Here is a 72,089-nt window from a genome sequence, read left to right on the forward strand (position 1 = left end):
GAAATCCGAGGTACGTGGCATAGAATTTCCACTCCGGTTCAAAGGTAAGGTTTTCCAACATCCTTGAGCGCCTACCGATATACTTCGGACTGTGGCCCGCGGTACGTGGTAGGGGGGTGTTAACCCAAATAGTTGGCCCAGTTGTGAGGCTCTGTCCCGAACTAAGGTTCTGGAAGAGAGCCCAGCAACGTGAAGACCGGGTAATGATAGGTAATTGAGGTTTTGAAAAATGATCACATGCAAGAAATAGAGGGCTCTAAATCCTAGAGAGATAGACTTTTGAAAATCTTTGAAGAAGCACACATTGTTTGCATTCAGATCCTAAATTGAGGAGAGTTGTATTTAGACCTAAGTCTATGTGAGCATGAAAATTTCTCCTCAATATGGTCCTACCAAACCATGCCTAAGCTATATGCATTCAATGTCAGCTGGGTCAGAATCTAGGCTCCTAGGCTCACATGATATTGAAAGTAAAGAGCTGACATTTTGTGAACACAGTTTCAATAATTGAACTAATTCAAACACACTTTTGATCAGGCAAGGACAGGTCACATCACGGTCGCCAAACCTGTTGTCGTCGCGAAATTTTTCCCCCGTCTTCCCTTCCTTGCGGAAGAGAAAAAGGAAGGAAACGCTTTCGCGATTCAAACTTGACCGGATTTTGAAAATGTTTTGAAATACTCGCCTCCGTTTTGAAAATTGCGGGAAAATCCATGGGATGGAGCTCGACCTGTCGGTACGAGGTTCGACCGTTCCTGCCGCCTTTAACAGGGGTAATCGAACCAAGGACCAAAACTATGCTTGACTTAGTTAAATTATCAAAGTTATGTTCTATCCTAAATGCACAGAGAATTCAGGCATGTGCTATGAGATTTTGGAAAATGCAGCTTGGGAAAACATGATGCATGCTTGGAAAATATTTGGAGTTGAAAAGATTCTCTCAGGAAAAAGCTGAAAGTCAATTTCTCAGGAAACTCTGATGAAAAGACTTGAAATCTCGAGAAAGTTTATAAAGGGAAAATCGTGAATGATTGGAAGTCCTGGGAAAATAGAAGTGATTCTTGAGAAAAGGGTGAACATTTGAAAAGGGAAACACTTCTTAGGAAAACTTGGACTTTGTGAATTTTCTTAGGAAAATGATAGAAATTCATTGGAAAACCCTTGTGGAAAAGGAAAATTGAAGCTTGGGAAATTGAAATCCTGAGAATCTTAATCTTGGAATATTTGGAAAATCGATTTTGACTTTGAAAAAGGTAAGACACTTCTCTTGAAAATCTTGGAAAAATGACTTTTTCCAGGGAAAACTATGGAGAAACTTGTCTTTGGAAAACCGATTTTGAAAAATCCTTAGAATTTCTTGAGAAATCGATTTCTTGAGAATGAAATTTTCTTAAGAAAATCATAAGAAAATCAATGATTTTATGATGCAAATGACATAAGTGAATGAATGCACTTTGAAAAGATTTTCTAAGAGATTTGTTGGAAAAATATGCATTAAGTCAAGATAAATCCTTCACATATTCTGACTGTGGCCATGAATATGTTCAGAACTTAGTTGATTTGATGCACATGATTTTGAATACTTTGGAAATATGATGTGCATTTTAAGATAGCCTAAGAGTGTAGGCTCAATGTGACTAGTAGAAAGATGATGGATCTGAGTCTCGTCCATATTCCGACTAGGGCCGTAAATATGGATCCCACCGAGTCCATCAACTCCCTAAGAGTTGGTGCACGTGCCATTCGTGAACATCCATAGTGCTTTTGAAATAAAATGCATGAATCATAGAAACAGGATATTGCATAAATTCAAGCTATATGATATGCATCCTAGTCTAAGCAGGAAATTAAATCTCTTATTCCAAAATTTACATTATTACATCACTAAATAAAGGAAATAAAAGAAATTTGCAGACTTCAGCTCCTTCTTTGGAATGTCCCTGCCAAGCTTAAAATAAAGTTAGCTCAAATATATGGGTTTTTCCAAGATTTTCCAATAATATTATGAAGTTATTGGATTTAATTGGATATAAACCCTATTCTCATGCTTCCTTGATGTTTTGAAATGATGTAAATGCAGGGAATTCAGTGGAAAACAGTTTGAAATTCGGAATTGGTAGTCAAAATGACCAAAATATCCCTAATTATAAAGTTATACCTTTAAAATCAGGGTTTTTTTGAAGGAAAACTTGGTAAAAATGAGATTTTGAAGTTCAAATTGAATCAAATGATGATAAAATGCAGTAAGAGATATGATGACATGCTGCTAGACACATTAAGACTGTAAAATCAGAATTTGGTATTTTACAATTTATCAAAAATAACGATTTTCGCTTATTTTTCGCTTGGATCCGGGTCCCGCGGGACCCTGTTTTGGTATAATGGATGATCTGAACCTCAAATGGATTCCAAATTGCACCAAATTCGGTACGAAGCATCTAAACACTCTGATAAACAACCTAGAATGCTAAAAATCACGAAATGATATGATTTAAATGCTAAAATTCAAGGAAAGTCCTAAAAATGATGGATTTTGCCTATGGGTCCGAACCAAATGCAATGCCTAATATGATAATGCAAGATTTACACCATGGAAACTTCTGATATTTTGCATACTGCTAAAAAACCCAAAATGGAACATTTTTGGTTTTTATAGCCTCTGGATTTGAGCCATGGTGAGTTCAATAACAGAGATTTAACTCTGACAGAGGTAAAAATCACACTAATCTGATGTAAAATGCTAAAAAAATACACAACCGCCATGGAAATTTATGAAATTAATCAGAGTTATGCACGACACCTACATGAACAACTTTCATGTTTATGACTTCGGCATTTGATCAACGGAATCACATATAAAAATATAACTATTTCTGCCTAAACTAACAGGACAGACAAATGTAGCAAAACAGGGGTCTGACAAGAAAAATCCGAAGCAGGGGTCAACACTGTTCTAAAAATTACAGGCTTTCAGATTCAAACAGAGGACATCTCGGACACCACTTTCACTTTTTACAGTTTCGGATTTGGATCAACACACAAATAGAAACCAAAGCCCTAAGTCGATCCAAGATCTCAGAGGCCCAAATTAGGCTCTGACACGTGTCCCAAACTCTCTGATTTTTGACAGATATAAAAAAACATCCGAAAAATCTGAAAAAATCATATTAAAAACTAGACATTCTCTCAAGTTCAGAACATATTTCGGATCGAAAATAGGATCTCCCATGAGGGATATATCGATTTTACAAGTCTGCAAATGATTTTCAAAACGTATCCTGGGTAACAAAACCCGACTTGCCATTTTGAATGTTTACCGCAGTAAACAAATTCAAATGGCTCCGAATTTTTGGAAAAAATTTAGGGACACCTAAGGGCGCATTATGTGATTTTTTTGGGATTTTTAATAAAAAATAAATGCATGAAATTACGTGTGGACTGACTGACAAAAACAGAGACCTACTGAAAATAAGCAGAATTGAAATAAATGCTAAATTAATCATAATTAATTCATGAAATGTACTAAATGAATGAAATAAAATGCAAATTAAATCTAGCTAACTACATGCAAGTTAAAAATCATCAAGGAAGTATAATTATGTATTTTTATATATGTCGTTTTATGAGAATAGCTCAATCCATCCCTCGGATGAGCTCTTTCTTCAAACGACAACACGAATCAAACCAAAAGAATTATCATAGTGAAATCAATAGGAATGGAGGCTTACCTTGTGTTCTCCAGCGGTTTTGGAACTCCCAAAATGAGTGGCTACCTTGATAATGGGCTCCAGAGGGGCGTGAATCCAGAGGAAACCAAGAAAGAATGAAAATGGAATTCTGAAGTTCAATTCTCAAACAGGGCTCTCAGAGTGAAAATGTGAAATCCAAAAGAAGCCCCTCTAGGCTGGGCATGGGGCCTTGTATTTATAGAGATTTTTGGAAAATTTTGAAATTCAAAGAAGCTTAATCTGATCCCTCCATGTGGCGCCATCTCAGAGGGTGTTGTCTCGGAGTTTGAAATTCAAATTCTGCTTTATTCTGGAAGGAGGAGAGACTTCCATGTGGCGCCATCTCAGAGCATCCACATTGCCATGTGTCAGAAGGTAGGAGCAGAGGAAGCAGAAGACGCCACCTCAGAGGGGTCTGAATTCTACTTTTTCTGATGAAAGGAGAGACTGACATGTGGCGCCATCTCAGAGCATCTTCATTGACATGTGTCAGAAGGAAAGGCAGAGGATTCAGATGGTGCCACCTCAGAGAGAGTTTGAAATTTAAATTTCTGCTTTTTCTAGAGGAAAGGAGAGACTGCCATGTGGCACCACCTCAGGGTGGCTCCTACAATGACATGTGGCAAGAGGGAGGAAAAGGGACACGTGGCACCATCTCACACAAAATAGAAAAGGTGAAGTTCAGGATTTGCGCCACCTCAGACTGGAGTTTGAACATTTGAATTCTAGCTTTCTCTGAAGGAGGCAGAAAGTGACATGTGTCACTTGCTTTTTCTGAAGAAAGCAGAGAGAGACACGTGTCCCTTGCTTTTTCTGAGAAGAGCAGAGGGTGACATGTGTCACTTGCTTTTTCTGAGAAAAGCAGAGAGTGACATGTGTCTTCTACTTTTTCTAAAGGAAGCTGGAGATGACATGTGTCATCTACTTTTCTGAGAAAAATAGGAGGGAGACATGTGTCCTCTGCTTTTTCTGAAAGGAGCAGAGATTGACACATGTCGCTTGCTTTTTCTGAGGAAATGAGAGAGTGACATGTGTCACTTGTAGGAGACATAATTCAAATGGTGCCACCTCAGGGGAGACAAGTTCTACTTTTTCTGAACAGGACAACACATGACACGTGGCATCTCATGGTGACCTTGGAATGACACTTGGCACAGGGTGAAGATGGTAGACATTGACACGTGGCATAAAATAAAGAGGATGACTAATGACATGTGGCGGCATCTTAAGGTGGTCTCACACTGACACGTGTCAAAGGGTGGTAGAAGAGAGAAGGTGACATGTGGCGCCAACTCTAGGTGAACCCTATGCTGACACAGGGCAGGTAAATGAGAGGAGAGAGAAAGGACAAGTGGCACCAATCCAGGGGACAAGGCTCCTATATTTTTGGGTTTTTCAAAATTCAAATTTTTCAAAAGAAAAGCCTGTGTGACACCACCTCAATGTGGGTCCCACATTGCTTTTTTTATTGAAATAAGGACAAAACAACAACCTCTTTTTGGAATTTTCATAAAAATTTGGACTAATTGGTAAAACAGAAATTTTGAAAAGAGTTGGCCCCTGTAGGGCGATTTTGTAAAAGGAAGATGTTTGAAATTGTTTGACAAAAGGGCAAAATCTGAGATGAAATTTATTGAAAATTATCCAGATTGTTTTCCTGAGGAAATATTTTGAAATTCAGAGCCCTGGGGGTAAAATGGGAAGAATTGATAATTTTGAAGACCCAGGGTTTTGAAATCAATTTTAAAAATAGTTGAAATTCTAATCTGGATTGAAAATTTTGAAATCAAGAGTTCTGGACCTCGAAATGACATGCTGTGCAGTGCAGTGATTTGAAATGCTCATGCAATGATATGCAATGTCATGTCTTATGAAACGCAATCTTGAACCAAGACTCTGGAGATGTCTGTCTCCTGTCAGGAGTAAAATCTTGAACATCTGAGATAAAAATAGAGAAAATTTGAGAGTTTCAGATGAAATTTGGACTTTTGCAACGTCCAGGCTCAGCAAATGACCATTTTGCCCTCCAGCGATTTCAGAGGCTGGATGATGATGGGAGGTGAGTGAAAATTTGGGGTGTTTACAAAGGGTCACCTAGAAACGTCTGAGATATTCCCAGGCTACTCACAAGGTACACGCCTCAATATTACCCCAGACCATGCCTCCTAGTAGAGTTCCCATCATACACTGGGTGGTCAGCTTATAGACAACTTTTACTCAACAATCACATCTTGAAGTCAGTGTGTTATACAATCCTCAATGTATATCCACTAACTACTTTTTAACACATGTTTACATGTCTGAACTGTTAAGGATGGCAACCCACCACAGGTTAATTTACGACACTTACACCGCCCCTCCCAAGTTATAAGTGTGACATTCACAGGGTAATACCTACCCTGAGACTCTGAAACTCTACCTGCAGTTTTTATATAACACATTAATCTCATACATGCAATCATGTCATGCCACATTTATTTTATAACTCAGAAAATATGCATGATCAGGTTTAAGCATCACACTTGAACTTTATAGATTCTTAGGCATGCAAAATAGTATCTATTCACAAAACTAGCATACTTGAAGCATTAGAATCATATTGAAGAATGCCTAAACTAGCTGGCATGTGTCTGGTCAAACAAGGGACATATAAACAGATTCAGTCTAGATACAACCAGACCAAGTCTGGTCAAACAATGGGCGTGATAGAGAGCAATTGCTATTTGTCTCAGCTCGCAAACTTACTCGGTCTGGGTTCACCCAAACCGAGTCTGGCCAAGTGAGAAGTGAGATAGAGAGTAGTTGATCTTTGTCTTGGTTTACAAACAGACCAACTCGATCTAGGTTCACTCACACCAAGTCTGATGAAATCGGGGGTGAGACAAAGAGTGGCTGCTCTCTGTCTGAGTCTACTAATAGATCGACTCGATTTGGGTGAAACCAGACCAAGTCTGGTCAAGGTTTTGGGTGAAATAGAGATCTTTCACTCTCTCATTACAGAGACATACCAACTCGATCTAGGTTAACCCAAATCGAGTATAGTCAAATATGGAACTATACAAAGAGCAAATGCTCTTTGTCTCGGTCTACTAATAGACCAAGTTTGGTGCGTCTGCACCCAGATTGAGTTTGAGTCAAAGGGTTGAAAATAATATATATATATATATATATATATATATATATATATATATATATATATATATTATGTATAATATGAAGAAAAATTGAGACAATGACTGTCTTGGTTTCCTATCTTGAACCAAACCAATCAAGTCTGGATTTGGGTCCAAATTAGACTAAATACAGACTAAATCGGGTTTTGGATCCAGTGTGGACCAAACAAAAAAAATCAGGTTTGGGTCCAATTTGGACCAAACCTAGACTAAACTAATTTAGGTCCAGTTTCTTAGCCAAAGACTGGATCAGGGTTTGGGTCTATTTGGTTCCAAACTTAGACTGAATTGGGTCTGGTTCAATTAGTACCAAACTGGAATTGGTTCCAGTTTGATTTATCTGTGTATGAGACAAAGATTGGATGTCTATCTCAGGTCCAGTTTGGGATCCACATTAGACTAAATTGGATTTGGATCCAATTTGTGTAAATAGAAAGAGGATTAGGGATTGGGTTCTGGCTAGGTTAGGGTTAGGTTTAGTGAATCCAAAAATAAGAAAAAGAGTGTGAGAGGGCGGGGTTAAGGTTTGAACTCTCAAGCTCTCACTCATAGAGAACTACTCCTAACCATTAGACCAACATGGTTCAATTGGTCAAGAATAGCAAACATATTATATATATATATATATATATATATATATATATATATATATATATATATATATATATATATATATAGTTGTTTTGGGTTTGACCTATATGAATACAGATCTAGGTCAAATCTGATCCAAAACAAGAAATCAGACCCAGAGGGTCGGTTGAATCCCTCACAAATCCTGTTAACTTAATCCATAGACGCTTGAGAGATAAAATGACTGTTTTGCGGTAGTTTATCCACTTCAGTAAAACATGCATCTCTTTACCCCAAATTGGGAATCAAATGAGGTTTAGTGCGTTAGAACTAAGACACAATGATGAATTTGTTTGTCTTGTTTTTATGACCAAACATGCAATACATAAAAATGAGGTCTAATAGACCATCTTCAGGTAGTTTGTTAAGTTTGTGAATAATGAAAATGTTGGTTTGGTCAATTCAATGAGTCTTTGTGTAATGAACAGATTTGACAATTATGAAAGATTTCACTGCAGGGTGTGGTATCGATTCTTGCATTCAAGGCAAGAGAATATTTGCAAATAGCTCCCTAGATAAATAAGATGCAGGCTTATTCATAAATGCATCTTGTTATGTGATTTCATGTGCTTTAAAAATATGTTGATTATTTCATGTATATGAATAGATCAACTAAATTATATGCTTAAAAATTTATATTTTTTATGCTTTCAATAAGATGAATATAGATTATGGTACATATTACATCTTTATCATAGTACTTGACCATGTCATGAAAATGTTAACAGAAGGTATGACTCGTACCATGAATGTGCTTATTATGGAAATGAGGATAATAATTTGATACATGTAATATGTTGCAAAAAAAAAAAGAATGTTAGGCTTTGATAAAGAGATGTAGAGTTTTAGATTTCTCAGAAAATGACTTATTCTGAGAAATGCCACGCTTATACCTTGGGAGGGATAATTTAATGTTGTGGTATGATTGGGGACAGGTATAACTTATCAGGCTCTTCGGCTAGCTATCGACGGACATATTGTGCTCTTCGACTTGCAACCTATGAGCAAAACTGAAGTGATTAAAAGTCCATAGTTTAGACCAGTTTGGATTATGTTGTTTGTGCAATAATTTATATGTTTGGCCAAAACTGTAGACTTTGGAGTTGTCTACATGAGTTACTACACCTAGAAGACTATTTCTAGAATAGCCAATTAGTGGAGAGGATGACATTGGAGAATGTCTACTATAAAAACAAGGAAAGGTTTCAGGAAAATGGTAAAAGGGGGATAAAATGTGTAAACAATATGTGTGCTAGTTAGAGAACTAAACTCAGACTAGGACCTTAGAAGTCACTATAGTTGTAATAGTTGTGTCTTATATTTGTAAATGGAGTCTTGCTGAGTTTTAGACTCACCCCCGCTTGGTTAAAACTGTAGGATCGGGAAGCACTAGAAAAGGGGAACGTGACTCGTAGACCCAACTATTGCTAAACCTTAAAGTACTTTAATTATATTTTTGCATTTTCCTATTTTTGGACATGTAATCTAATCAGTATAGTTTTGATAAACATGTATGGTTGATATGTGATGTTAGATGAATAAACTTGATAATTATGTAGACCTTGTTAAAAAAAAATTGACTTGGTTTTAAGGTTGTTTTGGTAATTTTTTTATGGAAAGTGACGTCCATGAACTTGTACTCAAGAGGTCCTAGTTCAGGCCATTACACCTAGTTTGTTGCGTAAATAGAGAAACTAGTTTTTTCCAAGGGTTTTGGTAAAAATGTCTGCAAGCTGCCTGTTAGATGATACAAATTTTATAACAAGATATCCATAAGCTACCATTTCTCTGGCATAGTGAAAATCAATCTGAATGCGTTTAGAGCAATTATGAAAAAACAAGATTAATGGTCATGTGTAGGGCACTTATGTTATCACAGTGGAGAAGAGGATTTGATTCCATGCAAATCCCAATATCACGTAGCAGTGTATGGATCTAAGTAAGCTCAACAACAGTGGAAGCCATGGCTCGGTACTCTGCCTTGACACTTGATCGACTTAGGTATTTTGCTTTTTGGCGCTCCATGATTTGCAGTTGACTCCAAGAAAAGTACAAAAGTCAGTTATAGACCTTCTTGTTTCCTGACACTCAACCTAGTTAGAGTTTGAGAAGGCATAAAGATTGAGAGAACTTTGAGACAAAATTTGTAACCTGAAATCAATCATTCCCTTAACATATCTCAAAATTCTCTGATAATGGCTATCCAATGGTTCATGCATAAATTGACTAACGTAGTTGACACTGAAGGACAACTTTGGTCAAGTAATAGTGAGATATTTCAAAGCTCCAACAAGACTGCGATATAAAGTGGGATTTTCAAATTTCTTAACATGGATATTGTGTTTCTCCATCTTTGTAGCCATACGAGTATTCACTGGTTTGCAATCAAGCAGCTATGCACGATCCAAGATGTCTCAAGCATACTTAGTCTGACATAAATAGACCTACATTTGTATAAATAGCTTCTATTCCAAGAAAAAAATGTAGCTTCCCCAAATCTTTTACTGGAAATTCTTTTTTCAATTCCTTTATAAAAGAATCAATTCGAATTATGTTGTTCCTTGTCAGAACTATGTCATCTACGTAGACAAGTAAAATTACGCAGTCTCCCTTCTCATGGAAAGCAAATATAGATGGATCTGAAAAAGAACTTTTGAGGCCATATTTGAAAAGAAAAGAGCTCAACAACTCAAGCCAGGTACGTGAGGCCTGTTTGAGTCTATATAGAGCCTTCTTAAGCTTACAAACATGGCCAAGATAAGAGATCTAGGAAATCAGTCCGTTGTTGACTTGAGGCTGAAGGCTAGAAAGGCTTTATCCTCATATCTCAGAGGTTGTTCCATAAAACTGTTTCATGCAAAGACCCATGAATAAAAGCATTCTTTGCATTAAGCTGCTTAACCTCCCAATTTTTTACAACGACTATAGTTAAAATGGTACGAATACTGGCAGGATGGATCATAATAGAAAAAGTCTCTTTAAAGTCAACCCCTTCTACTTGCGTGAAACCTCGAGCAACCAACCTAACTTTTAACCTTTCTAGGTTTCTATCAGGCTTGAGTTTGGTTTTTAAAAACCCATTTTGATCCTACAATATTCATAGTGAGCTTCCAACAGACTAACTCCCATGTGTCATTGGCAATCAAAGCTACCATCTCTTTATCCATAGTGAGTCTCTACCATGGATGAGATAGAGCCTCTAATGCTCTTAGTTTCCTTGGAAATGGCTTCATAGAGCTAATGTAAATTGATATATTTAGGATTGGGCTTAAAAATTCCAGTCATTCATCGAGTTATTATAGAGTGAGTCTGACTTTCAACGGGTTCAACCTTAATTTCATTTTAAATGACATTGACATTTTTAGGCCCATCAAGATTTTTATTTGAAGAAATGTCTTGACTATCAACGTTTTGGGTCCCAATGGGTTTTGAGAGGTTTCATTATCCTTCATAGAAGATTGACCATCGTGTCTCTGATCATCTTGGATGTGAGCATGTGGGTTAAACTTGATGACAAAATCATTATTTCTTTCATCTTCATTTTCTTCATATTCCCAATCATCGAATTTTAAAAAACTGTCTCCGACATTTTCATTTTTGTAAAGAGAGGCCGAATCTTTAAAAGGAAAATTTTCTTCATCAAAGACAATATGTTTGGACATGTATATTTGTCCTGTCTCAGGATAAAAGCATTTGTAACCCTTATGTTTTGAATTGTAGCCGATAAAAATATATGGAAGCGACTTGAGATCGAACTTATCATGGGCTAAGGAAAGTAACGACACCCCAAAATATAAAAACTCGCATAATCTAGATATTTTCAAAAAGTTTGAAATATGGAGAATGAATATTTATAGATGAAGAGGGCAGCCTATTTATGAGAAAAATAGCTGCCAAAAAGATTTAGGAATTTGAGCATGATGCAACATTGTTAGACCTAGTTTTGTGATGCTTTCTTTTTGCAACTCCATTTTTCTCTGGAGTTTTGGGATAAAAAACCTGATGTTTCACTTTAAGGTTATTTAAATATCCAATGAACCTCTCGTTCATATACTCTCCTCCTCCATCTGATTGAAAAACTTTGATTTTCTTCTCAAATTGATGCTCAACATATTTTTGAAAAATCACAAAGGTTTCAAACAAATCCGATTTTCGCCTCAATGGATATAACCATATGAACCCAATGTTTTCATCTACAAAAATAACGTAAAACCAGTAATTCTCACAAGATTGCACTTGGGCTGGTCCCCAAATATCCGAGCGAATTTTACTACGGGGTTCACTACTTATTTCATCAGAATAAAGGAAAGGTAATCTGCACGCCTTTCTCATTTGACAGGCAGAACAAATAGAACTTTTACTGCTTGAAATGACATCAATAAACTGTTTATTCTTGAGATATCAAATTATAGTCATGTGTGGATGTTCGAGTCGTTGATGCCAGTTGTCCTCTAAGACTTTTCTGAACCGATTTGAAAATAGCACAGCGTGTCCCTCATCCATGACATAAAGACTTCCACGTCTACTACTCGTGGCTATTTCCTTACCCATTTTTTTGTCCTTTAATACACAATTAGAAGAAGAAAATTCAAACAAGATCGAGTCAACTGACTATTTGAAATAAGATATTTTTTAAGACTAGGCACATATAGAACATTTTTTAGAAGAATAGCCAAGCCTTTTGAATGTATCTTTCCTTCACCAATATGCATAATTAATCAGATTTTTTTTACCATTTCCAACCATAACTAAGTCATTACCAGTTTAAGAGATCAAGTTCTGAAGCTTACCTAGATTCCCAAACATACGAGCCAAGCTCCAGTGTCGACAAACCATTCAGCATCCTGGTTGTCTTTCTCCTATATTGTGTCCTCTCAAATTGAATTTACACTACAACAAAGCAGTAGCTTAGCGACGACCACATTCCGTCGCTAATCCGTCGCTAACCATGTTAGCGACGGATTAGCGACAACGCGGCGACAGTATGGTTACGTCGCGAATATTTCGACGCTAACTGGCGACGGAATAATTCCGTCGCCAAGTCCGTCGCTAATTGCGATGGAATAACGAGCGCTATATTCCGTCGCCAATCCGCCGGTACTAAACGGCGACCACGGCGTGGCGATGGATTTAATTCCGTCGCTAAGCCGTCGCTAGATTAATATGAATAGCGACGGAATCATCCGTCGCTAATCCGTCGCAAAAACGAAAAAAAATCAAAAAAAAATTATTTAAAAATTAATTACCGAGAACTGTACAATTTATATTTCCTGTACAATTTATATTTCCTGTAAATAAAAAACAAACCACACAAAAAAATTCATATAACAAGTATCTATAATAATTAATCGTTCCACCTTAAAACTAAGAAGTTTAATTATTTACAATTCAACAATTACAATTAGGAAAAATAAAAAAAATAGAACTTCTTCAACACAGTCCTCTAATCATCGCCAAGATTTTGTGCGTCTTCTTGTTCATTGTCTTTATCTGTCCCTTCAGCTCCACTACCCTGATTATCGCTAGCAGCCTACACAAGAAAAGAACAGTCAGTATTGATAAACAAAATATAATGAAATAAATTACACACTATATGTGATTCTATCATGTGCTCATGTGTGATCTAAGGCAATAAAAAAACTCTATATGTGATTCTATCATGCTCATATATGTGCTAAGGCAGTCAAAAAATTGAATATGTGATTATAGCATGTTCATATGTGTTCTAAGGCGTATAAAAAAACTCTATATGTGATTCTACCATGCTCAGATGTGCTTTAAGGCAGGCAAAAAACTATATATGTGATTCGATCATGCTCGTATGTGTGCTAAGGCAGTAAAAAAATTGAATATGTGAATATAGCATGCTCATATGTGCTTTAAGGCAGGCAAAGCCAAAAATTTTATATGTGATTCTATCATAAATGATATATAACATGTTCATATGTGTTCTAAGGCAGTTAAAAAACTCTATATGTTATTATAGCATGTTCATATGTGTGCTAAGGCAGTCAAAAAACAGAATATGTGATTATAATATGCTCATATGTGTTCTTAGGCAGTAAAAAAACTGAATATGTGATTATAGCATGCTTATGTGTTCTAATGCAATAAAAAAAACTTTATATGTGATTCTATCATGCTCATATGTGCTCTAAGACAGAAAAAAAGTTAAATATATATATATATATGTGATTCTATCATGCTCATATGTGTGCTAAGGCAGTAAAAAAATTGAATATGTGATTATAGCATGTTCATATGTGTTCTAAGGCATCTAGAAAAACTCTATATGTGATTCTACCATGCTCAGATGTGCTTTAAGACAGTCAAAAAAACTATATATGTGATTATACCTGAGAGGGACCTGGAATCGAAGATCCCCTATCCTGAACAGCGGCCTTGATCTCATTTCGGAGAAAGGGGGCGACGGTGTATTGGAAGTAGTTATTCAGTGATTCATTAATGATCTCGCGTACATCATCACCGGAAAGAATAGTCGGCTGCTTGGAGCTTATGTCGGCGCAAGAAGTTGGTGAGCCGTAACTGGAAGAACCAATAACTGGTGAAGTGTTCATATTACTCCCAAACCCGAACACGCGACCTTTTTTGGGTTCACCTGCTGCAGTCACCCATGCTGTAGGATCAAATGATGGATGTTGAGTAGCGTCTTCGCCATATCGCTCTACCATTTGTTGCTCATATGCCTCCTACAAAATAATGTTTAAAGTATTCATTAATAATTAATGATAACATTATGATGACTTGCATATATATTGCAATGATTATTAATAGAATTAATACATACCGTTGTCGTTCTCGCCTTCTCTGATACGAAGACTCCCGTGGTCTTCCGTTTATGTGTTTCTACAAACACATCCTTATATGGTACACTGCCTCCTTTTTCTGCTTCCTGCGAAGTTAAATGACAAAAGATTTAGTACACAAATTTGCAACAATACTTATAAAATTAATATTATATATTGATGAGTTACCATTTTCTTTAGGTGGCTCCCAAATGTCTTAGATCCACCTGTGTGTAGATGGGCTTCGGGCATCTTCGATCGATTTTGTGAAGCCTTCGCAGAGCGATTTTTAAATGCATCTCCCGCCCACATATCGCACATTTCATCCCAGTAATCTCTCCTGATAGTAATAGGACCATGGCCCTTCCACAGTAATGGATCATCTACTACGCCAGATGCTTTTTTTGCTGCAGTCTTCATAGTGTGCAGCATGTCTGCAAATCGATTGGCAGCCACCTTCTGCCACACCTTCCTTGCATCATTTTCTTCCACCGTAGTTGCAAAGCGATTCGAAGCCTACAAATATTTTCAGAAAGTTAGTAGACATTGCTTAAATAAATTAAATATGAAACACATTAACTATGAGGAACAACTGTATACCATGAATGAGGACCACAATCTGTCTAATACCTCCTTTGGGTACTCTTTCCATTGAGCAACTGGTCCTGGTAGATGTTGAAGAAGTGAATTCCTAATCTCCCGTACTACTTCTTGTGGCTCAAACCTCGTGCTGCACATGAATTGTTACACAGTAAATATCAATATAAAATATTTAAAAAATATGCAATAATTGAAAACAAAATACTTACGGTCGATTATCGATATACACTATTTGAATGAGTCTTCTTGTGCCAGCCTGAGAAGACCCTGTTTCCTGTGTTGGCTGTTGACTTGTGCGATCAACTGGTGTAGGTGGGTCGTGTACAGGCGCAACATCATCTGTAAAAAAATACACACCAAGTTCTCAGAATGTGCATTTGAACTAATCAAGCATCTAATTAGTTATATGATATACCTATCACAGGAGCCCGTGAAGATGAAGGTTGAGCCTGGCTACTACTGGATGAGCGACCACTATAACCTCCACGAACCATATTCTAACAAATAACATATGTCATACAATACATTCAAATAATTCACATCAAGTATTACAATGCATTCAAGTCATTCACATCAAGCATTGCAATGCATTCAAATAATTCAAATCATTGACATCAAGTATTGCACTAATTCAAATCATTCGTTAATTGCATAAATTATAATACATTCAGATAATTGAAATCATTCACATCAAGTATTACAATGCATTCGAATCATTCGTATCAAGTATTACAATACATTGAAATAAAATTTTTAATCATTCACACCAAGTATTGCAATACAACTCACATCAAGTATTACAATGCATTTAAATAGAGGTTTGTAGTATAAGATTTTGCTCACTAGCTTGAGAATTCTTCCTCGTCACTAGTTTGACTTTCTTCTTCTTCTTCTTCTTCTTCTTCTTCTTCTTCTTCTTCTTCTTCTTCATTGTTTGCCCATCCACTTGGTACATCATTTGGATCACATTCCTCTATGAATGTTTCATCAGCCAATGGAGATATGACATGCATATCATGCGCAACATCGTGACCATAAGCGAAGTCACAGACATCATCTGATTGATAGTAATCACTGTCTTCAGCTAACTCATCTTCTTGTAACTGATCATACTCGGGGTATAGTTTGGATTTCACCTTGCAAACTGCCCACCATTCATTTCTATCTGACTTTTTTATACTCGGATATGAAGTATAATAAACTTGATGAGCTTGCGAGGCTAATATGAATGGTTCATATGTTCCAAACCTGGATTTATGATTCACCTCCACAATGCCTGAAGCTTTGTCGAGTCTTGTTGCAGTTGGATCAAACCAATGACACTTGAATACCGTAACCCTGTTATTCATGCCTAAGTAAGTCAACTCCATTATTTCCTCTATAACACCGTAGTAATCATGTTCATTTTCACCGTAGCTGCTACCCTTGACACACACACCACTATTTATCGTTGATTTGTTTATACCGTAGTCTTTTGTATGGAATCGATAACCATTTACGATATACCCGTTGTAGCATTGCACAACTTTGGTCGGACCATTTTCTAAATCACATATTCCTTGATCTTTAACATCACCATGGTGAACCTACGCACAGACATAAACAATTATTGTGATCATGATCAATTAAGTAACTTAGTGTTGTTTATAAGTACAAAATTTATGTTAGTTTCTTTACCAACTGTTTCAACCACTCCACAAACTTAGTTTCACGTTCTTTTTGTACTTCTGCATTAGTGAGATGTGAAACTTTGCTTTGCAACTCCAGATCAAATCGTCTGCAAACCACAAATACTTATATTACCGAGCCATGTATCCACATATAGAACATAAAAGGATTTATAATTGAGTTGCATATACATATACTTACTCGATGTATGGGTCGATCGCTGAACAATTAAAAAGAATATAGATGTGTGCTGCATCTTGCTCTTGATCTGTCAATAGCCTTGATCGGCAACTACCAAATGCATGCCCAAGTCGTTGAAATATCGACAACTTGTCAGCTACAGTTACTTGTTCTCCATCATCGTTACGGGGCGGGCATGTGTAACGTGTTGAAATATGAGGTTCGAAGTACATAGATGAGAAATTTGAAATCTCTTCTAAAGTGTACGCCTCACAAATAGAGCCTTCTACTCTTGCTTTATTACGAACCTTTTTTTTTAGGTCGAACATGCATCTGACAAGAATATACATTTCAAATTTTAAATATCTGTCATTAAAGAGACAAATATAAAAAAACATATACCTTTCAAATGGGTACATCCATCGATATTGCACAGGGCCACCAACCCTTAGTTCATATGGCAAATGTATGATCAAATGTTCCATAACATCGAAAAATGCTGGCGTAAATATCTTTTCTAACAGACAAACAGTGGTGATGACAGAGTCCTCGAGATTCTTTACATCTGATACAATGACCTCCGATGCGCACAATGTTCTGAAAAATCCGCTCAACTCAGACAATACCCCCCATATAGGTTTGTCTAACATATCATGGAATGCTAGGGGTATCAATCGTTGCATAAAGATATGACAATCATGGCTCTTCAACCCATATAACTGTCCATCGTCAATCTTCACAGCCCGAGCAATGTTAGAGACATATCCATCTGGAAATCTCAGTTGTCTCAACCATTGACATACATGTTTTATTTGATCAGGTCCGAGCACGTACTTCGCCTTTGGTTTCAGTACTTTGCCATTATACTCTTTGAGTTCCAATTCTGGTCTTTTACATATTAATTTTAAATCCATACGGGCCTTCGGATTATCCTTCGTTTTTCCTTTAATATTCATTACTGTATTGAACACATTATCAAACACATTTTTCTCTACATGCATCACATCCAAATTATGTCGTATCAATAGGGTCGGCCAATACGGTAGTTCCCAAAAAATAGATTTTTTCGTCCGATTGTGTTCCTTCCCAAATCCACGGAAGGGTGTAGGACTGCGGGCATCTGTTAATACATCTGGAAAGTATCGCAATCTTCTTAAAATCTCTATGCCAGACAATCTTGAGGATGGACCTTCCATTTCAGTTGTGCCTGTTGTAAATGCATTCTTTTGACGTCGGAACGGATGATCGCTGGGTAGAAATCGACGATGGCAATCAAACCAGCAAGGCTTCCTTCCATGCCTCAATCTAAAAGCTTTGGAATCCTCCATGCAGTACGGACAAGCCAACCTCCCATGTGTGCTCCAACCAGATAACATACCATATGCAGGGAAGTCACTGATTGTCCATAGAACAGCGGCCTTCATGTTGAAATTTTGTTTTTTGTGGGCATCATACGTGGTAACACCGTCATCCCACAGTACTTTTAATTCATCAATCAATGGCCTTAGATATACATCAAGATTTTGGCCAGGTGAGGTCGGACCAGGGATCAACAGAGACAAGAAAAGATTTGAATGTTTCATACACAAGCTTGGTGGAAGTTGTATGGAGTTACAAATACTGGCCAGCATGAGTATGGAGTTGATCTACCCCCAAATGGATTAAATCCATCTGTACATAGACCGAGTCTAACATTTCGCACTTCCATTGCGAAGTTCTGATGAGTACGATCAAAGTGCTTCCAAGCTTCAGCGTCAACAGGATGCGTGATCTTGTTTTCATCGTGTCGAACTTTATTTGCATGCCATCTCATGTGTTTAGCTGTCTTTGAAGACATATACAATCGCTGCAATCTAGGAGTGATAGGAAAGTAGCGGAGCGACTTGTATGAAACTTCCTTTGATCTCGTGCTACCATTGCCTCTTGTCTTTGGCTTGAACCGAGGATGCCCACATGACGGGCATGATATGTCGTTTTCCTGCTCCTTGAAATACAACATGCAGTGATTTGGACAAGCATCAATCTTTTTGTAACCCATACCTAGAGCGTTGACCATAACTTTCGCACGATAGAAATTTTGTGGCAATTTCTCATCTTTAGGCAACATACTCTTCACAATCATGCACAAACGGTCAAAACATGATTGACTCAAATTATACTCGGACTTCAAATTCATTAGTTGAAGAACTGCAGACAAGATAGTGTGACTCTCACAACCGTTCCAAAGTGGCTCATCAGCATCTCTAAGTAAATCATAAAATCTACTAGCTGCATCGTTTGGTGATTCTTCATCTACGACAGTTCTTACATCACTAGAACTCATAGCAGAACCCAGTTCTGTTCTTGCAGCATCAAATATCAAATTCGTATATGGATTATCGTGCACCACATTCACCCGTGCATCAAAATCGTTTCTAAATTCTTCTCCATGAAACGTCCAGTTCTGATAATCACTCACAAAACCCTTCCTGTATAGGTGATGTCTAACGCCATGAGGTTCTACAAATCGATTATTCTTACAAATCTTGCAGGGACACCTAATCCGACCTGTGGGATCTACCGTACTGACACTTGCCGTTGCAAATTCAATAAAACTGTCGACACCATCCATATATTCATGCGATAACTCATTGTCCACTATCCTACGGTACATTCATTCACGGTTTGCAGTCATTCTGTCGTATGATGTTATGAATAGTATCCTAACCAGTTAAAAGAGAACCATCAGAATACTATGATGAAGAAAATATCAAATTTATCATGCAATATATGATGTCATACAATCACAAGAATTATGATGCATGCATTGATAACTTAATATTTTCATGTGCAAACTATTCATGACACGATACATTCATTTGAAGCATGCTTTCAGTATACAATTTCACATGGAAGACATAATCAAATTGAAAGTAACTACATGTAAGCATGGATACAATCACATCAAACATTGCAATACATCGAAATAATTCATATCAAACAAATATCAAACATGTACCTGCAGCAAACACACTTCAATATCCCACTAACTACTACCATGCATAGCATGGACTCCGTACTCCAAAAATAAGAACACTTCCATATTCATACATTAAAATCATGCTCAGCATGATCTCCGAACTCCAACAAAGTAGTCCTAGATATCAACAACTAAGTGAGTGTGTGAATAATAAAGTGTTATATTCAATAAATTAAATAACATGTGATGTGCTTGCATCACTTACTCACCACGGGTATTTACCCGATTTGCATTGTTTTTGTCACTTACTTACCACGGGTGGCGGGGCACAAGCGAGTTCTGTTGAGAAATCTGCAAAAAAAAATGATGTTTTAAAATGAAGTCACCATGAAATTATTCGACCATATTAAATCATAAAACCTTAAAATACAAGAAAATAAATTATAAATAAACCAAAACATCATAAACTATAAGAAAAATAAACCATAAAATTAAATAAAAAAGCCACAATTTAAACCTTAATCAAACAAGGAAAAAACCTGCCCAAATCAAATACAAAAAAATCCTTAATCAAATTAACTAAAAAGTATTAATTAAAAAAATGTGATTTAAATCCCTAATTATAGAAAATAAAAATAAAAACTCTAAATAAATAAAAAAAACCTAATCAAATTAACTATAAAAGCCTTAATTAAAAAATTTTGATTTAAAGTCCTAACCAAATTAACTAAAAATCCTTAATTAAAAAAATTATGATTCAAATCCCTAATCATAGAAAATAAAAATAAAAGCTCTAATCAAATTCAAGAAAACCCTAATCAAATTAACTATAAAATGCCCTAATTTTTAAATTTTGATTCAAAGCCCTAATAAAACAAAATCAAATAAAAAACCCTAATTAAATTAACTACAAATAGCCTTAATTTAAGAAATTTGATTCAATTGCTTAATAAATGAAAATCAAAATAAAAAATCCTAATCAATGAAAATCAAAGAAAACTAAACAATAAAAATAAAATAAAAACCCTAATTTCTGAAAAAAGAAAAAAAAGAGCAAGAAACCAGGGGGTCGACCCCCGGCCGGACACGGCAGGGGGTCGACCCCCGGCCGGACACGGCAGGGGGTCGACCCCCGGCCGGACATCAAAAGGGGTTGACCCCCTGCCGGACAAGGCAGGGGGTTGACCCCTGGCCGGACACGGCAGGGGGTCGACCCCGGCCGGACAAGGCAGGGGGTTGACCCCCTGCCGGACATCAAAAGGGGTTGACCCCCTGCCGGACACGGCGGGGGGTCGACCCTCGGCGGGGGTCAACCCCCGGCCGGACATGGCGGGGGGTCGACCCCCCCCCCCGACCGGACACGGCAGGGGGTCGACCCCCTACCAGGGTTGACCCCCGGCCGGACACGGCAGGGGGTCGACCCCCGGCCGGACACGGCAGAGGGTCGACCACCTACCGGGGTCGACCGCCTGGCAGAGTCGACCCCCTGCCGGAAAACGCAGGGGGTCGACCTCCAATCCATTTAAGGTGAAATACGTACCTGCGGTTGCTCCGGGCAGCGACGGCGGCAGCGGAAGGTTGACGGAGATCGACTTCCGGCGAACGGTGGGGGCCGGCAGAGAGGTCGACGGGATGTATAGGGCGGCCGAAGGAAGAGGGCGGCAGGAGGGAGAGGGCGGCGGGCGGGAGCAGCGAAAGGAGAAAGGAAAAAGAGGGCTGGGATTAGGGGTAATGCGACATTTAGCGACGGCTTAGCGACGGATTAATTCTGTCGCTAAGCCATCGTAATTCAAAAAACAAAAAAGGCGACAGAAAATATTTCGTCGCCTAGGCCGTCGCTATGTTGCGACGGAATTTTAGCCGTCGCTAACTGTCGTATTTATTGCGACAAAATATTCTCTCGCACAATCCGTCGCTAAGTAGCGACGGATTTTGCGAGGGAATATAATCTGTCGCTAGTTTCGTAAAATTCTACAAATATAGCGATGGATTCATTTCTCTCGTTAATCCGTCGCTAAGTAGCGACGATATAACTCCGTCGCTAATCAACTATTTTTTTGTAGTGTTATATTGGTTACCTCCCCATTTCTTATTTAGAGTATAATAGGCTACATGAGTCTGATTATTGGGGTCGTTTAATTTTGAATGAACCTCATAACTTTGGTGAGTAAAAGATATATCTTTGTAGGCTGGTACAAGTGATTTTAACATGGTAGTGATGAATGATTGATACCCCAGTCTACAACCTTGTAAAAGCCAAAATCCTGTTTTCTTTATCATCCACAGGTTTTCTTATAGTCACTAAATCCACACATATGGCCTTAAATTTTTTGACGTACCTCTTGAGTGATGTCATGAGATGGGTGAGATGAAATACCCTCTCTTGAGAATCTTGAGCAAAGGTGTCGACAAGAGTTGACCAAATTTCTTTTGAAGTCTCAAGACCGACCCCTAGACCAAACACACTTTTCGAAAGTGTACTGATAATCCAACCTTTAGCAGTTGATCAGATCGATGCCAGGCCACAAACAATGGTTTGCATTCGAACTCTAGGCTATCATGGGAGATGGCATAGGCGTTTCTCTATTCAAGAAACCCTGCATATCCTGGCTCTCAACGGGAGCCATAATATGGGTCTTCCATAATAGAAAGTTGGACTGGCTCAACTTCAATGAAATGAAGTTTGATCCATTCAAGGTCGATGGATACATGCAAGGTGAAATGGATGAGGAAGCAGCCATACCTAGAGTGCAGTGATTAATACCTTTACTTTGACCTTTCAGTTGTGATGAGGGATAGAAAACTCGACTTCTCAACTAGAGTTTGCAGCTAGCTCTGATACCATAAAGCAATTTAAACCTCATACGAAACACACGTAAAACATAAGTATCACTCACAAAACCAAACGACAACTTAAGTGGTTTGGTTCACAAGAACCTATGTCCACGACTCAAAACACTCTGATATCTTTTTCATTCATTTTTAATATGCAGGTACAAGGATTTTATATACATGAAACAGTAAGAATAATCCTACATGGCCTTGATTGCAGGAGGAGCATCCGGAGCTTTAGTTGGGTCCTTATCCTTCTTTTCTTTCTCAACGACTTTCCTTTTCTTCTATTTATCTTGCTTTCCTGTTTTTCTGGTATGAAGCTTATCGTGATCCTCACTCATCCTTGGTACCAGACTGGAGTTCTTCCAAATGTGGATCATCCTCATCATTTTGCTGCAAATGACTTGGCAGATTGTTATCGCTGACTAGATATGGTCTGTTAACAGATGCTGGTAACTCTGGTAGATGAAAAATTCTTACACATACATCACTCGTTTGGTGGAGCCAGAACAAATTTAAAGAGAAAAAACTGAACGATGCATGGATGAAAATACTGAGAGATTAGGAATGTGTATTTTTAATTGATTGGAGTGGCTCCTGTCACCAAATAGTGTTGGACGTTCTTAATAAGTCAGGTGAAATGTGTTAAAATTATTTGAAGGGCTGTCACATGAAATTCATAATCGATGGATTTATGCAAAATAGATGGAGGCCACCCATGGGTGATTGGCTTAAAATTAATGTATATAGTTTGTGCTTTTACAAATGGATTGTACGATTCACAGTTAACGAGGCAGTGATGGCAGTCATATTGTTATGGGCTGGATCACCAAACAAAAGCATGAGCTTAATCGAGAATGGGAAGCATGGGTTGATATCCTGAAGTTGTTCCCTCCTGCTCAGGTTGTCCTCTCGCAGAGATGTAGTAGCTACTGTTAATCGAATGGTTGAGGTCAGAGGGAGTTTATCGTATAATGAGGTAATCCTACTTGACCAGCTGCTAAAATTCAGAAGATTCAAATGCCAATTGGTAGAAAATTCATGTAATTATGTTGTACATAGTCTTGCTAGGGTGAGGATCTTGAAAGAAAACAAATTTTGGAAAAATAAACCCCAGAATGGCTTCCAAACCCCAACGATATGTAAACAGTCATGATCATGTAATCTGGCTGGGGTCTGTCTAACCCCAGCTTGCCAATCAAAAAAAAAAAAAAGCGCGGGTGCTTTTTAATTTCAAACGTTTCTAGATATGATAGATATAACCTAAGTTCCCTATCAGGAATTTGAGAAAAATGAAGCCCATTTTGAGATTAAGGGCAAAACATTGGTCCTCAAATGGATTTTTGGTTTTACATGTTTAACTTTGAAAATAAGCTCCAAGTCTGTCTACTGCCATTTGTATAAAGGTATTATGTGATTAATCTACTGCACATTCCTTAATTGCTTTTGCCCTTAGTCATGGAGGGGCTTGTAGTCATGCTAAGGCAAGTTGCACGGGTAGGGTTTGTGAACCCGACGTCTTTCTTCCTTGAATTTCACTCTTTCAGTTTGTAGATGACTTTATCTTCTTTGGTGAGGCATTAATTGAGCAGATGACAAAAATTCTATACATGTTAAAACTCTTCAGCTGCATCTGAAGTTTGTTTACACATCAACGAGAGCAAGAAAGAGATTTTCGTCTTTAATGCCGACCCCAGTGTTGTGAAAAGCGTCTCCACTAAAAACCGAGGCAAGGCGTAAGCCTCGATTTTTTTTTGAAAACTTTAAAAAAATTATAAAAAATATCTAAAAATACAAATAAATAAAGAAATGCTTTATTGATGAAATAACAACCAATAAGAAATAGAAAATCTCAAATAAATACTAAAAAATATAAGATTAACATATAAAGTAACTAAAAACTGATTATATAACTGAAAAATATGAGATTAACCAAAAAAAGTTAAAATTTACTAAGAAATTGATTACATAATTGAAATAACTGAAAAATATATGAGATTATTCTAAAAAATATGAGATTAACATATAAAAGTAACTAAAAAATATATGAGATTAACCAACAAAAGATAAAATATACTAAGAAACCGATTACATAACTGAAAAATATATGAGATTAACCAACAAAAGTTAAAATATATGAGATTATTCTAAAAAATATGAGATTAACATATAAAAGTAACTAAAAAACTGATTACATAACTAGAAAATATATGAGATTAACCAAAAAAAAGTTAAAATATATACTGATTACATAACTGAAAAATATATAAGATTAACCTACAAAAGTTAAAATATATGAGATTATTCTAAAAAATGTGAGATTAACATATAAAAGTAACTAAAAACTGATTACATAACTGAAAAATATATGAGATTAACCAACAAAAGTTCAAATATACTAAGAAATTGATTACATAACTGAAATAACTGAAAAATATATGAGATTAACCTACAAAAGTTAAAATATATGAGACTATTTTAAAAAATATGAGATTAACATATAAAATTAACTAAAAAACATAACTAAAAAATATATGAGATTAACCAACAAAAGTTAAAATATATTAAAAAACTAATTATATGACTGAAATAACTAAAAAATATACGAGATTAACCAACAAAAGTTAAAATATAGTAATACACTAATAAACTTATTACATAATTGAAATAACTGAAAAATATATGAGATTAACCTACAAAAACTTTGTTGATTATGTCCTTAAAACTCTTGTTGTAATTTTTTTTTTTTGCGCCTCAAGCTTGCGCCTTGAGGCACATAGGGCCACACCTCAAGGCGAGGCACGCCTTTTGCACCTCAAGGCACGTTTTTGATAACACTGGCCGACCCTATCATCACGGTGCAACCTGTCACCTTTTCGAGTGTCAAATTGGGACCCTTTTGATTTCTTACCTTGGCTTTTCACTTGACAATAGGCTGGTTCGTGCGGCGCACTGGTTGCCCATCTTGGATCGCGTGGAGTTCAGATTGCAATGTTGGCATGGTAAGCGTCTATAGCGGGCAGGTTGTTTAATCCTCATCAAGGCTGTGGTGTTGGCCATTCCCTCGCACTACATGTTGATCTATAAACTGCTTGTGAAAATCGAGAAGCACATTGAGTAGGTTATGCAAAAACTTTTTATGGGTGAGGGGAAGCCACTGACCAAAGATCGCCTTGGTTGCTTGGTTTAGGGTAGCTCGACCATCTAAGAGAGGTGGTCTGGGGTCACACCCCTATCGTTGAGGAATGAAGCATTGATATCTAACTGGTGGTAGTCAATTTGACTGTAATGAAGGAGACCTTGCGCCACATTTTCGCTCATGTACCCACTGTATGAACCCTCCACTGAGAGGACAATCAGGGGGCGACAACGCTCATCCAGGACATGGTTGCACTGGTGTCGGGTATGGCCCAAGTTCGTAAACAGGTTAGCACCATCAACCGTCGGGGGACATATGCATATGGGGAGTTCTCTATGGCCTCCTACTGCCAGGCGTTGGGAGGGGTTGGGGCTGACCCATTCTTGATTGAGTGTGTGTAGTAGTCCCCATGACCAAGTCCTAGATCAAGGCTATTTGCTTGACTGGTAATCAGCCACGGTATACTGACCCACGACAACCTATCGTACAACATTTGCTACCATTGCAAGGCAGATACAGAATCACCCTTGCACCTGTTTATGGTTCTGCAGTTTCTTTCAAACCTTGTTCTCGTCTACTCCTCAACCCATGTCTGTCTGCCTGCCTGCCGCCGATGAGGAGTAAGTGATATTTTGTTTGGAGGTGTTGGTTGTTTGCTTGGCGAGACCAAAATGCAAGGATGGAACACGCATTGTCTCCTCATTGCTGGTCTGTATCTTATTCTACATGGCTGACACGAAATGGCTAGGGAAGGACTTGGGTTGGATTAGGCTCATTTTTGGCCTCTTTCTCTGTAAGGCTGTGGAGTTGATACCTCATAGCCCTGAGCTCTACTCTTTATTTTGATTAAATAAAAATTGAGTTTACTTTTCCCTCTAAAAAAGGCGGCAGCATGCTGAGAATCTCATTCTCGGGAAAATCCCCTCCAGTAAAAAGCTCATGAAAAATAAACAAAAATCTCTATTGCTTGGAAAAATCTCAAGAGAATATCGGGCATATAAAAATCTTAACAAAATTTAAATATACAAAACCTTGGAAAGCATAAAATGTATATATATATATATATATATATATATATATATATTACAAATATTTAAACGTATATATAAGGTCATGAAGGAAACTTTATAAAATAAAATATAAGAAACTACTGCAAATTAGTTTTCTCCCATCAGTTTTGCATTATTGTCAAAATTGGCGATATTTGGAAAACATCACAATTTTCAAGAATTTATCGGCTTTTAAAAATATTGAAACAAAACGGTGACATTTTTCAAAACATTGACGATATTTCTGACATAGGTTCCAGGCATGAACACGTATCACTCGATCGGTGATTGGGTCCAACTAGGAGTCGGGTCATACAGAACTACGGATGTAAACGGTTTAGATTGAGTGCGGGTGTGGCCAATACCATATTCGGCTAATAGGATGTAAGCTAAACGGATTCGAATTCGGATTTAGAATCAGATGGTGACTAAATCATATCAGATCCAATTTTTTACTTGTAAATAGACTTGAATATTCAAATTTGGACATTTGTGTAGTAAAACATCAAAATAATATCAGCATCCAATGATAATCGGATATGGTTTTGGCTTACCAAATGCAACTATCGAATAGTCGAATTCGGTTGGATGTATTCATCGACATCCCTATATCGAACCGACGAAACAAGCCGATTGGATCCATTTAGCTATGGGTCCACCTAACGGGTCGGTTTGTCCGGGTTATTACCCGATCCACTGAAAGCTCTACTGATGCATCTCACGGGTGCGTCGTTTCCCATTTTCCTTCTCGATCGTCTCTCTCTGCATGCACTTCTCGCCAATCGTATATCTGAAACCCTAAAAACTCTACGGAAGGTAATCCTCTCTCTAGTTTTCTTGGGAGTTATGGATTCATAGATTTTCTTTTTCTCGTTTTCTCGTTTTGGTTTCTGCTTTTTTCTGTAGGTTAGGGGGTTTTCTGGCTTTCCTTCCTTGGGGGAGAGCTCCCACCAAAATTTGCTTTCGTATGTAGATCGATTGACGTCGGTAAAGGGATACTTGGATACACCCACTTTTCGGGAAGGCTGGAAAATTTGAGATATTGCATCGCTTCCACGATGCATTATCAAAATTTATCCTAATTTTTGGACAAGTAGATGCATTTATCGATCAATTGACATCACTAACGAGCTAGTTGGATGCACCCACTTTCCGGAAAGGTGGGATACGTTAGGATATTTCATTGTTTCCAGAATGCGTTATCTCAATTTGTCCTGTTTTTTTATAGATAAGTGTGGCGCATTTATCTGAGGGGGATTGTTTGGATTCTCCCAACTATCCAGACTTATCCATGTAGTGAGTTTCTTGTTAAAGGGGCTGGATAAGTTGGGATTATTCGGAAAAGCAGAATAAGATGAGATACATAATTGCCGAGCACGGTGTAAAAGCTTAGCTTTTCCACTTTCCGTATAAGTTAGTTCGTCCAACATGGATGAAATTGTTACTTCAGGTTATCTAACAATGCTCGTATCGTTTGACATTTTGAATTAGTTACTAGGATTTTAAACTGAAAGTGAAATGTGGTAATAATTCAAAATTTTCGTACGACACCTATGAAGGTCTTGTCAATTGGGGTATTCGGAGTGGATGATTACTTGGAGTGCTGCGGGGGAAAAGGACTAATTAGAACGGCTAGGGTTTTAGAATGAAAGGTTTGCTTCTATTTGCGATCTTGTTGAAACTTTATTTTATATAGTTTATTGAGTATTGGGTGTGTATTCTATATAGTTGATTGAGTATTGGGTGTGTAGACAGAGATGCGATGATCTTTTAATTTTGTTGCAAGAGTTAGGTTCCCTTGTTTTGACTTTTGATCATGTGTTTTTATTTGCACTGATGGATGTTATTATTAGTGCCACCTATCATAAGTTTTGAAGAGAGGATGAAGGCATCCAGTTTATAAGATACACAGCACTTAAGGCTCCTTCAACTCAAAAACCTTTTGGAACAATTTTTACAATAAGTAAAGTTATTGTAGTTTCAATGATGTGATGGTGTTTTCTCTCATGTAATCCATTTTTTTTAGGAGTATTTGGACAAGATCTTTGATGTAAAATATCATTTTCTTTCAAAAAATTTTTGAAATCATTAGACAAATATTCACCCCCGGAATTCGATCGAAAATTGACAATATTGGTTCATAATTTGTTTTGCATAATCTTTTGAAATTCTTTGAAACATGAAAAAACATCAGATTTTTGCCTAAGAAAATAAATCCAAGTATACCTAGTATAATCATCAATGAATATAACATAATAACAGAGCTTCCCTTTTGACATGACCAGAGCTGGTCCCCATACATCTGAATGCACAAGTTCAAAAGGTTTAGTAAAGATAAAAGTTCTAGAACCAAAAAAAGATTTCTTGATTTTTTTAAGAATTCGATCATTACATATAAATTCTTTCATGCAAGAGTCTTTCAAAAAAGGAAAAAGAGTCAATTTAGATACATTTGGATGACCTAATCTTTGATGCCATAAAGATATATATTTTTCCTTAACAAAATTACAAAAAGAATCTCTAGGTAAATAAAAAAAATGTATGTAGTAGAGGTTCCTCCTCCTATGACCTTCCTCAATCAGCTTCCCTAACTGGCGATCTTGCACCCAACATTTTTATTTTATGAGAAGAAAACCTCATACCTAATTTGATATTTGCGAAACAGAAAATAAATTTAGATTGAGTTTTGGAACAACTCTAACTTTAGAAACTTGAAAGTCTTTTGAAATGTTGGTGAATGTTTCAATACTTTTTATTTTTAAATTGGTTCCATAAGCAATAAAAACACAAGAATTATAAAAAGATTTTGTGCATTCAGATAGAAGGGATTCTAAAAGAGTCATGTGAAAAGAGGCACCAGAGTCAAGAATCCACGAGAACATACTTGGAGGGGAAGCGGTAGATATGGCGACACTTAGATGCTGAATAAAATCCTTATGATCTCCTTCTTTTATGCTCACATCCTCACTTTTTTAGAAGTCTCTTCAACAATGGCCACCTTCTTTTTGAGCTTAGGGCAATCCTGCTTGATGTGTCCCGACTCTTGGCAAAAGTGAAAAATGATCTTCCTTCCTCTTCCTCCATTGTTATTTTTTTTAAATTGAGGCAGTTTATATGTGCTAATATTGTTGCTGGGTCTTGACCAGAGTTACCGGAAGCGCCTAGGCAAAAGGGGAAGCGCGCTTCCCCGAAGCGCGCTTCGGAAGCGCGAAACGTCGCGCTTCCGAAGCGTGAGGGGAAGCGTCCCCCTTTTTTGGGAAGTGCGCTTCCCTTTTATGGGAAGCGCGTCCCCCTTTTATGGGAAACACACTTCCCATAAATGGGAAGTGCGCTTCCCCCACGCTTCCCCCTCGCTTCCCCCATTTTTTTCATTTTTTTCGCTTCCCCCTCGCTTCCGGTTCGCTTCCTAGGTCACTTCCGGTTCGCTTCCTAGGTCGTTTCCGAGACGGTTCAAAATTTTCTTCTAAGTGGTCCCACGCTTCCCCGCTTCCTAAATTTTTGAAAGTGCCTCGCTTCCCGCTCCCGCTCCCGCTTCCCGTATCGCTTCTCGCTCCCGCTTCCTCGACTGGTAACTCTGGTCTTGACACAGCGAGAAACTCCTCACTTCCTCTAGACATGCCAAGTTGAGTCTCGGCTTGGTATACCTCTTCAAAAGCATCATCTAGGGATTTGGCATTGGTCTTATGCAAAATGTTAGACCTAACTTGTTCAAACTCGGGTCTTAACCCAAAAATAAAGGTAAATAAATATTCTTTATCATGTTGCTTTTGCCTTATTTCAATAGAGGGTCCTTCCCACTTAGGCTCAAGCAACGATAACTCATCCAAAAGAGGTGAAAGAGTACCATAATCCCTCCCACTCTTATCTCATTGTTTATTGGTGCAAATTTTCTCTTGAAGAAAATATTGCCATGCCCAATCTTTTTGCACGAACATATTCTTAAGAAAGATCCAAGCCTCACATGCTTTTTTGAATTTAACTATATTTGTGGCAATCTTGAGTTCCATGCTATTTAGGAACCAAAAAAGAATTTGGGCATTTTCGGCTTCCCATTCTTCTACCTTAGTGTTAAAATCATTGATTGCTTTCTCTTTTTCTTCATCACTAAGATATTTAATTTGATCACCATCTTTTTGGCTGGTTGTCATCACTAAGAGCTGCTCAATCATGATTTCTATATGAACACTTTGTTGTCCTTACATATCTTGAGAGTAATTTGGGAACAATTTTTTTCAAGAGGGATAGGATTTCACGTTTTACCTCTAAGTGAACATTTTTTTACTTGTTAGTTTAGTTGTTTGATATTCATATTATTTTATCGTTTTCAATTTTCTTGTGAAATATCCATGCCATTCTTAGCAAATTATATTTATTAATGGATGTTCAATATTTTATATGGTTTATAATTGTTTGATATGTGATATTATGGTTTTTTTTGTAGCTAATATGATAGTATCATTGTTTCTTGCATTGTGAGTTTTTAACAATTTTCCTTTCTTTTTATTTATCTTTTTTCTACAAATTATAATTTTTTACGATATGTTATGATGGGTATCCTATTTTGGCTGTGAATCATATGCGTATCCTATTTTAGGCATGATCCATATAGGCATCGATATGCTTTTCACAAAGGAAAAAGACAGGTCAGTCCCTAAAGGACTGACACCTATTACACTGGGAAATGACTGAAATACCCCTGACAGGTATTTCAGTTTACATACAACAGAATATATATATATATATATATATATATATATATATATATATATATATATATAACTGTTTCTATATTTCCGTTTTAGTTTGGGAACTGCTTGTTGATGATTGAGTGGAAGCGGGTATTGCCATGCCTGGATTTAGATTTGAGCCTTAAATTAATTTGGGAATTGTGTGTTGATGATTGATTGTAAAAGGATATTGCATAGATCATTGGAGGTTTGAGTTATATGGAAGAGATTGATTCTGTGGAGATTGGCGCTTTTAGTCTCTGTTTTTTTAATAAATCAGTTATCATTTTGATGTGCTTTTGTGACTTTCTGGCATTTGGTGGGACTTCTAGCGCCTCCCTATATTTTCCCTCTTGTTCTATTGAACACGCTGACATGTAAAATACACATACATACAATTAGTTTATAACTATGATTTTTTGATTAACTATTCATATAAAAATATGACTATGGTTTTGAAAGTAAATTGTTGAGATGCTTGCAAGTTTAGAAAAATTCTCACAACTAACCACAAAATGCTTGTTACATCCAAGAATCACAAGAAACCTTAAAGCTAAATTCTGGAAGTGTATATTGATGTTTCAAATTGTTGGGTACTTGTGTGAGTGTCCAAAATTATGGAACAGCCGATGAACTGAGTGCATGTGCATGTTGACCCTTGTATGACTGCAATACAACTGGCTGGTAAGAGTGTCCAAACAATTGTGAAAACTGAAAACAAAAGCAGGAATTAGAAACAGGAAGTTATATGTTTAGATGTTAAAAGATTTTGGTAAGTGAGAAGTGAAAAAGTGACATTGGAAATTGTTTGGGAAGTGATAATATTTGTGTTTATAGGGAAACAAATGATGCATGAACAAATAAAAAAGGGAATAAACGATGAAGGCAATAATCTATAACTATAAGCCATAATAAGACATCCCTACATCACTATTTTTTAAAGAACATGAAAATAAATATACTCTGTTTAAAAACAATAGTTATGAATTCAGTAATTGATACAAGAGTGATGCTGATGAATTGTAACATTACTTTGTCAAGGTTTTAAGATAATATGGAAAAGCTTACACAAAATTGCTTCATGGATTATAATTTCTTAATCACGACAGTCATGATTCCTGAATGTGGTAATCAGGATTCTCAATTGTAGGAAATCACAATTCCTATTTTCTTCCCACTCATTTTGGAAGCAGATTGCTTTTTGCTTCCTGGTCATGCTTCCAACTCTGCCCATTAATTTCTGATAACTATGGACTAAATGTCGCCAGTGGTTTGATGGCTTTTTTATGTTGTAGTTTGTGTGCACAGTGACCTGCTCTTTTGTCTTGCAAAACGTTCTTGCCAACAACTATAGCAGATATACTGCATCCTTGAAATGCTCAATTTCTTGTGCTTCCTTTCTGAATAAATGAAAAAGAGGGAGAGATTTTGTTCTTTTTTTCAAGTGAAACTCCTTTTCTGGTGGATTCAAGCTGTAAAGGTTGAGAATACCTAGTAATAATTTGTTTTTTGCAGTAACCGTTAATAATGACAATGTTATTTCAGTATTTTGTGGAAGCTAGACTATGTCATGAATTCAAGTTTATAATTTGCTTTGCTGGTCTCTTTTTTTTTTCTGTTTTTTCTATTCCCTTCATCCAAACCCCAAAAACATATTGGAGGGCATCTTTTTCTAGAAGGTTGTTTTGGAACTATTAAACCCTAACAATGATAAAGTGGTTTGTTTTTTGTTCATTTGTAGGTTTCTAATACAAAATCTTGTTGTTCAAATGGATTTTCAGTAGGTTTTGATGAATGGCTTTTCCACATCCAGCAGTATACATGCCTCCTTTTCCTACTGTGTGAAGCAGGTATGCAGCTATGACTACCACCACTACCTCTGCTTGCCGCAGCTTCCCCCATCTATGTGCAAGGTAGGCTTTGCCCTATGTGCTTTCAATGTTGAAACTGCAAGAGCAATGGACGCCACATCTGACCCCAAGCTTGGCCTCATGCGTCTCCTCTGGTGGCAAGAAGCCATTGACAAGATCTTCGCTAACAAGATCATTGAGCATCCAGTTGCCCAGGCTCTCTCATCTATGACAGCTGAAATGAAAATAAGCAAGTCTTGGCTTAAGTGATCTGTGGAACCTCGAATAGCTAATGCTAAGAGGGAGGAACATGACATCACAAAAGCCATCGAAGACCTTGAGAAATATGCAGAGGATAGTGTCAACACTTCTGTATTCGACTCTTGATGCAGGTGGGATTCGGTGGCCACCGCTGACCATGCAGCATCACACATAGGAAAGGCAAGCGGCCTGCTGTTGCTGCTTAAGTCACTCCCATATCATGCGTCCATTGGTCGCAACATTTCATACATGCCAATTGACTTGGCTTCCAAGCCTGGGTTGTTAATAAGCTGGCAAGTTGCATGTAGATATATGCCCATGCAAGGAGCTGGAAGCAGCAGTCTATGAGATAGCATCGGTGGCTAGCCTTCACCTAAGCAAGGCTAGACAGTTGTCTTCAACGGTTCCCAGAGAGGCCACCCCAGCCCTTTTGCCTGCTGTACCTGCTGAGTTTTTATTGAATTCTCTTCGAGGGAAGCATTTCAATGTATTTGATCCAGGGTTAGGTAGAGGCATCTTTGGGTGTTTCTCCTCTATGGTTTCAACTGAAACTGAAATGGTATGCATTTAGAGGGAAGTACTGAGGACACTGAAGCTGTATCAGCCGCATTCCTGCATGGTTTCTCACTGGTAAAAAATTTTGTGGATTACTAATAATTTTTTTTTCTGTGTCCAACTTGTTACATTTTTTGTTTGAAGATTTTATGTGGGGTATTTGTAACTCCGTTGGTATGACAGTGAGTTTTTATTGCAGTGGAGTGACTCTTCCCTTGTTTAGGCATTTGGCGAATCCCTGCAAATTCCACATGCTCCTACCCCATTGTTTTCCTCCCTCTTTGCCTGATGAGTGAGGTATTTTCAGTTTTTCCCCCCTGAGATCAGTTTGTGTGATGGTGGATATCTGTGTTTCCATTTCTCCTTCCTTCCCAAAAGGGGAGGTGGCCCCATTATCTGTTACTCCTTTCCATCATGGGTCCTCTTTTCTTCACTGGCAATTTTTTTCTCCCTCCAGAAAACCTTTCAGTTTTTTCATGGGACCCGCGTGCACCATCAAAAGTGATTTTTATCTCTACCTTTTCCGCTGTTTTGGGGAGTGAATTTCCTCAAAAAGTGGGGGGGGGGGGGGGAGTTCACATGGGGGACCGCATGACTTTTTCCCCAGATAAGTTTCTCTCTGAAGAGAAACTTGTCCGAAGTATCAAACACGCCCTTAAAGTTTCCTTGATCCCATTTGCAGTTTACCGAATTGAAAAGAGACATTTTCTTGAGGTAAACAATTTGGTGATAGTGGTAATTGCTACAATAAGCCCGCCTTGTGTAGTTGTGTGAATGCTTTTTGATGATGACGATGACGGTAATTGTTAAAATCAGTCATATCATGGTAATGTGATGGCCTATTTATTACTCGAACTAAGATCACACTATAATTGTGGATAGAAATATCCCCTGGAGTGTAAAATATGACGGATGGTAAGATCATTATTTTGGAAACACTGCTTGCTGCAATTTCAGTCTTATCACCTATTTTCTATTGAAAAGGTGAAGCTATCTACATTTTTTCCAAGTCTAGCATCGTAAGGTTACCACAACGGCCGCATAGCATGTGCTGGATGTACTTTTTGACCACATCTGTTTATTGACCACTATGTTTAGAAAGTGATACTAATGGATTGCATCCTTTAATCTTCAGATTTATTGGAAGGTGTTTTTAATGAGCTGCTTTAATGTGGAACATGGGATGGGAATATGTGAAAGTACACATCTTTTTATGCGGATGGCACTTTCTCAGTATTCTGCAAGTGTTCCTATTAGATGTTCAAAGTACCTTCACCAATGCAAGATAATCACATTTAAATTGTTTGTCCAAGACTACCATGTGGGGACAGCAGTAGCTGTAAGTGTGGGCCATCCATCCCAAGTGTGAACAGGCATGGCGAAACAGTTGTATAGATGACTGCACTTATTTCATGTCCGCGAACCTTGCGATGGACAGTTTGCTGCAGATGATGAAGAATGACTTCTGTTATATTATCATAAGGATGCATGGTTGGCTAGAATGGGTCTAGCGTGGAGATTTTTAGGCCTGCATCGGAGAGTTAAAACCTACTTATGGGAAATCTAAACTATGGGTACAACTCACATAAGGTCATGAAGAAGCATACTGTATGCACTGTAGAGAGAGCATGAGTTCATCAGGTAAACCAAAAAAAGAAAAAGTTGCAGGAGTTTTAAATCAACTTTTAGACATCTTGCAGAGTCACCATATGATGGCATAAATATACACCTGAGTGGTAATGCAAAGTTGATGGGTTCAAAATCTCTTTCCCTAGTTCATCCATTCAAAAGAAGGCAAATAGAAAAAAAAAAGAGTTTGAGCAAAAGAAAATTGGCATAAGGATGGTTGAAGTTATTTGAAGGAACAGAACGATTAAGGTAATCTTAAAAATTAGAACAAAAGTTGGAGGTCTGATGTGATAATTGAAGGTTAATAGATGCATAGATTGATAGATATGACAGATTTAGGGGATGGTCCTCCCACTAAATGGTCCACCCACCTGTTCTTACCTTCAAAAGATGTACGAAAATGTGTTTTTCAGCAAATCTTACCATATGGATGTGATTTACTTGGTTGAGAACCCATGAACCAACTCTTAGGACAAGGTTTTTTTTATATATAGATAAGATTTTGCAAGGATTAAAAAATATAGTGAAATTTCTGAATTTTTTACACTATAAAATCCTACCTACACATGCAAAAAGTTTAATTAAAAAGTCTTTGTAGGTTTTCGACCATAGAACTCACAAGGGCTCTGCTCATCTGGTAGGGGGACTTATGAATGTCACCGAGTTGATGGAACATCACAAGTTTGAAACCCACAGCGCGGCGTCCCTGGCTGCAAAGTCAAATCTGGGTGTACTCCTCAGTGGGCAGGGAGGACCTCAAGGGTTTTACCAACCAGAGGCCAACCAATATGAGGTCGGTGATTTGGGGTGGGGTTCTCTTGGATTATCCAAAAAAGGTTTTTGACCATGGAGATCATATTCATATGATCAGATTTGCAGGAAAACACATCTTTGTACGATTTTTGAATGTGAGAACAGGTGGGTGGAGCATCCTTTCTTATACAACAAAATTGAGATTCTTCTGTTTTGTCTATATTACAGTAGCATCCTTTTCTCTCTTTTTTTTTCCTTCAAATGTTTCCGAGGCATGAATATAGAAAACTCATATAACCGGAGACCCAGACTTTTATAGGATCCTAGGGCCTTGTCTAAATTAGAACAGTATATTTCTCAAGTTTGAATCTAATGTAAAAAAAAAAATGCACATGTGGGCACCGGAAGCAACAAACATTTAGTTGAAATTGCTTGTTTGGAAATCTTCCAAAAAGCTAATTATAGGATCTTCTCTTGACGGAACAACAAGGTGGTTATGTTCTTTATTCATAGCACCCTCTTACCAACCGAAAAAAAAAAGAGAAAGAAAAAGATTCCCAGACTTTTCTAAGATATCTCCAATTTCTAATATGATCCAATACTTAAAGTTCTGCAATCTTTGAATAGACTTTGTTTCAATTCCGCACATATATAAGAAGAAAATTGACTAGTGGTGTGTCTTTCATTGTTCCATCCACCACTTTTGCACGTACGGTTTTGGGCCTATTCAAAATTGATGATTCAGCCTTTGCTCATGGTCCCAGCACTAATCCACTGGCTTGTGTACCATTAGGCCTTTTATGCATACACAACCTATGGGACAAACATTGTGTTACAAGGCATGTTGAGCACAAGGAGAGTGCCCACATAGTTACAAGTCTCTCTCTCTCTCTCTCTCTCTCTCTCTCTCTCTCTCTCTCTCTCTCTCTCTCTCTCACACACACACACACACACACCGATGCATCAGATGTCCTGAAAAGCATAGTAACATAAATAGATGATGCAATAGTAAATTGCTGATAGTACCATATTGATATCAGGAAACTTCTACAGGGCAAGCAACTGCAGTTATTCTACATTTTTCTTTAAGAACTGCTGTTTCTGACCCATCTGCTCTTGGTGCATGACAAGCACCATGCACCCAAACAGGGGAGTTGACAGTCCATCTCATGCAATTGCAAGTTGATATGGTTCTAACAAAACAAGGCAACAACAGAGTAACAACACCAGAGGACCAACAACAGCAAGAGCAATCAAAGCACAAAAATTCTTCTCTCTAGTAGACCTGGCCTTGTGTGATATTAGCGGCAAAGCTGTTAAAGAGTGCCAGTGAATTGCTGGTCAACCTCTCAAGCTTCACCATCATCCTCTTAACAGAAAACTTAAGGCTTCCATTAATCCCGCCGAGGCCGTCGACACAAGTATCCTCGTCGGACAGGGCAGCACTCACCCATGTCTGTATGCTGTTGATCTGGAACATCAAATTGTTCTTGCCCAGCTGCCTGAATTCTCTCATGGATCTTTGGATCTCATAAGCAGAGTCACCAACATTGTCTACACAGTCTTTGATAGCCCCTGCCTCTCTTTCACTCATAGTAATGACTGATAGCTTTGATATATTTCCTAGGGTCCGGTTTACGTGGAATAGGCTCACCGCAAGGGCTGTGTGGGCTAGCCTTCTGGGGCTGTCGTTGATGGTGCTAGCAAAAGATTTTAGGGACTTGAAGCAGAGTCTGGGATACAGGGTAGCTTTGCAGGAGGCATTGATGAAGGCTGCACTGTTTTGAGTTTTCATGCTCATGGTAGCTCCATACTCCAATGCTAGATTTGTGGTAGTGAAGATGGTGATTGAAAATACTACTATAAATCTAGAGAGAGAGAGGAAACCCATACTTATTATTCTTCTGCTTCTTCCTACTCAATAGATAAAGGAGACAGTTTTATATAGACAGTATCCAAAGTAGTTGGGTTGGAGCTTTCAACCTTCTAATTTAATCAGTGGGACAAATGATTAAAGTTTGTCTGAATTGATGGGAGGACCTGCGTGTCTTCCTCCCATAGATCAGGGGTTCACCAACCATTATTTTTGCCACTTATTTTTATTATTGCAATGGGGTAGGATGGTGGGATGTGGGGGTAAAAAGCCTACCATTGCTTCTCTTGGGAACATACTCTTGTCAATGGCAACAAGGACCTTGCTGGAATTAGGGGTAATATATAAAGAAAAGAATGCAGAGAACACACACACGCACACGCACATATATATATATATATATATATATATATATATATATATATATATATATATATATATATATATATATATATGAAAATAGAAACCTACAAATACAAAATCTACTAAATGAAACATGCTATTGGATTTTCATGAATTTCTGATGTTTTTCAAAATTCTGATCATACAGACGTGATATGCTTGTTTTTATAGGAACCACTTCTTGGAACATTTGATTCCAATGCATGGATATGTTTTTATAAGATTTCAAAAATCAACAGCCTACAATATTCATAAAATTTTTAAGGCTCCAAATACCATTTTTGCCATCCAAAATGCATGATCTCAGTGTCAATTTTTAAGGTTTTGTATTTTGTAGGTTTCATATATATATATATATATATAACATGAAATTTCTTAGATTTTTACATGAGCCAGCTCATGTTCAGCTCATTGTGTTCAAGGATAAACCAAGCCGCTGAGTCACGAACATTATGAAAGTGCATTTTTATAATGTTAATTGTGTTCATTCCCACGAATAGGCCAAGTATAAGCCAAGCTAGGACACTGATTTGTACGGACATTATATTAATTATTTTAATAAATTTTAGTGATTTTTAACAATATTTCATTAAAAGTGCATTTTTACATATTAAAATATCAAAACTAATTTTTATTTAAAAATTTTAAAAAACCCGTGACCTCATGTCCTTTTCCTCAAAAAATAGGGACCAACCTTATGGACGTTGTCCCGTGATTTTAGGGGTACCTTTTGGTGAATCATGTAAAAAGCGTCCAAATGACTTCTAGTTGAAGCAATAGAAAGGCCAGAAATTTGGCTTTATCGTTATGTTGCACCGAGGGACTGTGTGTGGACCATAGGGAGCTACTTGCCCTAAAGCGCATTATTTCGGTAAAGTAACGTTATTATGGATCTGGTAATTAAACGATACATACACACTCATACATGTGTCGCATGTGCAGATGCTCTTAAATGTACACCTTGATAGCGTTCCTAGACGTTTCCCTTTTTCTCACTTAATTTAATATGGTTTTTTATTTTCCCCCGTTATTTTACCTTTATATTAGTTGCTAAATGAAGCGTTCTGATGCTACAATGGACATGTTCACTAGCACTGTATGTTACGATGGAAGTGGGTTTGGTTTGAAATCCAACTGATCAATTGCCGTTTAACCGGATTCAGCCCTTCTGGATCTGCTTAGCTGGGTTGGATCTGGTTTTGCCTTTCCACATCGAGATCCAATTACCATCCTGAACCTGAAACCTGCCAAAGGGTAAGCCCACAGAGTTTTAAGCTGTCAGAACAGTGATAGTAAGTACGGCAGGCAGATCCAGCGCGGCTACATCTCTGGTCCTGGGGACGGTTTTTCATGTAAATATCAAAAAGATAGTATAAGGAACTCACATTTCAAATACGAAAACCCCGGGTGGAGCCCCATGACCACACAACAAATATTTATGACGTCACTTTCATTTTTTTACGTACTTTTTATTTATTTATTTAGATACCATTTGCAGTCTGAAAAAAAAAATAATGAAAAAGTAGGATGTGATTATATCTGATTTTTGTTTTAATAAAAACAGGTCAAAGCTTGTAAAAACACTTCCATGTTTTGCTAAAAACATGGGAGAAATGGTAGGTCCCACCTGTTTTGGAAGAAGTTTTTCCTTTATTCCAAAACCTTTCCCTGCAACCAAACGGGGCCTTAGTATTCTATTGTTATCTTAGTCACTTGTATCATAATTAATTCAGGAAAATCAGGAAATTGGGTTTCACTCCATTCTTCTGAGTATCACTAGATTCTTCTTCAACTTGGTCATTAGGGCTGCAGGAACCAAAAAAGCAGATGCATACTACAACTGTTTTGTGTCACCCATTCAAACATGGGGGTGGGGACTAGGGGTGTCAACGGGTCGGGTTTCGTTCAGACCCATGTAGAACCAGACCCAGACCTGATTACTGGTATCACGTCCGGACCCAAGTCCAATCGGACCCACCATAAGAGAAACCATACCTGAATCCTATAAAGATTACATGAACCAGACACGGACCATACCTGGTAAAATAATAATTTTTATCTTTTTTACATTGAAATTAAAATTGAAGATCTTAGTCGAAACTCGGGTCGGGCCAGGTCTGGTATGAAATTTCACAAGCCATACCTGGCTCCATATACTAATCGGACCCTTTGGGTTCAACCCGGATTGTAATCGGACCTTCTTATTTATCACCAAACCCTGACCCTATAGGGTTTGGTATGGGTCGGGTCCAAGTCAAACCCAACCCATTGACACCCCTAGTGGGGACCCATCCCATGGCCATGTAAAAACAGACATTATCAAGAAGAGGACTAATTTAGGTGTCAATGAAAGCATATCTAACAAGACATAACTTGTGGGCTATCTAGATTGTTGGCTCATAGCCTGTTTAGTTTTAATCGTATTCCAAATAATAATGCTAATTTGATTTTACTCATACCAAATAGGATGTCGATGGGTCGGATCTTGCTCGGGTACCCGATGAAATGGCTTTATATCCTGTCAGATACAAGTTCAAATCCGGCATGACTAGGATATCACCGGGTCAGATCCGGGCCACATACAGCTAATCATCCATTGGATTCTTGTCCTTGATATGCACCAGGAAGCATGTATATTTGTGACATGTGCCCTACAGCATTAGCTTAATACGGCAGACAAAGTGGCAAAAGTAAAATAATAATAATAATAACGGCAAAATCTTGGCAATAAAAACTATATTAAAAATATATAAATATTTTTTATAAAAAATTAAAAATAATAAAAATTAAAAACACATGGTTTTTTATGATAAATAGCTGACAAAAACATAAATATTGTGCTTAAAATGCCATATTTATGTTTCTGGCAAAAAAAACATGTGAAATTGCCACTTTTAACTTTCAGGTAAATTCTCATGATATTTTCATAAATCTCTCAAGATTTGTCCACATTTTTTTAGAATATTAACTCTACAAAAAAGGCAGAAGAAAGGGAGATTAAAATTGCGTGCTCCTCGTAACACGATCAAACACACTGTGGTACGTTTATTTGGACAAGGACTCGTATGGTTGTTATTTTAATAGTGCTTTATAAATTTTTATTTTGAATTCTTTATTAAAAATATATTTGTAAATATTAAAATATCAGTACGATAAATTTTTATTGATTAAAATTAAAAAATCCATGCCCATTTACATGTCTTGTTTTGAAGAAAAAAAATCAGCTTGGGTTTGTATCTTTGTGCACCCAGGTCTTAAAAGCAGTGTTTTCAGTATCGATGCATATCAGCCTGGTATCGCCAGAAAATCGATATGATACTGACCTGAATCGGTTATTGAGAATCAGTATCGGCCGATTCACTTGAATATTTGGCCAAACGATGCAGTCAGATTCCCATATTGACAACGTTGCTTAAAAGTATGAGAGAGAGAAACAGGGTAGACACAATGATAGCTTCACATGCACAGGTGGGCAACGGGCCCGCTCAGCCCATGAGGCCCATGAGCCTAATTGGTATATATATATATATAGAAAGAGAGAGAGAGAGATTTTCATAGTTTTTTTTACAAATCTAACTCTTTAGATGCATTTGCTAAGAATTGACTGTTGGATGAGAGTAATCAAAATGCAATTTTTATGCTTGAATATTTACAAAAATTATGAGTCATTGATTTTCAAGCCTTAAAAATCATTCTTGTATTTTGTAATGGGATGTTCTAGAGTGTTTCTGTAAAACCAAGCATCTAGATTACATCCTTACATCTTTGAAAAAAAAAAAGTTAAAAAAAAACTTACTAAAATCTATGTTCATACCAGTAAACATAATTTGCTGGTATATATATATATATATATATATATATAAAAGAAAACGAGTCCATGCCAAACCCATTTGGTGATAAACCGTGTGCTAAATGGGTTTTTCAGCTTTTCCTGTGCTTTTTATGCGGTTTTGGCCCCATAAATGTGTTGGGCATGGTCGATTTAATAAGAATCCACACTTGAATCATGTGTTTCATGAAAAAAATGATGTTTGGAGCTTCAAAAAAATTCAAAGATTTTGGACCGTTGATTTTTCAAACTTTATAAAAACCCATCCATGTGTTGGAATCAAATGCTTCAAGAGCTGATCCCTATAAAATCAAGTACATAGATCACATCAGTATGGTCTAAATTCAAAAATAAAATGTAAAAAGCCTGAAAAACTTATTTAACATGCAGTTTAGTGCCAAATGGGTTTAGCATATACCCATTACTCTCTCTCTCTATATCTATCTATCTATATATATATTCGGGTTGGGTGTAATGTGAAGGCCCAAACCCGGCCTGACTGGCTGTTGCCCACCCCTATTCACGCCAATGACGACATGGTGACGGGTGTCTATTTTATTACTAGCAATAACCAGGCTATAGAAGAGAGTTCTTCAGTGTCACGGGCATAGAATTTTTCGCAAACCCGCAATGCGCCAGACTGCACAGTCTGAACAACTCAACGGCCAAAGGTCACGCCACAACACTTTCTTATGTGCTGAATCATTTTCATTGGCCCTGCGCACCACCTAGTGTGCACCTGCCTAGCGGAAGCTGATCAAGCGCATCTTCAAGTGCGCATTCTATGTAGTCCATGCTGCTTAGTGCATAGTCGTCCCATATCAGCTATCACTTTCGAAAAAGGCACAAACTTTGCCTTAGCCTTGCATGCCATGAAGTGTCTTGCAGCCTCATGCGCACGACATAGCAAAACCTCGCCACTGAAGGGACAAGACCTTGCGGCCCCCGGTCTAAAGACCAGATGATGATTAAACACCATAGCAAAGAGCAGCACTCAGACTCATTCGCTGGCGCCTAGGCATTCACTCGCCTAGCCCCGAGTCACCATACCCGGTTAGAATCACCTAAGGTGATTCCTGGGGGAATTAGCCCTAACTCACACGCACCCCCGTGCGTCCAACCGCTATGTGTGGGAAACTCCAAGTTAAGAGGTCCATAACAAAATCTCCAAAGGCAACATCCTCTGATCTGTTGGCACTGCATATCCAACCAACGCTCTACGTTTGAGCCACCACCCAAAGGTGCACTAACGCCAATATCATTGCTTATCGCGTGTGGCGCTATCACCGCGCGTCACCGATCAAGCCAACGCATATTGCGCGCTGCTACACTTGATGCGTTTACCACTCAGCAGAGCTCCACACTACACATGCCTCATTCTGAAGGCTCAGTCTGGGACATTCTCCCTCACCCAAACCATTGTTGTCCTCAACAATGTCGGTGCAAGTAAGAACACAGTCTTAATTGATATGCCAATTTCTCTTTGGATTCATCTTTGGTTTACTCTTTTCTTCCCCCTACAGCTTGTTTTGGTTTTCATCCACCATCGTCGCAACCTTTAATACGTCAAGTCACATTCCTTAACGCACCCCTAATTACTTAGACAATGGTCTTTTGCTGCATCAATATCGAGCATCATTTGCTCGTGGAACCCCAGTGAAGTCTCAAACTTCAAGCAGGTCATCCACGCCCGCACGACAAACTTGTCGTCTTTATGCTCATGGCTGGAGGGTAATTTCAAACCCTCCATGGTGCACGCAGATAAGCATGACCATCAACGCGTGCCATAAAATATCAACTCTCTTAGGCACCAACTTGTGGTTTTTCAATGGTCCAAACTAGTCCTCACGTAGGGGACGCTTACTTGCATAATACCCCAAAGTGGTCCATCAAAGCGTCTTCCTGAGCACTCGTCCACACAAGGGGCAACACCTCCCAATGTTGCAACTCTCTTCCAGAGCCAGCAAACGTTCACACTGGAACCAAACCGATGAGCCACAAACCACAACTTTTCAGCACACACAGTCCATAGAGGAACTCTCAACTCAAGGGATCAAAGCAATGAGCATCTTTGCTCATCATGGGCACTCTGCTAACCCACAATCTTGGGAGAGAATCTAAAAGTTTTAATTGAGTCTCTCATGCCTAAAGGTGCAAATCCATCCAACCGAATCCAACGTACATTCTCTGCATGCACAAGGCAAACATCACGCTTCACCTGTGAGCCTAATGCACAACTGGTAGGAATCTTTGGCTCATCTATGTTCCCTTAAACAACTGAACAACAACCTTACACTTTTGCTTATCATCGATAAGATGTCCCATAACATCCTGTCAACATCCTGTTTCTGTGCTTGGTCAATCACACTCCAGTTGTGCAAAATTATGTAACCCAGATAAATCATCGTTGTTCTCTTTAATGTCACACATAATAAAAAACATGGTCTTCCTGTATCTTTCTGCTCTGATGTCAATTTGTCATGGGCATATAATTTTTTGCAAACCCGCAACGCGCCAGACTGCACAGTCTGAACAGCCCAACGGCCAAAGGTCACGCCACAATACTTTCCTATGTGCTGAATCATTTTCATTGGCCCTGCGCACCACCTCGTGCACAACTGCTTAGCGGAAGCTGATCAAGCGCATCTTCAAGTGCGCATTCCTTGTAGTTCATGCTGCTTAGTGCATAGCCGTCCCATATCAGTTATCACTTTCGAAAGAGGCACAAACTTTGCCTTAGCCTTGCGTGCCATGAAGTGTCTTGCAGCCCCATGCGCATGACATAGCAAAACCCCGTCACTGAAGGAACAAGACCTTGCGGCCCCCAGTCTGAAGACCAGATGATGATTGAACACCATAGCAAAGAGTACCACCCAGACTCATTCGTCGGTGCCTAGGCATTCACTCGCCTAGCCCCGAGTCACCATACTTGGTTGGAATCACCTAAAGTGATTCCTGGAGGAATTAGCCCTAACCTACACGCACCCATGTGCGTCTAACCGCTATGCATGGGAAACTCCAAGTCGAGAGGTCCATAACAAAATCTCCAAAGGCAACATCCTCTGATCTGTTGGCACTGCATATCCAACCAACGCTCTACGTTTGAGCTACCACCCAAAGGTGCACTAACGTCAATATCATTGCTTATCGCGTGTGGCGCTATCACCGTGTGTCACCGATCAAGCCAACGCATATTGCGCGCTGCTACACTCGATGTGTTTACCACTCAGCAGAGCTCCGCGCTGTACATGCTTCATTCTGAAGGCTCAGTCCAGGACATTTAGAATGTTTTATGATGACATCATCCTAGCATTTCTCGAGATGGACACTGCATTCACAATGCAGCTACATGGCATATAATGTGAATAGGGATGCACATAAGTTGGGTTCGAGCCCAGCTAAAAACATTTATAAAAAATTTCAAAGTTTTTTTTTTTAAAATATATCAAAAGTTCTTTTTAAAAGAAAAATTAAGCAGTGGGAATTGAACCCAAATGACTTTCCAAAGAGAAGAAAGACTCACCCACTATAGTAACACCTCTTTGTGCTCATGCCAACATCGATTTGAGCCCAAATCAGACTCACTCACTAAAATAACACATTTTTTCATTATCAAGTATAGAAAAATAATTTGTATATATAAGCTCTAATTTCTTTATATAACTATATAAACCGAGCTTAATCGTGTTTATCGAGCTTAACCGAGCTGAACTACTTGTTCAAGCTCGATTTATTTACGTGTATTGAGTCTAAGCCTTTGTTCAAGCTTGACTCATTTATTTTTTGACTGAGCTCAAGCCGAGCTTAAACGAGTCAAGCCCGAGCTGAACCCGAGCTAGTTTGGCTCATGCATCCCTAAATGTGAAGTCTTTTTTTTTCAAGGGGTTAGGCAGACCCTACCCCCCACCAGTTATTATTCAACGTACCACTGAGGTTTGAACCTGCAACGTCCCACCACAAGGAGACGTGCACTAACAGCTCTTACTAATGTGAAATCTTGCATATTTGGAAAAGTAGTAGTCGTGGCTAAATCCTGAATTTCCACCTTCTTTAGGCAGTACTAGTTACAAAATCTAAAATTTGTGCAAACACAAAGGAGAGATGGCCTCAATTCCTTTTTCAAATGCATAAACTTTCATTCCAGCCCTCAATTTTCAAACATCCACCATCAAAATAGATTGACCAAGTTTTTAACCAAATGCGTGAACTCTCATCTTAACTACCACTTCCCAAACAGAGCCTTAGTGCCGACGAAAGAAGCACGTGTCCATCGATATACAACCACAATTTTTGTTGATGTTGAAAATGCACTTTTCATATTAGTTGGAATAATTGTGTTTTCTTTCTCATAAATACCATTTTTAGTACAAGTTGCACGTGATCAGTATACTTTTGGACAAATGGTTTGGACATTTGTGTACATTTTTTTAACGTCATACGTACCGGACCCCATTTACCAGTTTTTTACTTGCTTTTCCTTTTATTTCTTGAAAAAAAAATTTATCTTGGCTTCTCACTAGGGCTGGCAAACGAGCTAAACGAGCCAAGCTTGAAGTGCTCAACCTTGTGGCAGGCCAAGCCGGGTCCCAGATGGCTTGTTTATAGAAAAATAAGTTGTTTTTTAGCTGAAAGAAATAGAATTACAAAACATATCAAAAATACATGTGAAATATATGTAAAATATATGTAAAATATATCCAAAATATATTTTTTTACTACCTAGTGAGCTTATACGAATTGAGTCTAACCGAGTACCTATTAGTCATATTCAGCTTGCCAAGCTTATTTTACGAGTTCGAACAAGCTCTTTACGAGCCAAACATGAGCAGAGCCACGAGCTGCTTGGCTTGTTTCCCAGCCCTACTTTTCGCACCCACTTTTGAACCTGGTGATTATAGTTTGCCTTTCCTCTCAAAATTTTCCACATCATGCAGCTATTTAGCAAGTTGTACAAGATAAGTACGCACTAGATTTTTTTTTCACTAAATATAAATATATTTAACCTTATAAGGGGATTTTCTTTTAATAGGGTAACTAAAGAGGACAGCATCCTATGCAGTGGGCCCTCAGGATTGGCCTTCCAGCATCAAATCTTTCATTTTCAGCTTATTATAATGGATTATTCAAACAAATTTCTCTGCTTGTGACCATGCAATGTGCTAGTTGTTGGCCGCGCATAAGATTGATGATTGACAGGAACTTTATATTTTCTATACCAGCCTACTTTGTTAGTGACCATGTGAAGATCACCGACAGCATGAAAAGAGCAGGAAAGCAGGGAAACACGAAAATATAACATGTATTTCAACTCATTTCTAGGCAAACTTCATTATATCTTAGATCACATTGGAGTACGCACACCTCTTCCTTATCTTATATCACATTTGAGTACACAAATCTCATAGAGAGAGAGAGAGGGGTAAATCACTAGCTAACACTGAGTAGAAAAGCAGGAAAACACCAAAATATAACATACATTTCCACTCATTTCCAGGCAAACTTCATGATCTTAGATCACATTGGAGTCTACACCCCTCTTCCTTATCTTACATCACATTTGAGTACACAAATCTTAGAGAGAGAGAGAGAGGTAAATCACTAGCTATTAGCTAACACTATAAGTAGAAAAGCAGGGAAACACCAAAATTCAACATATATCTCCACTCATTTCTAGGCAAACTTCATTATATCTTACATCACATTGGAGTGCACACATCTCTTCCTTATCTTACACCACATTTGAGTACACATATCTCAGAGAGAGAGAGAGAGAGAGCTCACTAGCTAACACACTGAATTGAAACATTCAACATTGTGAAGAAGGGGCTAATTAAAGTTCAACTAGTGTTCATGGTAGCACTCACTCCTAAGCATGAGATAAGTGGCCAATGAAAACCAAGGCATTGCTAGTCAACTGAGCCACTCTCTTTATACACTTCCGAACATCCTCCTTGACCGGGCCGTTCATGGCCTTGCCGGCGAACCCGTCGGTGCACGTGTCCTCGTCGGTCAGCGCCGCGCTGACCCATGTCTGCAGGTCGTTCATCTCCAGCCCCCAGCTCTTTTTCTTGAGGTGCTCCATCTCCCCAAGTGACTCCTTCAGCATCTCTATGGACTCGGCCACATTCTCAACACAGTCTTTCATGGCACTGATCTCTCTATGGTTGATTGTGCTCCTGACCATTGCTTTCAGTCTTGACATCTTGGCCGACATTGACCGAGCTTTGGCTAGGCTCACCAAGAGTGAAGCATGAGCCAACTCTCTTGGGCTGGTTTGGATCTGGCTAGCATAACTCACTAGTGAGCTCAAGCACACCCTGGGGTAATGGGTTTTCCTGCAAGACCTCACAATGAAGTTTGTGCTAGCTTGGAGTATTCTATCTGTAGCAGCACTAGCACAACCAAGTGAGGCTAGGATGATGAAAGAGAATAAGAGTTTGGATGGGATCAAAGAGGCCATGCTTTTCTCAGGGAAAACCACTCTGTTTTCTTATCTTCTTTCTCTTTCTCTATCTCTAGCAGAAGTGGATTCCAAAACGAGTTTATATAAGATGTAGCTGGATTCGAGTGGAAACGGATCCCATCATTTGAAATAGGATGGGTTTCATCATACAGTCGATCCTAGCCAGCCATAGCCATCTAGCATTGATTGGATGGTTAAGATTGAATATACGATGACACCCATCCTATTTCAAATGATAGATCCCTGATCGATTGGGTTCCCTACCTTCTAAAGTAATTGGGGGAAATGATTGTAAGAAAAAAACTGGATGGTGGGTCCTACATGCGCGTCCCATACCCAAGGGGTAGCATTATTAATTTACCATCATCATTGTTTGGGGTAAAAAGTAAAAACTTAAAAGCCTTGATATTGGATCGCTTGTGAATTTGTGATATAACATTCGGAGTCAAGAGTTCTGAGCCCTGTCGATCCTGCTAAGTGACTTAGGGCTCGTTTGTCTGTCACGGAAAGTGGGTTGTTTTTTGCGGAAAATGCATTGAGGGACGTGCATTTCTGTGAGACCCACAATGAAACACAAACACTGAAAACGTGTGTTTCCGCGAGAAACCCTGGACGGGCATAGCATTTTACACGCTGGAGGTGGGTTTTCTGCGAAAACGATTCCGAGAGTGGGGTGGTCCGATTTCATTTCCACGGCAGTGGAATCCACTTAAAATCCAGTCCTATGGCCAAATTGAGTCAAACCAGCCCAACTTTCTTCTAGTTTTGCCAAGTTTGACTCTTTTTTTTTGCATAGTTGAGCTAAGGTTTGTCCTATTTGAACCCAAGATCCCTAGGTAAAGATAGCATGACGCTGACTGATCGGTCGTTTGATCCATGCCAAGTCTTAGTTGACTATATTTTACATGGCTAGACTCACTTTGGACTCCCTGATGACTTTGGGACAGCATTCTTTGACACAACCTGAGCCAAAACAGAAGTTGATCGATCGTTGACTCGGTCAGAATTTTCTTCTAATAACCGAGTCATGGCTAGACTTGAAACTTGCATGGACCAAGGTCAAGTTGGCACCGAATCGAGTTTTCACCCTTAGATGGGTAAAATCTCCTCCTGATCGAATGAACCACTGACTTGTACGGATATAGGTGGTGGCTATGAGTACTGGATCTGTCAGGTAGCCTTGAATTGAATGCAAGGAGGGCATCTTTTTTTCGTGGTGTACGATTTGAAAATTTTGTCTCGTTAAAGCAAAGAGTACGTGATTTTATCTTGACTCATGTGGTTCCATGCTTTATGCTGTAGCAAGGACGACCTTATTGGTGTGGCGCGCAGTGAAAATGGTCCCCCATAGTACCTCATGTTTTTAGGATGCAGCAGCATGATTCTAATCCAATGTTGTTAAAATCGGTTCATTAGGTGAATCGGTTTATTTAAAAAACAAATAATCTAATCGTTTTCCAATGGAAAGATTTTTTATTAAAAAACCCATAAAGATACAAACAAATCAAAATAATAATAAGAGAAAAAAAGAATTTGATCGATTCTACTTTAAATCGATTAATTTTAGTCTATTCAGCTGATTCAAGCCCAAATTGGCTGATTTTTTTTTGTGTGTGTGTGTGTGGGGGGGGGGGTGCGGCGGAGGTGTCTGATTCAATCTGAATTGGTCGATTCAGCTGATTTTGACAACATTGGTCTAATGGTCTATAACTTTTTGCAGAAAACGGGTGGGAAGCACAAGAAAGCAACTTGACAAGCATGGGGCAGTGATTTGAGAAGTGTCATCCCCATAAATAGAAAGTGAGTCCCCCAGGCTTCTTCCTTTTAGTAAAACTGTGGTGCCCCCTAATAAGGGAACGAAGCAGGTTATATATCCCCCCAAGATGATCGTTAGCCACAGTGCATGTTCGGGGGTCTCAATGAGCGCCACGTATATAGGCTCATGGAGCTCGTATCCCTGTATGTGTTTGCATCACTTAGCATCGTAATTTGGTGCGATTATAAAGACATAAGTACTCTTTTTTGCCATTAAACAACGAAAAAATGACAAAAATGTCCTCCATTCAAAAAAAGGGAAACGATGGTTCAAGATCATCCATCTAGAAAAGTGAAACATCATTTTGACAATGATGTTAACTCTTTATAATCCAAACGTTCTGTTTTCGCCCTAAGCAGTAAACTTTTGCACCATCTATTGTAACAGGAGCTCTCTTTGACGACGCAAACTTTGTCATTGTCTTCTGCCACTGGAGTAGCAGTTGTACCATCTCCTACTGTCGTCGGAGCATCCTTTGTCATCGTCTGCTACCGTTGGAGCACTCTTTTCCGTCGTCTGCTGCCGTCGGGGCATCCTTTGCCGTCGTCTGCGCAGTGGCAGCATCATTGCCACCATCAGCTGCGTCTATCTTCTGGGTGTTTCTCCTTCACTGTCGGATTACCAATGTTTCGTTATCCAAACAAATTGATTTGTAAATATGAATGCTAAATCTTACAACTGTTTTTACTATTCATGCTAAATAACACCTATTTTCATACTAAAACAAAATGATTTGTACCTATCCACCTTCTCAGCATCGAAAAATAGTTAGTTAGCATGATTTGTTCTTATGAAGGCCAAACATTTCAACGATGTGTACTTATGAAGGCTATATTTCTACAACGATTTGTACGTTCGATGCAGCAACGATTTATACGTTTGAAACAATAACGATTTATTGAAATTATCACGATTTATACTTAAGTTTGATAAATCGTACAACAATGTATACGTATGAAGCCAAACGTTACATCAATATGTACTTATGAAGGTTGCAATTTATACAATAATTTATAAGTTTGAAGCAACAACGATTTATACATTTAAAGCACTAAAGATGTGTATTTATGAAGTTACCTCGATTTGTACTTAAGTTTGCTAAATCTTACAACGGTGTTTACTTATGAAGCCAAATATTGTGACGATTTGTAATGTTGGTGATTATGTAACGAATAGAATAATTTATATTATTATATACTTGGGGAGGCGATTGTAACATATAATGATGCAGTTAAATTTATGTGTTGTGCAGGTTAGCAATGTCTAAAGCTCGTCAGACAAGAAATCCCCCGACGTTCTATGGGATGAATATTAGAGAAGTTATCCACCAGTCATATCTATATGAGCGTTATGAAAGGTACCAAAATATAATGAAGATTGAGAATGATAAAGACAGAGACAAAGTATTGGAATTGTATTATGTGGAGGATTATCCATCAGATATTAAGGCTGAAGACCAAAGGAAGAACGAGGAAAAACTAAAGATAAAGAAGAAGAATGACAAAGAGAAGGAAAAACAAAGGAAGGAGGAGGAGAACGAAAAGAAAAGACAAAGGATAATGGCGGAGGAGAGGGAAAGGCAAATCAAGAAGAAGGAGGAGGAAAATGAAAGGCAAAAAAAGAATGAGTAGGAGGAGGAGAGGGAAAGGCAAAAAAAGAATAAGGATGAGGAGGAGGAGAGAGAAAAACAAAAAAAGAATAAGGAGGAGGAAGAGAAGGAAAGTCAACTGATGAAGCAAGAATATTTTGAAAAGCAATGGTGAATACACTACAAGAAATCTACAGATTAAAGATGCACGTAATCTGTCGCTAATCCATCATAAATTCACTGAATAGTTTAGCGACAGATTAACGATGAATAACTTTTATCGCAATTTCCTAGTCATTAATGAGCGATAAAACATGTCTGTCGCTACTTCCATTGCTAATTTGTGAAGGATTAGCGAATGCCGTGATCCGTCGCGAGGTCGTCGCTAATCCACAGAGATTTGGTTTTGTAATAGATACACATTCGTCGCTAATTCTGTTGCTTTTGTAGCGACGGATTTGTGACAGATTATAATCCATCACAAAACATCGACGGATTCAGTTTTGCGATGGATAAATATCCATCCCTAATCCATCACTAAATTGGAGGCCGATACTAATTAGCGACAGATATTATCTATCACTAAAAATTTAAAAAAAATTGTTTGAAATATAAATATCAAGAAAAAATTTCTCGTTCTACAATTTATATATCCTGTGTATAAAAAATAAAGTACACATAAAAACTACATATACAAAGCAGGTGAAACAAATTTAACACAAGTTATAAGGGAAAAAAATTTATCGATCCACTATAATCCTTGCCAAGTTCTAATTATTTAAAAGTGAACACATACAAAGAGTTTCGTTTGAAACAATAAGAAGGTGCAACAAATTCAATACATGAATCTAATCATCACAAAGATTCAGAGCATCATCCTCTTCATTATCTCGATCAGCACTTTCATTCATGCCTCCATCAGCTCCTCTACACTGATTATCTCCAGCATCCTACAAAAGAACCGAAAGGTTAGTATTGATAAACAAAATATAATGAAATAAATTATATGCAATGCACCTAATCTAAGGCAATCAAAGTAACATGGATGAATGACACATAGACTAGCAATAAAGTGAAGGACATTAACAGAATTCAGATATGTGTTCTAAGGCTGACAAAAAAAATTCATAGTTATTCAATCATGCAGATATGTGTTCTAAGGTTGTCAAAAAAATGTTATAGTGATTCAAGCATGCATATATGGTTTATAAGGTTATCAAATAAATGTGTTATGTATCACAATCATTCATATATGTGTTATAAGGCAGTAAAAAAACTTTCGTAATGATGAAATCATGCTTATATGTGTTCTAAGGTTGTCAAAAAACTTTCATAGTGATTCAATCATGCATATATGTGTTATAAGGCAGTCAAACAATTTCATAGTGATGAAATCATGCTTATATATGTGTTCTAAGGTTGTCAAAAAACTTCCATAATAATTCAATCATGCATATATGTGTTTTAAGGTTGTCAAAAAACTTTCATAGTGATTCAATCATGTATATACATGTTATAAAGCAATAAAAAAACTTTCATAGTGATGAAATCATGCTTATATGTGTTCTAAAGTTGTAAAAAAACTTTCATAGTGATTCAATCATGCATATATGTATTATAAGGCAGTCAAACAATTTTATAGTGATGAAATCATGCTTATATATATGTTCTAAGGTTGTCAAAAAACTTTCATAGTGATTCAATCATACATATATGTTTTCTAAGGTTGTCAAAAAACTTTCATAGTGATTCAATCATGCATATATGTGTTATAAGGCAGTCAAAAAACTTTCATAATGATGAAATCATGCTTATATGTGTTCTAAGGTTGTCAAAAAACTTTCATAGTGATTCAATAATGCATATATGTGTTATAAGGCAGTCAAACAATTTCATAGTGATGAAATCATGCTTATATATGTGTTCTAAGGTTGTCAGAAAACTTTTATAGTGATTCAATCATGAATATATGTGTTATAAAGCAGTCAAAAAACTTTCATAGTGATGAAATCATGCATATACTATCTTGAAATCTAACGACATGAAACAAATGACAAGAAACTTTCATACCTAACGGGCACCTGCAGACGAAGTTCTTCAGTCCCAAAAAAAACTGCACAACTCATTACGGACAACGTCAGAAATGACTTCATGTAAAAAGTCATGCACTGTGTCCTTAATAAGTTGGCAGACACCATCCCAAGAATTAGCAGGGTCAATCGGACGTTGGGAGTTGATGCTGATGGGAGAACTCTAAAAGCCCTGGCTGAAGGAGGCAACGACTGATGTGGTGTTCATATTACTACCAAACCCGAACACACGACCCTTTTTTGGTTCACCGGTTGCAGTCACCCATGCTACAGGATCAAAAGGCGGATGCTGAGTGGAGTTATCGCCATATCGCTCTACCATTTATTGCTCGTATGACTTCTACAAAGTAATGATTACAGTATAGATTAATAATTAATAATTATAATATTTATGGTAACTTATCTATCACAATGTTTATTAATACAATAAATACATATCGTTGTCGCTCTTGCCTTCTCTGATACGAACTCTCACATGCTCTTACGTTTATGTGTTTCAACAAACACATCCTTGTAAGGCACAATGACTCCTTTTCCTGCTTCCTGCGAGGTTAAATGATAAAAAAATTAATTAAAAAGTATGCAACAATATTTATAAATTTGACAATATATATATATATATATATATATATATTGATGAGTTACCATTTTCTTCTGGTGGCTCCCAAAAGTCTTAGATTCACCTATGTGTAGATTGGCATCGGGCATCTTTGCTCGATTTTGTGCAGCCTTTGCTGAGCGGTTTCAAAATTCATGGCCCGCCCACTTGTCGCACATTGCATCCCAATAATCTGACCTGATAGTAGGAGGGTCATGTCCCTTCTACTACAGTGGATCATCTATCCCACCAGATGCATTTATTGTTGTAGTCTTTATATTGTATAACATGTCGGCAAATCGACTGACAACCACCTTCTGCCACACCCGCCTCGCATCCTGCTCCTCCTTTGCAGTCGCGGAGTGATTCAAAGCCTACAAATAATTTTAGAAAGTTAGTACACATGACTATAATAAAAAAATTAAATATGAATCACATTAGCTATGATAAAGGATTGTATATCATGAATGAGGACCACAATCTGTCCAACACCTTAAGTGAAAATAAAATACTTATGGTCGACTCTCGATATACACTATTTGAATGAGTCATCGTGTGTCAGACTGAGAAGACCCTGCATCCGGCGTTGTCTCGTGATGTGTATGAATAAATAGTGTAGGTGAGTCATGTGCAGGCGAAACATCATCTATAGAAAAATGAGTTAGAAATTCACACATTGCACATTTAAACTAATCAAGTATATACTTATTTAAATGATATACCTATCGAAGCATTACATGGAAATGAAGGCTGAGACTGGCTATCACGACTTCTACTTGATCCTCGACCATTGGGTGCTCGACCACTGTGACCTCCATGAACCATATTCTAACAAATAAAAATATTATTTGGATCAGTTACATAACTCTTGATCTTATCATGGATATGACATGTATGAAATGTAAAGATTTAAAGGTCCTACATGAATCAATTTTATAACTATGCATGAACTGTGCATGTACATGATAAGTATGCATGGAATGTAACATGATATGCAATTCCATGAACATGGATACATAATCAAATAAAAAATAACTTCATGCAAGCATGCATATAGTCACATCAAACATTGCAATATATTCAAATCATTCATATCACAACAATGTCAAACATGTATATGCAACAAACACACTCCAATATCCCGCTAACTACAACCATGACTAGCATGGTCTCCGAAATACAAACATAAGAGCATGTGAGAAAGTGATGTTGTATGTATTACAAGATGTATTTCACTAGCTCGAGTATGCTTCATAATCACTTGTTTGACTTTCATATTTTTTTTCTTTCTCATCCTCATCTTTGTCCTCTTTGCCTTCTTCTTCATTGGGCGTCCATCCACTTAGTATATCATTTGGATCACATTCTTCTATACGTATGCCATCGAACAATGGAGATGTGACATACATACCATGTATGACATCGTGACAATAAGAGAAGTCATACATATCATCTGATTGATAGTAATCACCCTCTTCAACAATCTTGTCTTTCTGTAACTGATCATACTTGGGGTATAGTTTAGACTTCACCTTGCAAACTGCCCACCATTCATTTCTATCTGACTTCCTTGTATTCGGATATGAAGTATTATAAACTTGTTGAGCTTGCGAGGCTAATATGAATGGTTCATATGTTCCAAACCTTGATTTATGATTTACCTCTACAATGCTTGAGGCTTTGTCGACTCTTGTTACTGTGGAATCAAACCAATGATGCTTGAATAAAGTTACCCTGTTATTTATGCCTAACGCTATGAGGTTCCATAAATTCTGATAATCACTCACAAAACCCTTTCTGTATAGGTGATGTCTAATGACATGAGATTCTACAAATCGATTATTCTTATACATCGTGCAGGGGCACCTAATCCGACCAATGGGATTCACTGTACTAACACTTGCCATTGCAAATTCAATAAAATTGTCAACACCATCCATATATTTAAGTGATACCTTATTGTCAACTATCATATGGTACATCTATTCACGGTTTGCAGTCATTTTGTCCTATGATATTACGGATATTATCATAACCAGTTAAAAGAGAATCATAAGAATGTTATAATGAAGAAAATATTTAATTTATCATGCATTGATGGTGGATGTAATGATTTGATATATATCACACACACACACACACACACACACACATATATATATATATATATATATATATATATATATATATATGATGTCATTCAATCACAAGAGCTATGATGCATGCATTGATAACTTAATATTTTTATGTGCAAAACCATCACATCATATTTACACTCATCACAAGGATATTTAGAATGATGAAATCACATTCATCAACACGATACATTCATTTGAAGCATGTTTTCATGATACAATCACATGAAAGGCATAATCAAATTGAAAATAACTTCATGCAAGCATGAATACAATCACATCAAACATGGCAATACAATCACTCATTCATACTATAACAATGTCAAATATGTACCTGCAACAAACACACTCTAATATCTCACTAACTACTACCATGACTAGCATGGAATCCGAACTCCAAAAATAAGAGCACTTCTATTTTCATACATTCAAATCATGCTCAGCATGATCTTCGAACTCCAGCAAAGCAGTCATAGATATCCACAACTAAGTGAGTGTGTGAACAGAAAAGTGTTGCATCCAAGAAATTAAATAACCTATGATGCGCTTGCATCACTTACTCACCATGAGTATTTACCCGATTTGCATGTTTTTGCCTTTGCATTTTTCTTATTTCTTTTTGCATGGCATTTTAGCTGCATGCGATGCCTAGCACTAAGCATCGCATAATTAGCTCAGCTACGCACCTATAAAGTACAAATATCCAAACGGAGGATTGGCTCGCGATGCTTTTTTTATGGGTGTGCCGTCGACTAAAATATTGGCTCACAGCACGATGCAGTGAGGCAAGTGGTGGATTACCATAGTCGTGCACTCTATGTACGATGGATTGTCGTAGCTCGCATGAAGCGTCAAAAGTTTGCTGGAACTCTAAAGGTGATTTCTCGTCTCAGCTTAGCGACCCCAGGTCAGGTGAGGCCACCCGCTTAGTTTAAGCATATCAATAAGCTGAGGAAAAGAAACTTACAAGGATTCTCCTAGTGATGGCGAGCGAACCGGGAATAGCCCAGCTTGAGAATCGGTAGGCTTCGCCTTCTGAATTGTAGTCTGTAGAAGTGTCTTCAGCAACGAACTGGACCCAAGTCACCTGAAAGGGGCGCCGGAGAGGGTGAGAGCCTCGTCGTGTTCAGACCCTGTCACACCATGAGGCGCTGTCAACGAGTCAGATTGTTTGGGAATGCAGTCGATGATGATGAGGGTGAGAGCCTCATTGTGTCAACGCGGTGCTCGCCAATGATGGCAGGTCGAGAAAGGCAATGAGAGGGAGAGTGCTCGAGGGTCATCGGCGGTGGCACACGGCGGTGAGAGAGATGGAGTGAGGGAAGAAGGAGGAGGTGAAAGAGAGGGCGACGGGCAATGGCTGACGGGCGGTGGATGACAGACGACGGGCAGCGGGTGATAGGCAATGGGGCAGCGGGCGACGAGATAAAACAGAATGGCAAAAGAAAGGGCCTCACATTAGGGTTTTACGAGAAATTTAGTGACAGAATAAATCTATCGCAAACGCCATCGCAAATTTGTGACAGAGAAGCGATGGAAAAATGGTGTCGCTCATCCATCGTGAAGTTGCGACAGTGTGAGATGAAATTTTTTTGTCGCTAATCCATCACAAATTTGCGACGACGTTTGCGACAGAATTGTTCTGTCACAAATTTCGTAACTAATTGCAATTTTAGGGACGGATAGTTTTGTCTCGCTAATCCATCGTAACTTTGCAATAGATTATTTCTGTCATAAATTTCTATCATTAAATAACATTTTTCTTGTAGTGATATGGCAAATGAAGAAGGCGGAGGAGGAGGAGAGGGAAAGGCAAAAAAAAAAAAAGAAGGCGAAGGAGAGAGAAAGACAATTGAAGAAGAAGGAGGAGGAAGAGAAGGAAAGGCAAAGGAAGGAGGACGAGGAAGATAAGGAAAGAGAAAGGAAGATACAGGAGGAGGAAGAGAAGGAAAGGGAAAGGAAAAAGCAGAAGAAGGAAGAGAAGGGAAGGGAAAGGAAGAAAAAAATTGAAAAGCAAAGGAGGGAGGAGATGGAGAGAAGGACGAAAGAAGTAAAAAAGTAGTGGGAGGTGGTGGAGCAACAAGAAAAGCAGAGGATAGAGAGAGGGGATAAAGAGGAGAAAATTATGACCAACGTACGTAAATCGATTCTGCCTGTCACGATTTACTGTGATAGGTATTATTGTGATAGTGATTACTATATATATTGATTAATGTATAGCGATTGTTGTGATAGCAATTATTGTGAACGATTTATTGTGATAGGTATTATTATGTATAGCAATTACTGTGATATCGATTACTATGTATATCGATTACTATGTATAGTGATTATTGTGTTAGCGATTACTGTGATAGTGTGTGTGCAACAGTTATTATTTATAGCGATTATTGTCTACAGTGAGGTGTAGAAGTACAAATGAGACTAATTTACAATTGATACGAATAATATGTTATTTTGTATTACAGGGAGGTCAGAAGAGAAGTAGAGCACCAGATGAAAAGCTCGGAGGGCGGTGTCAGTAGCCTGTAGTTCTGTCATGGTATGGACGACTGAGTGAATATCAGAAGGATCGATTATGAAATATGTACTTCGGTGGCCTTCTGGACCAGCATTATTTTGAAACATGTTGGAACACCATGACCCACTTGGTAAATAAGTGGAATCATCAGACAAACACATTCCAGTTTGATTCTTTTGAGATCACCATGACTCTAGAAGATGTGGCGCGGATTACTAGCCTTAAGTGTCATGGCAGTGTTGTCCTATTACGAAAGTTCATACTATAACGCAAGGAAAAAGTGCACGGTCCTTCTAGAAATGTCGATGGACAACTGGAGTCAATATATTTCTGGTGGAAGCAATTACACATCGATGAAAGTTTCTTCTCTTTGTAATAAATGGGAAGGCCGGTTCGCTACATGTGCATCTGAAAGAGTTGACCAAGAGTTGCGTGACTTCCTTCTTTAGTTTTTTGGTCTTACTTTATTTTCCAATTGTTCTGGTTCGAGAATAAGTTACTTGGGGTTGCATTTCCTGGAAGACTTAGATGAAGTTGACAACTATGCATGGGGTGTTGCTATGCTTGTACACTTGTACAATCAACTTTATCATGCGAGTAAGTGTATGAAAATCGTCGGGGGGTTTGGCTATTTGTTTAGGTATTTGTTTATTACATATTTAGTACTTGTCGACTAACCTCATTTAAGGTTGTAGTCTTACTAATATATTATTTTTGTAGGCCTGGACGTGGGAGCATATTGTCGCATTGCATCCTCAGTGTAGCCCTGCGATTTGTGGTTTTGCAAATATTGGTCGGTGGGCTAAAATAAATGTCAAGGAGGATAATGCTAAGTTCATTTTAGATGGTTTGCAACTAAATGAGGAAAATGATTTAAAATCATTTACAATCGGTTCAGCATTTGTCATTCAGTAGTATAAATCATTGAAATGTTTAGCATTCTTAAGTAATTATCGCTGCAGGAATTTGTCTTCCTTAGTACAAATTGTTATCGCTTTAGCATTTATCTTTTAATACTGTAGATCGTAGTAATCATTTGCATTCTTAGTAACAGTCATTGTAATATATTTAGCACTCGTTATTATAAATAATTTTAATATTTAGCATTCATTAGCATGAATAATTGTCTATATCTAAACCATAATCTCCAATATACAGGTTGTGTGGAGACCGTATGAAGATGGGGAGGACGAGGACCAAGAGCCTGTTGCTGAGGGTGTGAGACTGTCTAACCGTGATATTTGGCTGTTTAGTAATTATGAAGTCGAGTTGCAGCATGGTAGTGGAGTTCTTCTATAATCTGGCTTGGGACAGTCTATCCCAAAGAAGCCTGTGGAAGTAAGAAGGAAGATGAATAGTGGTGGGGCCAGGAACGTGAATTGACATGAATGCTACAGGGAACAATTGGATAGCTGGAACAAAGGAGGTGTCTGTGCCATAGCGTATGATTATAAAGAATGACAGTATGATCCCAACTATTTTCAAAAATATTGGTAACCCATGCGTCGAAATCTGGAAATTGAGAATATTGGGAACCCATGCCTCCCTCCTGTCCCCCATCATGTCGCATTCCAGCATAGAAAATATGTTCATCGTCTCCCTCTGGCTACAACAACGATTACCTCACTAACAGTACACGATAAGGAGCTGACACAACTCACAAAAGAGAATGTAGTCTCTGACATAAGGTTCAAGATGTTGGAGAGGGAGAATAAGAACTTACGGAAGGAGGTGAGCAATTTGGAGAGACAAATGTCGTCACTGGTAGAGATGATGACCAGTGTTTATAATAAGATTGAGAGAACCAAGAGGCCACCGAGGATAAAGAGTCCACCAAGAAGAAAAAAAAAAGATGATTTGTATGTCATAGTCCATATGAGTCGTCAAGTGCCACTGAATAAACGATAGCGATTATTTTTATCCTAATAATTATTTATTGTAATTCTATAATTCTTTGTTGTAATTCTATACTTTTTTTTTGTAACGTGACATTCTTTAATTGTTTAATTTTTTTTAATAATTATAACACACAAGTGTCACTAAACAGATCGTTGTAATGTTCGACCTTCATAAATAAAAGTGATCGCATTTATTTTTTATAAGAGATCACGATTGGCTTGCAATCAGTTGTATATAAGAGATCATGATTTGTTTTTTATAGAAGGTGTTCTATCATGATCTGTAAAGTCATCCCACCTAAACTCATCAAATAATCGAGCCAAATCTGTTTGAATATCCTATTGCGATTTTCCTTCATGAGCTTTGTCCTAGGGAATGATACGTTCCATCGTGATTTACACAATGACATTTGAAAATGGTAGACAAGAAACAATAAACAAATCGACATGATGTTTAGACTTAGTAAAGAACAAATCAAGTTAACTTGATCGATACAGACATCATTGTGTATATCGCTTTGGGACAATATCTGGTATAATGATTCAGATACAATACATGTACAACGATTTGTCTTATCGCGAATTACACAATGACTAATAAAAATTGAAAAGTAGAAAGAAAAAATTGTTGAAGGTTATAGTCTTACTAATATATTTATGTTGTAGACCTGGGCGTGAGAGCATATTGTGGCGTTGCGGCCTTAGTATTGCCCTGCGATTTGTGGTTTTCCTAAAGATCGACTAGAGGTCTAGAATTAATGTAAAGCAAGATAATGCTAAGCTTATTTTAGATGGTCTACAATTAAATGAGGCAAATGGTTTAAAATCGTTTGCAATCATTTTAGCATTTATCATTCTATAGTATAAATTGTTGAAATATTTAGCATTCTTAAGTAATCATTGCTGCAAGATTTTGTCTTCGTTAGTACAAATCGTTATCTCTTTAACATTTATCTTTCAGTACTGTAAATTGTTGTAATCGTTTTCATTTTTAAGTAATAATCGTTGCAAGATTTGGTATTTTTTAGTACAAATCGTTATCGCTTATGCATTTAACTTTCAGTATTGTAAATCACAGTAATCGTTTGCCTTCTTAAGTAATGATCTTTGCAGGATTTTGTATTCCTTAGTACATATTGTTATGGCTTTAGCATTCAACTTTTAGTGTTGTAAATCATTGTAATTGTTTGCATTCATAAGTAATGATCATTGCAGGAATTTGTATTCCTTAGTACAAATCGTTATCGCTTTAGCATTTAACTTTCATTAGTGTATGTCATTGTAATCGTTAGCATTCTTAGTAACAATTATAAGATATTTAACACTCGTTATTATAAATAATTTTAACGATACATTACAACCACATTCATTTACATGAGTTTTTAGTTACAATACATCATGACTAATGGTTTGGCTTAGATACAATACATGACCATCATCAGCATCAAAGAAAACAAACATCATCAACATCAGCACTTTCAATTTACTCAGTGGCCTTTGGTAGTCACTAGGAATGATTGAAGACAAATCTATCTACCAATGGAGGTCCTTATCTATTTGCAAGTTTTTTTTCACAATGTATATTGGCAGCAGATAAAGTTATGGATTCCAACAGGCAGAGAAGATGCAGCCCGCAAGACTAGCATATTTGTCATGAAGTATATCGAAGATTTGGCAATTATTTTTCCAATTGAAAAGTATGGTTTGCAAATGATTGAGAGTCTGACAGTAGGAATAGTTCAAATAGATTGTCATCAGCACCCACCTGTCTATCATGCAGAATATCTGTGCTTGCTACAGTATGGCTGCAAAGATTGAGGATGATTATGGTCGTTATATTTTGTGTAAACTTTGATATACTTCACGACAAATACGTCATAGTCGTATGTGTCATGAAAATATCGATGTATCCACAGAAGATAACCACTATAATCATCATCAAAGATTATACAGATCTTTCTGCACGACATGAAATAACTACGATATCAGCATCAAATACCATCCATCAAGCAAAGGTAGAAGGAACATAGAATAAAAAAAAAGAAGAAAGAAAAATACAACGAAGAGAAAAAAGGAAAATAAGAAGAAGAAGACGAAGGCGTATGAGAAAAAAGAAGAAGAAAAAGTTGCTCTGCTGCAGAAAAGAAAGAGGAAAAGAGGTTAAATAGATTAAGGTTTTAGACTTGGACAATGGGTGCGGTTTGGTCACTCCCCCACCTAAACCCATCACATAAATCGAGACATTGTTCAGACTACAAATCTAGGTAATTTAATAAATACAAATCTAAGTAACTTAATAAATACAAATCGACTTACAACCATAATACTTTAAATTTCATAATTTAATAATATTTGTCCTATTATGATTTGTTGTTATGAGCTTTGTCAATGTGAACAATATGTCCTATTATGATTTACACAATGACTGATTCATAAATGGCGGAAAAAAAAAACAAATTGACATGTTGTTTAGACTGATATGTCATATCACGTTGACTAGTTTTGTAAAAGTCAGATGAAACAATATTTTTTTATTTAATTAATGTGCAATGTAATTAATTTGTGCATGGTTTTTAAAAATGGATGATAGGTGAAATGATGTTTCCTTTATATATGAATGACACATTGCACAAGTTTAGGAGGGTGTCACTTCGCTTTGCTTCGTGATTAAGGAATAGATGAACTGGTGATTTCTTTAGAACAACGTATTTGTGAAATGAACATATAACATGCTTTGTTGCAAAGGGGGTATCCATATCGAGAAAGGAGACGACGACAGCTACACGGCCAGCGATGTCGATGAAGAAGATAGTGACAGCTAGATGGCGACGAAGGAGATGACCACAACTACACAACCAACGATGGCGATTCAGGCATATATTTTCTAAACCTCGTGACTAGTTTCTGCAATATTTGTCACTTTTATGGTGTATATTCAATTTGTGTTGTGTACTGTAGAAAGCAATTTCAATGTCGTTTATTGAATATTCTGCTCATGTCAGTGGAACATCCAAAAAAAAAGGTGGGCGAAAACACTACAAAGATCTCCAGCAGAACATCAATCGGTTGTAAGATGAATTTGCAGAATGAAACACTATCAGTAATTTTGTACGTATGAAACCACTATCAATTATATATTTATGTATGCCATGGGTATGTATGTTAACAAGTTCATATTTGTTGCAAACAGACTATATCTGATTTCATCATGTATATTACAAGCAACACAACAAGCAATACTAGATGCATTGTCACCCCTTATTTCATGGTATATCGGTACTCTTATTTGTTTATTTTCTTTTATGATTTACTCTTGTTGCTTCATGTTTTAACCTTACTATTATCACTCTTTCGTTCAACAGACTTACGTCTGTCGAAAGCCTTACACCATTGAATTTCAAGATGCACTACCATGCTGGGGTAACAATGATCACTGCGGAGACTTTTGGTCAAGTGAAAAGGTAGGTGAACAAACCTCTTGTCCAAGGTTTAGGCCTAACATTCCTAATACGATTTATCTATCAATTTCTAATATATTGTATCGATTCACAGATATTCATTCCTACATTCTGGCAAACTGTTGAGCATTGGGTCTTATACGTGATGGATTTACGGGAAAAACAACTATGGTGCTACAACTCATTAGACTTTCACACTGGTGTACAACGTGATGTTATGCATTTAGTAAGTTTATGTCTATAAGTGTATTGTATCTTGTACGGTGGCCCAGATTTTACTATATTCTGCATTAACCACAGGAGGGATTCCTAAAAGACATTTTGGGTGTCGACGTTAGCGAGTGGAGCTTGATCTGTACAGACCATGCTCCTTTACAAAGTAATGACTTCGATTATGGCATATTCATAATAAAGTATATTGAAGCAATATACAATAGACGAGAACCAGATTTTGACGTTGTGTGCTCTTTATTATCCTCTGTTATTGGGGACTCAATTTATATATTGGTGTCACATTACATTTTTGTTGCAAGATGATATACCGGAATTCCGCACCAAACTATGCCAAAAATTGACTGAGTTTCTAAATGCGGAAGAGAAAAAGAATCAGCTGGCAAGAGTACTTATAAGGCAATGAACGACACGCCCCCCCCCCCCAAAAAAAAAAAATTTTAATATAATGTACAGAGATTTCTAACATATTTTGTAGACTGTGTATACCAAATTTTGTATATAATTTTTGTAAGACTGTATACAAATTATGTAAATCTTTCTGGGTTGAAATAAAATTTCAATTTTACTAAACACGCAAATAAGTTGGACTATTATTTGTCACTTCTATAGACGACTACTCTCTGTACATGTATCTCTACTTGCAATTTAAGAAATCTTAAGTCTTTAAGGTCATTAGTGTGGTTTTTAAAAGAAGGCATTATGCCTCATTATACCATGTGTATGTTGGCTTCGACATAGATGTCATTTTGAAAATAGTATTTATCCTATTGTGATTTGCTTTTTGTAAAGTTTGTCTATGTGAACAATTGTTGTAATGTTCTCCCTCATAAATGTTCGCCCTTCGTAAATGAAAATCCTATCAACGACTAGAGATGTGTATTGTTCAGAAATCGTTGTAATGTTCACCCTCCGTAAATAAAATTCACAGAAGAGATTAGCGATGTATGCAGTAAACAAAGGCTTGTAATGTTCGTCCTTCATAAATGAAAATCCAATAAGCGATTAGAGATGTGTACTCTTTATAAATCATTGTAATGGTCACCCTCCGTAAATGAAAATCGCAAAAGGGATTATCGTTGTGTACAGTAAATAAAGGCTTGTAATGTTCGTCCTTCGTAAATAAAAATCCTATAAGCGATTAGAGATGTGTATTGTTAAAAAATTATTGTAATGCTCACCCTACGTAAATAAAAATCGCAAAAGAGATTACCGTTGTGTACAGTAAACAAAGCCTTGTAATATTTGCCCTTCGTAAATGAAAATCCTATAAGTTATTAGAGATGTGTACTGTTCGAAAATCGTTGTAATGCTTACCCTACGTAAATGAAAATCGCAAAAGGGATTACTGTTGTGTACAGTGAACAAAGGCTTGTAATGTTCGCCCTTCGTAAATGAAAATCCTATAAGTGATTAGAGATGTGTACTGTTCAGAAATCATTGTAATGCTCACCCTGCGTAAATGAAAATCGCAAAAGGGATTACTGTTGTGTATAGTGAACAAAGGCTTGTAATGTTCGCTCTTCGTAAATGAAAATCCTATAAGCGATTAGAGATTTGTATTGTTCAGAAATCGTTGTAATGCTCACCCTACCTAAATGAAAATTGCAAAAGGGATTAGCGATGTATGTGGTGAACAAAGGCTTATAATGTTCGCCCTTCATAAATGAAAATCCTATAAGTGATTAAAGATGTGTACTTTTCAGAAATCGTTGTAATGCTCACCCTCCGTGAATGAAAATCGCAAAAGGAATTAGCGATGTATGCGGTGTACAAAGGCTTGTAATATTCGTCCTTCGTAAATAAACATCCTATAAAAGATTAGAGATGTATACTCATGCAAAAACTTTCATAAGTGGTTTAGGGTTTAGAGTTTAGAGTTTAGGTTTTAGGTTTTAGGAATTAGAGTTTGGATAGTAGGGTTTAGGGTTTAGGGTTTAGGGTTTAGGTATTATGGTTTATGGTTTATGGTTTATGGTTTAGATAGTATAGATTTAGGGTTTACGTAGTAGGGTTTAGTGTGTAGGGTTTTGATAGTAGGGTTTAGGGTTTAGGGTTTAGGGTTTAGGGTTTAGGGTTTGGATAGTATGGATTTAGGGTTTAGGGTTTAGATATTTTGGGTTTTGGGTTTAGGGTTTAGATAGTATGGATTTAGGGTTTGGGTAGTAGGGTTTTAGTGTTTAGGGTTTAGATATTTTGGGTTTTGGGTTTAGGGTTTAGATAGTATGGATTTAGGGTTTAGGTAGTAGGGTTTAGTGTTTAGGGTTTAGGTAGTAGGGTTTAGGGTTTAGGATTTTGGGTGTAGGGTATAGGGTTTAGGATTTAGGGTTTAGTGTCTAGGTTTTTGGGTTTAGGATTTAGGGTTTAGTGTCTAGGCTTTTGGGATTAGGGTTTAGGGTTTAGGGTTTAGGGTTTAGGGTTTAGGGTATAGGGTTTTAGGTTTTAAGAAGCTACAACGACAACGATATATCAATCATTGTCTTTGCGAACGATAGCGATATATAATATCGCGATTTGACAAGCTTTGTGTTTTAGGTTTTTGGGTTTTTGGTTTAGGTATTTGGGTTTAGTGTTTAGGGTGACGAGCTTTGTCTATGTGAATGATATATCCTATCACAATTTACAACTTCATGCTGATTTAAGTCATAGTTGCAAATCGATATTGTTGCAACAATTTATCCTATCGTGATTTATTTTGACAAGCTTTGTCTAAGTTAACAATTTTCCTATCATGATTTACACAATGACATATAAAAGTCCAAAAAGAGGTTGAAAAACAAATCCACACGAGATGTGCTATCATGATTTGACTGGTACGTCCTATCGCATTGATTAGTTTTATAAAAGGTAGATGAAATGACATTTTTTAATTTAATTAATGCGCAATGCAATTTATTTGCTCGCGCTTTTTACAAACTGGCATTATTTTTTAAAAATTGGCGGTCTATGAAACGATATTTCCTTTATATATGAATGACATGTTGCACAAGTTCTGGATAGTGTGGCTTCGCTTTGCTTCGTGAACAAGGAACAGACAAATAGATGGTTCCTTTATAAACGATGTGTTCATGAATCGAACATATAACATGTTTCATCATAAATGGGGTATCGTTATCGATGAAGGAGATGAGGAATGAGAAGACGACAGCTACACGACCAGTGATGGCGATTCAGGTGTATATTGTCTAAACATCATGTCAATTTTCTTCAAATTTTGTCTCTTTTATAACATTTAAGTGATTTGTGGTGTACTGTATAATGGAATTTCAATATAGTTTCTTGAATATTCTGTTAATGTCAGCGGAACATCCACAAAAGGCGATGCCTGAAAACTCAACTAAGAGCTCTAAGATAACATCAAACGGATGCAAAACGAATATGTAGAAGAGAACACTATCAGTAATTTTGTACGTATGAAACCACTATCAGTAATATATTTATGTATGCCATGGTATGTATGTTAACAAGTTCATATTTGTTGCAAACAGACTATATCCGATTTTGTCAAGTATATTCAAAGCAACGCAACAACCAATATTAGACGCATCGTCAGCCCTTATTTCATGGTATATCGATTCTATTTTATGTTTATTTTGTTTTTTTATTTACTCTTGTTGCTTCGTGTTTTAACATACTATTATCACTGTTGCGTTCAATAGAGTATTGTCCGTCGATTGCCATACTCCATTCGATTTCAAGATGGACTACCATACTGAGGTAATGATGATCATTGCAGAGACTTTTGGTCAAGTGAAAAGGTAAGTGAACAAACCTCTTGTGCAAGGTTTTGGCATAACAGTCCTAACACAATTTATCCTATCGATTTGTAGATATTGATTCCAACACTCTGACAAACTGAAGCGCATTGGGTCTTATACGTGATGAATTTAAAAGAAAAACAATTATGGTGCTACAATTCATTGGAGTTACACAGTGGTGTACATTGTGACATTTTGCATTTCGTAAGTTTCCATCTATAAGGATATTGTATCCTGTACAGAGGTTAAGAATTTACTTTCTTCTACATGAACCACAGGTGGGATTCGTCAAAGACGCTTTGGGTGTCAACATTGGCGAGTGGATCTTTTGCTCAGCACAAGATGCTCCTTTACAAAATAATGGCGTTGATTGTGGTGTATTTGTAATAAAGGATATTAAAGCAATATACAATGGACAAGAACCTAATTTCGACGTTGTATGTTGTTTATTACACTCTATTATTGGAGACTCAATGTATATATTGGTGTCACATTACATTTTTATTGCAGGTTGATATGCCGGGATTCCGCACATAACTATGCAGAAAATTGACGAAGTATCTAATTGTGAAAGAGAAAAAAACTCAGCCGGCAAGAATACCTAAAAGGCAACAAACAACGCGACCCCTCCAAAAGTAATATGATGTACATCGACTTCTAACATATTTTATGTACTGTACAACCAAATTTTTGTATAAAAAAATTTGTAAGACTCTGTATACAAATTATGTAAATATCTCTAGGTTGAAATAAATAAAATTTCAATTTCACTAAACACAACAAATAAGTTGGATTGTTATATTGTAAAAGCAAATCGTTGTTATGTTCAGCCATCGTAATTAAAAATCGTAAAAAGTGTTTAGCATTGTGTAAAGTAGAAATGAGTTATTTTCTTTGACGTGACTTTCTATAAGTGTATAAATCTATTTTAATCAGTGTAGTACACAAATGTCACTGAACAAATAGTTGTAATGATCGGCCTTCGTAAATTAAAATCGAACAAGTGTTTATATAAGGCTTAAATGATTTGTACAAACATTCATAAACGGCGATCACGATTTGCACAAGCATTGATAGTGCACTTTAACGTAACTTTCTATAAGTGTATAAATTTATTTTAATCAGTGTAGCACACAAATGTCACTAAACAAATAGTTGTAATGATCGACCTTTGTAAATTAAAATCGAACAAGCATTTATATAAGGCTTAAACGATTTGCACAAACATTCATAAACGACAATCACGATTTGCACAAGCATTGACAGTTTTCTTTAACGTAACTTTCTATAAGTGTATAAATCTATTTTAATCGGTGTAGCACATAAATGTCACAGAACAAATAGTTGTAATGATCGGCCTTCATAAATTAAAATCGAACAAGCATTTATATAAGGCTTAAACAATTTGCACAAACATTCATAAACAGCGATCACGAGTTGCACATGCATTGACAGTGCACTTGTACCATGATTTCTACTCATGCACAGAGTGATTTTTATCCAGTTGTGACCGACATAGACGTCATTGTGTAAATCGTTATACCATTGTGTTTTACACAATGAAATCTGTCTTTAAGACAATGAGCTTTTTCTAAGTGAACCATAAGTACCATCGCAATTTACACAATGATGTATGAAGGCTACGTGCTATCGTGATTTGCTTTTATGGGTAATGTATATGTAAACGAAATTTCCTAATCGCTTTTATGGGCGGCGATTGGAATTGGGGGTTTAAGGATTTTGGGTTTTACTTCAATGATACAAAATGAGTTAACTTCTTAAATACAAATCGATTTCATTCGTAAATACAAACAAAGACATATCGTTCTTGCCGTAACTTCGTAACTATAAATCCACATGATTTACATGATTTACAACCAAATTCATATAGAAAAATATTAGTATTTAGTTACAATATCTATGGGAGGACAATTCCATTGAACGCATATCTATCTTTTAGAGACTCAAATTTTTACAGAAGAGATCACAAAAACATCTATATCATTCATCGTTGTGTCCTTTTATGCTAAGGATACATCCTCTGCAAGCAAACAAGCTCATTAGTAATGGCAGCCCACTGCACCATTTTCCTCGAATTGAGGCCGATTCTTAGAGACTCTAGCATTGGTGCGCTCTTGACAATAAGCTTCAAAGGTCAGGAATTGTTTCCTTGAAGGATCTGAGGGACTATATGATAGATCACTCACCCTACATATTTGTCATGAAGTATATCGAAGATTAGGCAGATTTTTTTTCAACTGTGAAGTATAGTTTGCGAACAATGTAGGGTCTGACAGTAGAAATAGATCAAAAAGATGGACATCTGCATCACCCCCCCCCCCCCTATCTATCAAGCACAAGTAGAAGGAACATAGAAGAACAAAGAAGAAAGAAAAATACAAGGAAGAAGAAGAAGAAGAAGGCGGAGGAGAAAAAAGAAGAAGAAGAAGAAGAAGTTGCGCTGCCATAGAAAAGAAAGAGGAAGAGAGGTTAAATAGATTAGGGTTTAAGACCTGGACAACGGGTCAGGTCAGGTAGGGTAGGGTTTTATATATAGATCTATATTAGGGTTTTATATTTTATAGGGTTTTACGCACGTGTGCAGGCATCGACACAATGCGTAGTCTTGGTAAAGTACAAATCTAATTAACAGTTGCAAAACATTATGAGTAAATTGCTATATTACATATCGATATCGTTCACATAGACAAACAAAGATATATCTATTTTTTTATACAATTAGATATCCTGTTAATTACCTACTGGTGATGATATCTGTTTTGTTGATGATGATGATCATGTGTTTTATCTAAACCAAACCATTGCGGTCAGGTAAAAAAGACTAGTTTTTTTGGTAAATGATTGCAGTTGTAAATGACATCGATTT

General features: G+C 37.4%; 3 pseudogenes across 1 annotated transcript; 1 reads left to right on the plus strand and 2 right to left on the minus strand.

Moving 5' to 3' along the window:
• Positions 1-28,361: 28,361 nt before the first annotated feature.
• Positions 28,362-34,568, plus strand: LOC149845413 (uncharacterized; annotated as a pseudogene). The gene is made up of 2 exons (XR_016430440.1): positions 28,362-28,419; positions 33,276-34,568. The product of XR_016430440.1 is annotated as an uncharacterized LOC149845413 (transcript).
• A 3,250-nt stretch (positions 34,569-37,818) lies between these two features.
• Positions 37,819-38,136, minus strand: LOC149845414 (21 kDa protein pseudogene; annotated as a pseudogene).
• Positions 38,137-48,512: 10,376 nt separating this feature from the next.
• On the minus strand, positions 48,513-48,860 carry LOC149845415 (21 kDa protein pseudogene; annotated as a pseudogene).
• Between the last annotated feature and the right edge of the window lie 23,229 nt (positions 48,861-72,089).

This window comes from Nuphar pumila, chromosome 2, assembly GCF_984573655.1.
Source record: "Nuphar pumila chromosome 2, dmNupPumi1.hap1.1, whole genome shotgun sequence".
Taxonomy (NCBI): domain Eukaryota; kingdom Viridiplantae; phylum Streptophyta; class Magnoliopsida; order Nymphaeales; family Nymphaeaceae; genus Nuphar; species Nuphar pumila.